The 64,081-nt window shown below is 47.3% G+C and overlaps 1 pseudogene; it reads left to right on the top strand.

Moving 5' to 3' along the window:
• Positions 1-19,502: 19,502 nt before the first annotated feature.
• LOC115323195 lies at positions 19,503-25,681 on the top strand (annotated as a pseudogene).
• Positions 25,682-64,081: the final 38,400 nt, after the last annotated feature.

The following is a 64,081-nucleotide window of genomic DNA, read 5'->3' as shown; positions in this document are numbered from 1 at the left end:
GTCATTTTGGGAAAAAGCCCTTAATGCAACGCGCGGTTACGCCGACGCCGCTCAACCCAGAAACGGGTGCCTAGGAGCTGTGCTCTAAAACAACGTTACATTAATGAACGATTTTTACGCAAATCGGATGATTCTGAGCGATCATCGCAAGCCAAGATAAACAACGAAGCAAATCGAACTCTGGCGTTCCGCTTCGTTCCACGGAAATCTACGAGGAGGCCCTGACAATGCCTAATCACATCATTATTATCGTGTTGTCTCGAATAGTTACATGCTGAAACAAAAGTAGGCTCTATGATTCGCTGCTAACCAAGATAGCCATGAATGACTGACTTTGTCGTCGTCTTTTATCAATTCACCGCTGCGCTAATCTTGATTCAGATCAGCCTAAACTCCAAGTTCACCCTACTATTTCTTTTTTTTTGCAATGACACTCTTCTACGTGTCGTCGCTTTCACGAATTTCTTTTTCTTCATAAAATAAAACTTACGCCACCCTTTTGGTGTCTGTGTTGTTATGTGTTACTGTTGAAACACTCCTATTGATGCCACGCACTCAATCGAGCGAAGTGAGTTTGTCAAACTCACTCCAAGCGAAGTGTGTTCTGTAGTGTGCCGTGTGGCACACTACAGAAATGACACTAAGGGCGAAGTGCACTCGCTTGTAGTGACACTAAACTAGCCCGTCTGGCAGGGGTATAAGACTTTCCGCCGCACCTGAGCTTTGCGGTTTTTCTCCTGTTGGTGGAGTCCCCTGCAAGGTATTACCATGCTTGCCGTGAGGCCGACGATTCCGACTAGCGTTGCTTCGGTGTGACCTTGCCGTGTCGCCCTTAGAAGCCCGTTTAGAACGGAGTTCCGAAATAGCGCTTTGGAGGCAGGCATGCATGTCTGCATCGAGTGTTTGGTCAAGGTAGCGGCCTACCCCAGTCTTCCACGAGTGCAACATACCCTGTGGAGGGCCAAAAGCTGGCCGGCTTGGAGCTGTTGGTGTGTCAGTGAACGTACCAAAGGATGGGTCCAGCTGGATCCATGGTGGAGTGATAGTGGCAGGCGTTGCGGAACCTGGTTCAGCCGAAGGTTGGGACCAGGTTTTGCGTAGAGAAAACGTGGCTGCAGCGTTATCTACCATATCCAATTTCGATTTTCGGAGCGAGCAGAAAACGACGTCCGTTCAAAACGGCGTCGTCTTCCTTCATCCTCAACTGACGTCGAGAAAAGAGCAGCAAAGCAAGATGCTGGAGGTCTATATGGACGACAGTACTTACAAGAAAGGCGACCAAGAAAGCTCGCCTGAGCGTGCATCCAGTCCCAAACACCGGACAGAACTCGCCAGCCCCTAAAGCTCGTGCGCGCTACGTCGTCACTCTGCGTCCGCGCAGCAAAATCGACGTTACAGCTCTTCCCAACGGAGGATTAATGGAGGCCATTATGTGCCCTCTCGGTCTCAAGCCAGAGATGGTCTCCATCAAGATCAGCAAGGAAAGCAACACCTTCACAGTCCTGACGGAGTCCGAAGCCACAAACGGGCACTACTGGGCATCAAGGAAATCCAAATCACCGATCAACAACCCCTAGCCGTCCAGGCGTACGAAGCCATGGGGGATTGTCAGATCCGCGGGGTCATCCACATGATAGATAAAGGAGAAGACAACGCTTCTCTCTTAGCCGGACTGCAATCCAATGGGCCAGCGGTACTGGCAGCTCGACCAATGAGCAGCGGAAGCAGAACCGGCCTTATAACCTTCCAGGGACCTCATCTCCCTCGAACCGTTTGGTAAAGACGAAACGTCCTGGGAGTATATATCCATACAGGACCACGAGCTGTGACAGGCAGCAACTGTCTCAAGATCGCTCACAAGCAGGACATCTGTCCCGAGCCTCAGGTTTGCTCCACATGCGGCAAGCCCCACGAAGAGACCATGGACGACCAGGGCCAAGTGACCTGCCATTCCCCCATTCCATTCTGCCAGATGTGCGAAAGAATGGGCACCTGGCCACGGACAAGTACTGCCCAAAGAGAATCGACATTGTTCGCAGGATCCGGGAACCGGCGCGAAACCGCGCCGTTCCCCCAAAGAATCCGGGCAGCTCGAAACCCTCTAAACAGGCCTTTCAGGGGAAACGAAATAGCGGTCGCCGATCCGCTCCACCCAACCCTCCTGCACCAACAGCCACCCCTCCCGCATCAACGGCGACGGTCGATCGACGGAGCGGGCATGGGTGCACGGCTGCGATGCGGATCGTAAACCTTTTTGTTCTTCTTGTGCAGCTCGCGGGAGGACCGGTGCTCGATAACTGTCGTCAGCATCAGGCTTTTGCCGTCCTCACATTGCCAACTCAGCCAGCCAATGCTATCATCATCCTCGAGCGGCTATTCGTTGAAACGGCAACATTGTCAACGTCATCGACATCGGGACCATCGCCTGGATTCACTACAAAGCCTGGAGCATCATCGCTGTCCGCCAGTGGGCATGGCTGCACGGCTACGATGCGGATCGTAAACCTTTTCGTTCTTCTTGTGCAGCTCGCGGGAGGGCCGGTGCTCGATAACTGCCGTCAGCATCAGGTTTTTGCCGTCCCCACATTGCCAACTCAGCCAGCCAATGCTATCATCATCCTCGAGCGGCTATCCGTTGAAACGGCAACATCATCAACGTCGTCGACATCGGCACCATCGCCTGGATTCACTACAAAGCCTGGAGCATCACCGCTGTCCGCCAGTGGGCATGGGTGCACGGCTACGATGCGGATCGCAAACCTTTTCGTTCTTCTTGTGCAGGTTAGTAAGCGTGACACTGACCCTTGTTTTAGATCGAACTGTATTTGCATAGTCGTGCTTCCATGCCCAGACGCCTGTCTTGAGTCATTTCGAGTGTTGCTTTAAATGCTGTGTGGAGATGTTGAGGTAAACCCGGGTCCCATGAACGAACAACAGGTCAAACAATTTAATGAAATGTTTCAGTTATTACAAGGCCTTAACGCTCGTTCGCTGAAGTTCGAGGAAGGACAAGCCACTGTGATTGCCTCTATCAATAAACTTAAAGCAAATCAGAAATAAATTCAGAATTCTGTCACTAATCTTGCTCAAAGAGTGACGACAGTCAAAGCCAAAACCGCAGCTTTCCATGACATACAACGCAAGCTAGTCGCAGCTCATCATACCATCCAGCGTATGGAAAGAGATAACCGGAACTTAAATTACACACTGTCTGATATGCAAGATAGGTCACGAAGGGATAATCTGATTTTTCATGGTATTGATGACAGCGTTAATGAAACGTTGTCACAATCTAAAGATAAGGTGTCTTTTTTATCGAACGTTTTGAACATAACCGTCTCCCACGAACAGATAGCGCGTGCCCACAGCCCGGGGGCCTTTGTAAGTGGGAAATATCACCCCGTAATTGTGAAGTTTGAATCCTTCAAAACTAAGGATCATATACTATCATGCCGTGCCAGACTAAAAAATAACCCTGCTTCAGTAGCCGAAGATTTTTCCCCTGAGACACGGCTTGCAAGGAAATGGTTGCTTGCGTACGGAAAAAGCCAGGGGACAGTTTTTAAGCTTCGTTGTAACAAGCTATCTATAAACGGCAAATGTTTTGCGTAGAATGCGGCTGACGATAGAATCTATGAGCTGCTTCCTTCTGCTGCTGTTCAACAAGCGTATAATGGGGCTCAGCCAGCAACTGAAGCTGTGTCTGGTTCAGCTACCACTTCTTAACAGTCGGAGAGGGGTGGTGAACGTCCCGATTCCAGCTCGAACATTTCTATTATTTTTACTAATATTAGAAGTTTGTTTCCCAAGCATGATGACTTGTGCTCAGTTGTCGACTCCTGTGATGCGGATTTAATAGTTTTGACGGAAACTTGGTTCTCGGCAAAAATTTATAATAATGAGCTCTTCCATTGTCACAAACGTTACAATATTTACAGAAATGATAGGATTGACAGATCGGGTGGTGGTGTTTTGTTGGCGGTGGCCAATACAGTTGTTTCTCATCATGTACCGAGTGTTTTTGCTCTTGAGATAACTTAAGTGTGTGCTTGTTTAAATTACAAAAAATGGTTATTTGGTGTTTGTTACCGCCCTCCTACGAATAACTCCATGTTTTCAAGTATGTTGCACGATTCTACCAACCAACTTATTGTTCGGTTTCCCGACTCGCCTATCGTTCTGATGGGGGACTTTAATTTCCCAAGTATTAAATGGACTGATAACTATCCTTCTTGTATTCCCTTTTCAACTGAAGCTAGCGAGTTTATTACGTTATGTTCAGACTTTAATTTAGATCAAATAGTCACATCTCCGACAAGAGTAACATCGTCGTCATCGTCCTTGTTAGACCTAGTGCTTACCACTCACACGCACACTTTTTCATCAATATCATATTTGCCTGGCCTCAGTGACCATTCTGTTCTACATTTCATCTAAGGGCTCAACGTTATCGACAGTAAAAACTATTCGAGACTAGAGCAAGGCTGATTTTACTTCGACCAACAGAGATTTGTGTCTATTTCTTGAAGGCTACCTAGAAGGTTTCCTTAATCGTTCAATTGAAAGAAATTGGAGTAAGTTTAAAAATATTGTTACTTTTTTAACGAATAAGTACATACCGTCTAATGTAGTTCGCAATCATGCAAATGCGCCATGGTACAGTACAACATTAAGGAGGCTATCCAACAAAAAGAAAAGATTATTCCGTGTAGCAAAACTTAATACCACAGATGTTCGCTGGGCAGCATATCATTCAGCCGCTTCGGAATATGACAAAGCAGTTAAAGATGCGAAACATGTTTTTTTTTAATACCACTCTTGCTTCTATGCTCTTGAATAACCCTAAGCAGTTTTGGAATACTGTAAACAGTAGTGATAACGGTGATATATCTCTAATCTTCCCTGATGGGCAAAAAATTGAAGCCCACGAGTGGTCTCTGTGCAGAATGATGTTTTTGTAAAGTAATTTTCTGTTCAGAGTAATGGATGTGTGCCTTCATTACCAGTGCATGATTTCTTGCCCATGAATTCTGTCGTTTTTGATGTGGTTGGCGTTTCAAATGTAATAGATGGCCTTAAGATGTCATCATCTACGGGTGTTCATGATATTAATTCAAAATTTCAAAAAAACACCAAAATGTTTTTGTCAATATTACTTCATCAGCTATTTTCCCAATCACTCGAATTTGGTATTGTGCCTAATTACTGGAAGATCGGGAAGGTGGTTCCGTTGCATAAGTCAGGTGTCAACATGAACCATGTAATTATCATCCTATCTCACTAACGAGTGTTCCGTGCAAAATATTAGAACATATCCTCACCTCTCATTTGGCTACCTTTTTAGAATCTAACAACTTCTTTACATCGGCTCAGCACGGATTCAGAAAATCATTTTCTTGTGAAACTTTACTCGTCTCTTTTACCCATGACGTTCATCGCTTTCTTGACTCTGGCTCTTATACTGACTGTGTTTTTGGATTTCTCGAAGGCATTCGATAAAGTTTCTCATTTTCTACTGCTTCAGGAACTCCGCGTCTTAAATATTGACCCTCACATACTCGATTGGATAAATGCCTTTTTAACTAATCGTCTACAGTTTGTACGTGTTAACAACAACAATTCTGCTTTAGCGTCTGTTCATTCAGGGGCGCCTCAAGGTTCCGTCATTGGTCCTTTATTGTTTCATATTTATATTAATGATTTAGTATCTAACATTTCTTCAGCAGTCTGCTTGTTCGCTGATGACTGCGTTCTCTATCGCAAGATCACTGACCAACCTGACATTGTTCATCTTCAAACAGATCTTAACTACATTGCTCGCTGGTGCGATGCTTGGCTAATGGAATTAAATACGAATAAATGCAAGTCCATGAGAGTATCGCGCTCTAACACTACATGTCCTACATACTACATTAACAATGCACCCCTATCACCTGTTTCCAGTTACAAGTACCTCGGCGTCTATATCACCTCTAATCTTTTATGGAATACCCATATTGAGCATGTTGTTGGTAATGCCAACCGTATGTTGGGTTACTTAAAACACAATTTTTTTCAAGCGCCTTCATCGCTAAAATTTATAATGTACAAGTGTCTAGTCCGCTCTAAATTGGAGTACGCTTCATCTGTGTGGGATCCCGGCCAACATTGTCTTGTCACTGCATTAGAAAGCATTCAGAATCGAGCAGCTCGACCTATCTTATCTAACTATCATCGTACTTCCAGTGTAACATCTATGAAAATAACTCTGTCATTACCTGACTTATCTTCCCGCCGTAAATGTGCTCGTCTCTCTTTATTTCATAAAATCTACCATCACAACTCACTTTTACGTCAGTGCCTCATGCTCGAAACATCTTATCACTCAGCTCGCCTTGATCATGCTCATAAGGTTGGCATACCAAGTTACAACACTAACGCATTCAGTATGTCATTCATACCTCGTACGTCAACAGATTGGAACCGCCTTCCCGCTTCAATTGCCTCCATCACTGACGTTTTTCTTTTTAAACAAGCAATTGGTAACAGCACCCTTAGTTGACTGATTTAATTGCCATCATTCTTTTGTGTTCGCTCCCCTCCGAAATGTACTATGTACCTTGAGGGTAAATAAATAAATAAATAAATAAAAAATAAATAAATAATAAGTACTCCCCACCATGCAGGGCTATTCCAGGTTTTTATGGCCATTGCTGCCCAAATGGGCAATGCGATGCAGCGGAATCGTAACCCCCAAGCATGGCAGTAACCATTATTCAATGGAACTGCCGGGGCATGCGGCTTCGTGCTGCAGAACTTTACGTCAAACACAGCAATAGACCACAGGAACGCCTAGATGCTTACCTCCTGCAAGAGGTCAACTGCACCACTATAAAGCTGAATGGTTTCAAGTCCTACGCAGACCCCTCAATACCTTCCGTACGGGCGGACCAAGTAGGACAAGCCACGATATACCTACACAGAGACTGGCCGCAACACCAGGTCAACCTCCAACAGTTGTGCAAAAAACACCAGGAAGTGGTGCCGGTCCGAACAGCCCCACAAAACACTCCAGTCGTCCTGGTGTCTATACACTAGCGGCCTGGGGCTTTCCTCAAGGAACGCAGGGACCATGGTTGGATTACACATCTCGACGTTCTTTACCCGGGAGAGCAGATCGTCGGAGGCAACTTCAACCTTCAACAAACAGCGTGGGGCTACGCCCGGGACACCTCTGCTGGTCAAGATCTGATGGATGAAATGGTCTATCACCGATACACCCTCATGAATACCCCAGGCGAGAAGACACGCCTAAGCTGGAGCGTTAGGCAGAATCATTACAACCCCTGACCTCACCTGGACTAACAACCCGCACACGACGAGCTAAACCTGGAAGCCGGCGGCAGACACTCGTGGGAACGATCAGGATAGGGCTGGATAGGATAGGGCCGGTGAGTGCCAGGCCCATCAGGATAGGCCTGGCACTCGCCGGTCCGGCGGCTTTGGAACCTGGGAAGCGACTCGTAAGAGTGGTAAACTGAGACATCTACCGAAACCGACTCGAAAACAGCAAGGCACCCACGCTCTGCGACGCCATCAAGGAAGCCATCGCGGCTGCGGCCACCAAAAAACAAAGCTCCATGACCCCACCCCGGATATTCATCTGTTGAACCTTTGGGCCCGACGGCTGAGAGCGCTACAACGCTACGGGAGATGCCCGAAAAATGTGAGAGCACCGAGGGAGGTCACCTGAGCCACTATAGCAGCTCGCAAGTATGCGGAGCAGCTTAACCGGCAAAGGTGGCTGGACGTTAATGCCTCGCTCTCGGAAAATACATCAATTCGCAAGCTATGGGCCGTCAGTAGAGCTCTGCTGGGCCGGAAGAAAGATTGCGCGGCGACACTCACGCTCGCACCCACAACGAACAAGGCTGTGGAAGCATTGGCCCAAGAGGCTGCAGACACGCTCTTCCCACAATTAACAGCGACCAACTCCCTACCGACGGCAGAAGACCCAGAAGACACAACGAAACAGATCCCATGAATCTACCTTTCACCATGGGGGAAATGGAGAAAGCGCTGCATCGCGGGAAACCTAACAGCGCTCCAGGACCAGACGGAATCACCACCACCATGCTCCAAAACCTTCCCGAAGCCGCAAAAACCACGCTCCTCGAAAACATCAAGGTGAGGCACTCCGGCAACATTCCAGATCAATGGAAACTTTCCACGGTTATCCAAATTCCCAAGCCCGGCAAAGAACAGAACTGAGCTAATTTCCGTCCTACCTCTCTCAGCTAGGAGAAAGAATGCTACTTGGCTGCCGTTCCTGGCATTTGGAATAGACAGGAGCCTTTCATCCGGCTCAGAGAGGTTTTCGGACCGGCATGGGGACGCAGGAAAGTCTCCTTCTACACTCCCGAGATCTCTATCCCGAAGCCCATTCCACAAAAATTTAACATCAAAACAGTCGTCGCGATCGACGTGAAGGAAGCCTTCGACAGCGTCCCAGATTGGGCAGTCATCCAAGAAGCGCAAGCACTCGGCGTAGGAGGCCACGCCCTTAACTTCATCAAGTCTTTTCTTCAGGGCCGCACCTTTGCGGTCCTGATCGGCACACACCTTGGAGCGCCCAAGCCAAACGAAGTGGGAGTCCCACAGAGCTCTGTTCCGTCCCCACTCCTCTTTAATTTGGCAATGGCGCGCCTCCCTAATCGACCTCAACAGGTTCCCAATCTCCCATTCACTACATACGCAGACAACATCTCACTCTGGACAGTACGGGGTGACGTTCAACAACAACAACGAACCCTTCAGCGTGGTCTCGACGTCGGGGAAAGTCACCTTTAAAGAGTAGGTTTAACCGCCTCTCCGGAGAGGCGTAGCCCCCAAAAAAGAAAGAGATGCAGACGTCAGCTCCTGTCTTCACTTGACCCTCGACGGCCGCCCGATCAAATCGGAAAATTTGGTACGAATTCTAGGTCTTTATTCCCACGAAGACGGCACCGCCAAGACCTGGCTGACAACGGTTACCCAGCAGTGCCAGGCGGCCCTCAACGTCATAAGAAGGCTTTGTGGCACCAGAGGTGGTCTTGAGGAAGAGGTGGCTCGCCGAATGGTGAAAGCCCTCATCGTATCCACGATCTGCTATGGTGCCCTCCACTACAGAATCACCAAGACACAGTGAAAGATACTGGAAGTCCTCAACAACAACGCAGCGCGCGTTATAACCGGCCTTCCCCGTTACACCCCGCTGAGCATACTCAAGGCACACTCAACCCAGGCGAAAATTTGTAACAGTTGGCACCACAACTGGTTTCAACTGGGACTAACTGGTACCAACTGGGTATCAACTGGGACCAATGAGAGTCCAACTGGGACCAGCTGAGCGGTCAACTGGTTTGAACCATTCCCAGTTGGGAGTAAACTGGCTTGACTCCCAGTTGGGAATGGAGTGAATTGGGACCAGTCAGGGAAGTAACTGGATGGAGCGATTCCCAGTCGAACTTAAATGCCTTTCCCGTTCCCAGTTCACACAAGGCAACAATTTTGACAAGTTGGGGTGTATTGACCTTAGCTAATGAAGAAAACTAAAAATACTTACGTTTCTAGATTTATACAAATAGGGAAATTTTTAATTACTGGGTACATTTATATATTTATAAAACTAATAATAAAACATTATATTTAACTCAATACTTACTTTTAATTGGAAAATATAATTAGTGACAAAATGTGTTTACCTAAATGAACATTTAGTGCATTATTGAAATATATTAAAACATTTACTTAAATACCTACAGTATTTTATTTTTTTAATAAATAAAATTATCTTTCGGCCAATCAGAGCTAGCCGGCCGCCGTGGCACACGGGTGCGGATTAGCGGTACGCGCTGTCGACAGATGGCGCTGCCTATGCGACGCCAGAGTCGGACGGACGCGGTAGAAGACGTGACGCGGTAGAGAAGGGACACCATCGCCAAAGTTGGCGTCGTTATGAAAATCTCAAAGCTACAGCTGCGCTTCTTTGGACCCAACTGTACACACACCATGGTGGCGGTGGTGAACTTCGAGGATAAAAAGATGCAGTTCAGTGATCGAAAGCACCCAGGAAAGACCGGACGGAAGAGAAAAACGCCGTGGAGAACACAATGGCGAAAATGCGGGAGGTCTACCTCCAAAATGTTCGACTGTTGTCACAGAGGCAATTGGAAATATTGGATTGCAAGATGGGAGCGCAACCGCATCTTATCAGGACTTCACCTGCGCAACGCGGGAACGCGGGTGAGCTCCTTTCTTCACGGGATGGGGAGAGAAGCTGAGGATGTGTTCACTAACAGACGCCAGCGGCCGATCTTCCTTCATCTCACGAATACTACCTCTGAAAAGGCAATTCAATCGTCGCAAGCAAGTGGCTAAACCCGGAGCGTGTACGTCACCGAACCTATTATTTAGTTTTATTCTCCAAGTTTTTGACAATGAAGACTTGTCAACCTTCCATTTTTTGCCGCGTTTCATTGTTGCCGGAGTTGGCACCACGGTAACTGGGACCAACTCCAACTGGGAACAGACCAATTGTAACTGGGACCGATTCCAACTGGGACCGCGTCCAACTGGGACCAATTGCAACTGGGAATTGCTCCATAAACCAGTTGCAACTGGGACCAGTTGGTCCCAGTTGAAAATTTTCGCCTGGGAAGGCTGAAGACGGTTCAGGAATCCGTAAAAGAGCGCGCCCGTGCTCACCTAAAGCGACTTCAGCATTCAGCCCCCGGACGTCTGATCCTAGAAATGATAAGCTCCGACAATCGAGCCCTTCCCTCACTCCCGGAGATCGATCCCACCCGGGAGTGACGATGCTTGCATCGTGGACGACCGACCGGTACCCAGGGGAGCGGGACCTAGCCGTCCTGACAGGCAAGCATGCCAAGTGCGTCAACATTGCAAACTCGTCCAAGAATGGACGGACACCAGTGAAAGACTTGCAGTGTATACTGACGCTTCCTTCGTCTCCTCTTCCACGCCGGCTTGCTCCGTCGCGGTCGTAATTCCCCACCTAGAACTTTCTATGGCGGAGACATTGCTCAAAATTTTCTTCAGCGTGGCAGAAGACTCCCCCTCTTTTCTTTTTTTCCTCCTCCCCTTTCCTACTCCATTTTCCTCCTCGCTTTTTTCGGCCTTCTCGCACAAGTGCTAATGGGCTTACCGGCCCCCCGACAAAACCTCTGTAGCCCTTCAAGGTTCTCTGCTTCAATCCCAAACATCAGGGATTAGTTAGGCAGGCTGGATATGAGCTCGGAAGAGTTCGGGCTGGCTCGCTTTTCTTCTTTTCTTTTTTTACTCTTTTTCTGCAGCTCTAAAACACACGCAGATAGTCAGAACCAACAAGCCCAATAGCAAGTCCTTTTACATTCAGATACTTCCGCATGCGTCCACATACGCTACAGCACCGCATATCTCTCTCGAGTGAACGGAACTTGAACATCACTGCAGAAGGAAAAAAGATGGGTATTTTTATCTGAACTTTGAGCTCTACCCAGAGAATTGAAAATTAGTCGTTCTAACAACGGCACACTGAAGAGTGATTGTATCACTATTGTGTTTTTGTTTTTTGTACAAAGTAATAATGAGTAATTACAAGTCAAAGATATTGCAGTCAGAGGGACACAGTCTGACCATTTCGCGGGCATAATATATAGGTTCGTACTACACGTGCTTTCTAGAGTGACTGCCGCCTCGTTGAAGCTACTAAGACGAGTAAAAACAAACTTCCATAAAAAGTGAAACGGTTTATGGTATATTTCATCTATCTTCAGCCTTTGAAGAAAAAAAAATATCTTCGTGGCCAAACGTGCGCATTTATTTTCTGTCAACAAATGTAACTGAAAACTCGGCAGCCGACAAATAACTTGCGTATCAGCAAAGAGAACGGGAAACACGGAGATTGAACCGCAAATTCACAATTTTCTTCGCGTAAAATAGTGCAACTAGCAAGTAGCCATATTATGCCATTTATTAAAAAACAGCAGGTATTACGAAGTTTTCATTCTCTTCTGTTCCCATTTGTTCGCTGATTAAGAAATGGAATGCCCAGATAGCCTCTGAAGCCCTTGCATCATAATTGCTCGGGGTTCTGTCAAAGTGGGCGAAGGCCAGCGACCATCTCCAAAAAAAAAACAAAAAAAAAACAGGAGTTCGGAAGGTGTATTACCGCGAATTTTGGGGCTGCTTGGCTAGTTTAGGCGTCTTGCGGTCCCCGCCTTCTTAGAAAAGAAGCGGAACAGCGGCAAGCTCAACGTCGTCACCAAGCGGGAAATCATGCCGAAACGTGTCCTTGCACACGTGCGAGATCTTTACCCGCACCCAACCGGGATTCGACAGAATTCCTAATTAATCTATGAAAAAACTATTAAAAGGGGTAGGCTTAAACAATTTGTCAATTTTTGAATCTGTCATGCGGACTAACTGTCCACAAGTACAGAAAGAAATGCAGTAGAAATGCAGAGCTCTATTGTGTTCTTTATGTTCATACTTGTCTTTCGCGCTGTACGCCAATTAAAATGAGATCTGCGATATCTGTAGATTATGCGTGGTTCTGTTGTCTCTAAAAGAAATGTAATCAAGCAAGTTCGGCATCGTGCCACAATTTCTGCAAATACAATTTTATGTGGAATTCAACGTCAAAACGGTACTTCCGCTGCTTGACACATAAGGTCGTGAATGCTTTTCCCGAATCTTTAAAGACCAAGCATAAAAATTAAAGACAATTACAAATCTCCGTAACGCGAAATTAGAGCGCAGCCACTTTACGCCCATGAAACCAACTTTATGTTTTGGGCAGACGTCTCGCGAGAGTTGCAGTATTATTAATTATGCCTAATAAATTAATAATGTTTAGGACTAATTACTAAACCTTTTTAGATGTATTAAAAACCGAAATGTCAATTGGAAAGTTCTAAAGCTCCTTGAGAAACACCCTAATTAGCTGTTTGCAACGTTATACGGCCCGCGTGCTTCCTTCTGAATAGTAATAAAGCTTATGAAACATGATAAAATACCCCGTGATAAAGCGGCCGCCCCATCATAAACTCAATTTCGAATGTCCCGGGATTTGTTTTTATAAAGCGAAAAAAAAAAAGATGCATGCAAGACGCGTGCACCACACTTTATTTATATATAAAAAAAAACTGCCCTCTGTGTTATATACACTTTTTTTTTAATTTACTAGATATTAGAAAAAACGTGCAAATTAACGTTTTGTGGATGTGAGCTATACGACCAGGCGAAGATTGGGTTTAAGAAAGAACGCGACAAAAACCGACTGATTACCTAACATTTGTTAATGAACTTCTTTTATTATAAAAGAAAACGGGATAGTATATTTATAAAGTTGTTGGGCATAATCGAAAGCCACCAAACTATCCAGTGAAAATTAGCGCCATTGCGATTTGTGTAGGTGAGCTATACGGCCAGGCGAGGATTAGGTTCAAGAAAAAACGCAACTAAAACCGACCGATTGCCTAAAATTCGCTAATTAACATTTTAATTAGAAAACAAAACGGCATAGCGTATTTAGAAAGTTGTTGGCCATAATCGCATGCCATTAAACCGTCCATTCTTAAAAAGGTGTAACGCGCGTACACTATTGTACGGCGTCCTGATACGGCGTCCTCCTAATTTGGGCGCGAAAATATAGTTCTGATTTTATGTGGGCTCCATCTCCGCATGAAGCCAAAGCGACAAATCATGCGCATCGCTGTGACAACGCCACTGTAGAAGGGGCGAGGAGTGGGGCGGCCGAAAAGATTGCGGTAACACGATTCGCGTCCAAATTAGGCTTTTTAGGACTCCTGAACCACTTCACGTGCACTACAACTCCTTAAAATGAATGATTTGGTGTTTTTGATGACTACAGATAAGGCACAAACCGCAATTGCGTAAATCTGACGTCTTTTTTAGAAAAATGTCGTCGTTAAAAAGATCGCCCTGTATAAGTACGATTGAAAGGCAGCTCTTTATGCCCGGCGACATCATTACGGCATGGAAGGAGACGTTGACCACAGATCATACGCTGCGTATAATCTGTAATCACCCTTGTTTTTTTTGTTTTTTTTTTCGTACGAGAATGAGCAAACATTTGATACCAAATAAAATAGATTTAGCATTCACCGAATTCGGCTGGTTTACTTGATTCAAATCGGTATTTGATTTGATTACACTTATTTTGTACCCGCACACGCCTACTTTATTCCCTAATGAGTGACAAGTGATAATTACATTGTTTTTTTTTGTTTTTTTTGTCGTGCAACGTCATCACAATTTATTATTAACAATCGGAGCTATGCGATTACGGGGAGGAGGCGCATTTGAAGTTATTCAAAATTGTTCTGAATACACAAACAACTTCAAACGTCTTGCTGTTTGGGTCCTTTCCTACACGCAGGATCAATAATAAAGCCAAAACCTTATAGAGGAGACTATCTCTATCAACTCAACGCGCCAACACGATGTGAAGCGTGTCTGCGTACGTTGGAAAAGAGATACCGGCGAGCAAAGCATAGCATCGAATGTCCATGCATCAAAATGTCCGAGCACCAAAATATCCGCACACCGAAAAGTCCCCCACCAAAAAGTCTTTGCAGCAAAAAGTCCGTACACTGAAATGTCTGTGCACCAAAAAGTCCGCACCGAAATGCCCTACAGCCTGAGCAAAACGCTGTACACCGAAAAGTGCTAGACCCACTACGAATGGGATCCTCCGTCACCTCTGCCGGTTTACGAACCATAATAATTCAGAACCACTGGTCTATGGAGCGTCATCCCTGATATACAGAAAACGCCGCTCGTACTTCCCGTTGTCACCATGAATCCGCCCAAACAACGAAAGATGCCAATTCAGATATTTATATTAAAATTGATACTTCAATGACTACTTTGAGCACAACAAGGTATTTGTGCTCTCACAACCAGCAAGAATCGTTATCCAAACCAATGCTGAAAAAGAACCAATGCAACTCGTTGGGGAGAGCAAGTGCTAAGCTCGCTCAAAAGCTACTCGGTTGGTTCAGCTAGGTGTCTTCATGTGCGCTTCGCACACATGAAGGATCCCTAGGTTCAGCTCCTTGTCGCAGGTGTGCCGGCTGGCTTCTGGATAATCTTTTCAAATCCTTGAAGCTTTCATTTACTCCACCCCAAACTTTTCAAGAAAAAAAAACAAAAAAAAAAAACAGGCAGCCGGCAAAAAAAAAACAAAAAAAAAATCGGAAAATGGTGAAGAGGAAACAAAAGGCGATTTCCTCCTTTCCCAGTGGCGAGAAGGAAAGTGAGGGTCGGGTTTTTTCTGTCTGCTTGCGGGCCGGCCTTTAAAGGGCAACTCCGCTCAATCCCGAAGATTTCGGGATAATAATTGATTTCGAATAAAAAAGCCCTAGTAAAACAGACTACGTCGTTCGCTTCGCGAAAAATGGGATATATATTTTTAAATCTGATTTTAAACACGAGCGGAAATCGAAACCGAAATTTCGGCTCCGCCGGGCAACATCGGCCTCGGGTCGCCAAGTACGTGGCCATCACGTGGTACGAGATGTCACGTGATCCTCGGCCCAACGACGGGCGGAATGGGGGCGGGCGTGTGGCAGGCACGAGTGTCGTCTGCACCGCACTTTTCGCCACGTTTTGGTGTCTACGGCATTCGACGACGTCTGCACAACTGCGGCTTAAGTGTGCGCGCACGTGGTGTCCGTAGTGTGGACGAAACTCCGAGAGACAATAGAGAGTTTTAGTATATCGTTTTGGCTTTCCCGCTACGGTATCCGCAGTCCGCTAGGACCCCCGCAATATGTACCGTAGCGAACCCACGCTTTCATGTTTTAGTGGCGCGTTCGCAACCTTCGCAATTCGCTACCGGATTATAGCGTTGCGAGAGCAAACGCAACGCCACAAGCGACTCTTTCAGACGCTAAAGTTTACGTAAAATAATTTATTTTAGTGTAATTTTTAGTAATCGCTTACTAGCCTCACTATTTATATTTTATATTTCTTTTTAAGTTGATTAAAGTGCTCATATCTGCATATTTTATAAATGAGCACAACTGATAGTCACGCTGGCCAATGCGATCCAACCTATGTCAAGCCAGTCAAGCGTAAGGAAGCCATTCCAGCCATCCGGCCATCCCTCGGACGCTGCCGCCTTGTCGTGACTCGTGATCGTGCCATCGTGCCTCTTGCTATGAATCGCCGCGGCATCTTCTCCGACCCGCTAGTTCTCTCCGCTCTTAGCTGGCGCGAGATTGAAGACGCCCATTTATTACTAGAAGTACCTCCGAACCGCCGTTTCAAGTCCGAGCGCGGTTTGTTGAACGTAGACCGTCTAGACGATGAAATGTTTAGAAGTATGTTCAGGTTCAGGAAGGAGCACATCGGAGAGCTTCAGCGTGCTCTTTTGATGCCGGAGACGATCACGTCGGCGCAAGGTGTCCAAATGGACAGAGAGGAAGCCTTCTACGTGACACTACGCCGTTTGGCTTAACCAAACCGGTGGGTCGACCTTGAAGGGGTCTTCGGCCGTCATTCGAGCGTGCTCTCAAGCCTCGCCTCGAAGGTCATGCTTCACATCAACAACACCTTCGGGCACCTGCTGGACGATCTAAACATCCACAGCTGGCTCGACGTGGCAAAGTTGGAGCAGAGGTCTCGGGTAAGGATCTCCGCACCTGGCAAAAGAGTACTCGTACAGTGGCGTAGCCAAGGGAAGTGTTCAAGGGTCAAAACACCCCCCGAAATTTCAACGTTCCTCTTTACCCCTTTCCCTTTTCCCCCTCTCAATTTGTGTGTGTGTGTGTGTTTGTCCGCTGTCAGTTTGTGTAGGTAACGTTTACAAACATTACCCGCACACAGTTTGTGTGGGTAATGTTTACTAATGTTCAGCACGCAAGTCGTAAAAGTAATGAGTTCAATTGCCAAGCCGTCACTTGACGCTTTGTCAAGAATGATTATTGACCTACAACTTCAAGCGTGTCCTCAGGGTCTCCAACATAGTCGGCAGATTTACGTCTGGCGGCATCGTCCTCCCTAAGTGAGGACGATGTTGTGGCCAACGTTAAATAAACTGTCTGGGGAAGTTCTGGTTTGGACAACAGACGTTGAAGGACCGCACCACTCAGCACGTCTCAGCGGTACAGGCAACTTGCTTTCGCCCGGAGGCCTTGTATCCTAATGTAAACCGCCTGCTGCGAATCCTAGGCACCGCGCCTGTTAGCACTGCTGAAACGGAACGTTCCTTCTCGAGACTTCAAAGACTCGATTCATAGTTAAGAGCTTCATTGTCCCAATAGCGCTTGCTAGGGGTTACGCTTCTGAACATGCACCGGAACATCTAAGTCAGCCCCGAAAGTGTCCTCCCGCCAAGTCTATCGACCGATGGCGGCTCCCACTAAATCTTTAGACCCCACAAAATGATTGGAACTGGCACTTTTTTCTGCTCCTTTCTCGTAAAATGGCATCAAAGAATGTAAAGAACCCAAAGCATGACCATAGCACGACCATTTCTGAAAAATGTGATCTACGCATGCAGGCACGTAAGCAGGATTTTGTTTCGTGGGGGGGGGGGGGGGGGGGGGCGCCCATGACAAAATGCTGCTTGAGCGGGAGAGGAAGACCCAGGTAAATGGAAGAGTTCGTGGGGAGGGGGGGAGGGGGGGGGGGAGGGGGGGGGGAGGGGGGGGGGGCGCATGGGTCCCCTCTGGCTACGTGCCTGCAGAGCCGTATATGTAGAGAGTTTGGTCAATGGGCGGTGCGGGCAGAGCCAGGGCGTGCAGCAGACTCCGAAAGAGGGCTTGGCATGCTCTCTTGACCAACCAGAAGCCGAAAAGAATCCCCTAGCGGTGGTAGCGAGAAACAGTTCTGATCAAAGGTATGTGTTCGTAAAAGGTTTTAATAAGCGCGTAAGAGTGAAGTGTAGTAACTCCTCGTGGTTGAAAATGGGGTTCACGTGTTGTTTTGATCATAGTCATGCAGAGAGGTGTAAGAAACGAATGCGCCGCGCAACTCTGTTTTGCGCGGACAGAGTGTGACCGCTCGGACGGCAGATTCCCGGCCCTCGGCGCTTGGCGTACGGATTATGTAGATCGTTAGGCTAGTCGCACTCTTCCACCATCATTTTGGATGAACGTGATTGAAACATCACGTGTACCACATTTTCAGCCACCGAGAGTTACTCCAATGCAGTTATCAGGTTTGTTTCTCGCGACCACCGCCAGGGTATTATTTCCGGCTTCTGGTTGGTCATATTAAAATTTCTCAAGACGCCCTGGAACACTCCCAGCCCGCTTTCGGCCGATGGCGCCTCCTCATTTGTCTCACTTCCCAACGAATGGCCAAACTTTCTACATATACGGCTCTGCGTGCCTGCACACAGGAACAATGAGCATGATGTTTCACCTGCTCATTGCCCCAATGCACATTGCAGTTTTTATGTTTAATCATATTTTAAACTTCACTATTCTCTGGCACGCTTTTGTAATTTTTAGTCATTGGATACCTGAGTGTTCCGCAGAGAAGTGTATGCAGACACAAAGGCAAACAGCGCACAGTAAACGAGGACTAAAGAAAAGGGAAGTGCAAACAGGACAAGCGCTGATCAGTATCAACTAACTAACCCACATCGCCATCCCTATTAAGTGTATGCACCGGAATATTTTCTGGGCCTGTCTGGACTTTTTTTGTTCACAGCCCATTATTATATTTTATGATTGTGTGTCTTCGTTGTTCACCATTAAAGTTTCCCTCTTTAAAGATTCAACGAATGAGATGTGGCAAAAAAGGTTGAATTTCTGTGTTCTAAGAAACTGAAAAATAGTAACTAAGATTGTGTTTGTGCAATTTATTTTCCTCTCTTGTTTTCTTTTTTTTCATTTTGATCAGTTTGAGCAAAGAAAAACGCCCACTGAAAAAATTTTCTGGGTATGCCCCGGCTCGTCTGAAACTTCATTCTGCTTTCTACCAGGCGGTCCATGCAAAAGGAACGCCCCTGATGAACTGTTGGTGATTCATTGATGGCACGGCACGCGCCATCTGGCGCCCCTCAGAGTCCCAGGAGGAGTATTTCTCCGGGCACAAGCGCCACCATGTGGTAAAATACCAATCAGTTATGTGTGCAAACGGAATCATTTGCGAGCTTGACGGACCATACAAGGGACGTCGACATGACTCTGGTAAGTGTTGTTGCCTGAGACCAGCGATAAAAAGAGGGTACAGAGCATATCGGTGTCTCGGATGGGAAATTTGGGTCAGAAATAATTTCTTGAAGGGATTGTGAAACATATGTAGAAAATTCTGAGCTGTATGCTTATTTGTAATCCTGATTGTCGTTTCGGTGCCACTATCGTATGGTGGCGCCACTAGCACTTTGCATGGCTATAAAAGAGAAGAGATAATAAAGATAAGGGTTCCTCATTGGCACTGAAGGAGCAGTGTCACTTTGGCTGCCTCTGCTGTGGCAACAGTGGCGACAAGAAGGCTATATCATGAGCCTCATGGTGTTTCCCTCATTTCTGCCTGCTCCCGGAAAACCTGCTATTCTGTGGAAACAGTGGCAACGTGTGTTTAACAACTACTTGCTTGCTATGGCAGGCGACGCCCACGAACATGCTCGGCAGAAGGCCCTACTGCTGCACTGCCTCTGGGTTAAGGGCCAACGGATCTTCTTCACTCTTTCGGAGACGCGCCCTCCGATACTGGGACTGCGTGAACCACCTGGGCCTCTTTGCTCGAAGCGCTAACCGCGGCTAAAGTCGGCCGCAGTACCTAGGAGAGGGACGTTGCTATGCCGACAATTATCGCGTTCATTTAGGCTTAGGAATGGCCAGAATCGAGAGACTATCTAAAAAATGCGGCCAGGTCATTGTTCATGCTTTGAGATTTAAGTAAGTAACGCAAAGTGAAAGCCTCCTTCGCCATTCGTTGCTGACTTACGCGCCCGATATTGCAGCTACAACGACATATTAGTTGCAAAGCGAGGGGCGCTCACTCACCAGGGCATCGCCATGATTCCCCGCATCCCTTCCGAGCCAGTGACGTGATTTTAAAAGCCCTCTCCTAGGTACTGCGGCTAACTTTAACCGCGGTTAGCGCTTCGAGCAAACGGGCCCTGAAGTCCAAAAGACGCCCACTGCACTGGACAAGTACGATATCGCTCTGGCAGCCCTGGGGAGCTACTTTGCGGCTACTTGAAACGTGTCCGACGCACGACATTGCTTCGGGCAGCGAGTGCAGCTACCTGGGGAATCCATTGACACATTTTTTGCTGAACTACGAGACCTGTCGTGGACTGCGAGTTTGTAGCCATGGTGGACGACCTCATCCAAGACCAGCTAGTTGCAAAGACGTCGATCCACCAGCTACGAGAGCGGCCGCTCCTGGAGGGTACTTGTCTCACCCCGGACCTTGCATTGGTCATCGGTTGTTTGGTCGAAGAAACAATACGCTACTCCAAGGAACTTGTATAAGCTTCAGCAATGCAGAAGGTAGACGCTAAGCCTATGCGGAGCGCCGATCAACCATGGGAAGGTGAGCCTCCGCCCCCCCTGGAAAGAAGTTCTACCGTTCTGGGCAGGGATGCGCAGTATTTCAAATACTTTGCGTGTTTTGCTTTTGTATTTAATTACAAATTGGGTAGCGTATTTGACGTGTGTATTTAATACTAAAACGTGGGTATTTCAAATACAATTGTAATTAAATACAATTTTGTGGGCGAAAATACATTCTCAAATTTACTGTCACTGTCCAGAGCAGGAAGAAAACTACGTTCTGCACCAAATGCAGTGTCTCTCAATCAAGCACAATCAATTAGTGACTTTGTGATTACGGTGCTAGTTCAGGGCAAGCATAGTGACGAAATCGACGTTCACAGGCAGACTGGCTAAATAAGCGCCTTTGGCAACTTGTGATGCTTTCCAGCCTGATTTTCATCCATATTTTTGCCTGGAACATTCTAAGTGCGCGGGTCGTCCAGATTGTCGTAACTGGTGCGAGTTGCAACAATAACAAATTCTCTAGCTAGAGCTGCGCGTCTTGGTCGTCTCGGTTCTTTGTTGGTCTATACAAAAATGTAATCGACAAAAAAAGCTGCTTGAAGCTTTGTACTTTTTTCGCCCATTACATCCGAGCTGATTACATGTTTTTGTGATAATATTTTTATTACGTTACTAGAGCCTCACACACTAACTCCTGAGTGTGCGATGCAAAAGTAAAATGCGATATCCGGAAACCCGTTGCAGGTGCCCTGAAGTCGCTGACGCAAATTTAGAGGAATGTATTTGAAAAATTATTTGGAGGAGACCAAATACATTTGGTTGTATTTGTATCTTGTATTTAAATGCTTTTTTGGAAATGTAATTAGATTTGTAATTAAATACTTTTTTGACGAAGTATTTTGTATTTGTATTTCGATACATAATTGCATATATTTTGCCCATCCCTGGTTCTGGGTTGTCGGGACATCTTGCGAATTTCGGTACATGCAAGACAAGAAGGAAAACGTGCACTGCATTTGGAAAATTCTGGCATTTTCATGCTGTCTGCATGAGTACCGCCGTCCACATTAATGAAGTCCGCGCCATGAGAGAAGTTGGCTGCTTGGATAGCTGCGAGGATGCCGTCCTCAGTATTCCACAGGTACACGAAAAGCAGTATCTCCATTTCTCTTCATGTCGAGGAAACGGTGTTATATATCTTGGTTTACACCGGGTCAGTAGTTTCGATAATCTCTGAAGATACATATCAGAAGAATTCTGATTCTTCGCTTCGGCTACAGGAATTGGCTGTTAATTTGTTTGATTTTACGCAGCGAAATATTGCAGTGACAGGTTGTTTTGTTGCCGTGGTTGGTTACAAGGAGTGAAACGCTGACGTGCATTCCTACGTCCTATCAAAAGGCACAAACATACTTGGAATCGAGGCCATCGCTTGTTCGCCCCTCAAAATCAATGGTCAGGCATTGAAGTGTTTCAACACTACGTGTGTGCTGCTGCTCCATGGGAGAAACTTGGAATCAAGATTGTGGGACCTTTGTCGTGTGCGCCAATTGATCATCGGTGTGCCATTATGTTAATTGACGAATTCAGCAAGTGTCCGGAGGTGTGCCTGATGAAGAGTGATGTAGAGAAGTATTGTTTCTTTTTTATGGCCGGTGTTTATTCATGAGGGCTACCCAACCGAACAATTGTCAGCGATCACAATCGTCAGTTCATGTCTGCCGAGTTTGAAGTATTCTTTAAAGATCGGGGAGTGAAAAATACCTTTGCCTCTGTGTTATTCTCAAAGCAACGGCCAAATCGACCATTTTAAACGTGTATTCAAGGACTTTGTAGAACTCAGTGCCCAGGAGCAACGGCCCCTGAAGGAAGCTGTGGTAGAGTACCTGGGTGTCTATCGATGCACTCCTCACACAGCCAATGGTGAGAAGCCAGCTTTCCTGCTGCACGGACGCCGCCCCAAGACGAAACTGGCCATTGTCGGGGGACCATCCAGAGACTTCTTGAGGAACCCGGCAAGACGTCTTGCAAGCCTACGAGAGCATATGGCCCAGTACCAATGGAAGTCAAAAGCATACACGGACCCGCCCGGGAGCCAAGGTCAGCCAGTTCAAGCCAGGAGAGAAAGTTTGCATCAAGCTCCCAGTGCACATTCCAAAAGGCCGCGCCAGCTACTGGGCTTTCCAAGAAGGGGCAGAAAGTGTCAATATGCAGCGGCAAAGATCCGCCGATGCAAGTGTATATTTTTAGGTGGACGATTCTAATGCAACACAAGCTTAATTCTGCGGTTCAAAAATTCACTAAAACTCCACATTTCTTTTACGTTTAGGGCGCCACAATAGAAAGTTCGCCCAAGCGGTGAGGTTGTTGTCATCAACACCATAACCACATTGTAAATTCCGATTTTGCGAAGTGTTTAAAAACAACACAAGGCTCATTGTGTAGTGTTCACTGGTGGTTGCAGCGTTTTTTATTTACAGCAGAAACAAAAGGCAAAGGGCATCGACATCACGAGCGAGTAAAACCATTGCAAAAGCATGCAGAACCATAAACGCGTTATGAAAGTGGAGTTACCTGGCAGTTACGAGATGTGTCCTGCAAAATCGACATTCCGGGGCTGTATCTTGGGTGTTCGCTTTGTTGAGGTTTCACTAACGCTCCTGCTTTCTATTCCTTCAGCTCCCGGTTATGGGGCACACCAATGAAACAATCGCCAGGAATTGCTAGAAACCGCCTGAAAAGTGGTTGCAGAAATAAAGAAGGGCTGAGAGACAATTCCTGTGAATCAATGAGGCGGCGTCAGCCATGATCCTACGGCTTGCAGGGCGTATTACATGAGAATGGGCATTACAATAGCATGATATCAACAAATTGAAATAAGCTGCTCATTTCACAAAAACAAATACAATGGATATTTGAGAACTATAAGGGCAGGCCTCAAGACCTCTCAATAGACCCACCTTCCAGCAACATGGCCAACTAGAGGTTAGCCGAATTTATTGTTTTAGGTTATTGCAAATAATGCACAAAGTTTGCTAGATGACAGCATTTATAGACGCACATTCAAAAAACTTCCCAATTAGGCAGAAATTTTATAAAGTCAACAGAAGACTTCACAATAGCCAAAAATCCTTAGTAATATTGAAGGTCTGATGTGCTTCAATACCCCTTCAAATCAATAAAAGAAATTGAGGGTGCTTTTGATGGGCACTGACATATATGTATCTGTAGCTTTCTGATCATATTTTTCATGAGTTATGTTTATGCTTCATATTTATGTTTCTGTGTGGTAGACTTATTAATGGGCTTAGATGGACCAGTTGGTACATTGCAGAGGTGTGAATGATTGGGCCAGTGAACACGCTGCATCCACTAAGACGACACCGTCAGGGCATCTAGACGTTCATTGCAGCAGATGCTCTTGCACCCCGTCATTCAACAGCACAGAAATTTTGGCAAAATACAAGGTGTCATGCGAACTACATAAGGCTTTTGAGATTAGGACTAGGGGAAACAAGTGCGCCAGCGAAACGTCTTTGCCCTAGGTACGGATGAGTACGAGTATTTAAAACGTGAGCTGGGCAGGGGTTGATTGATGACTGTACGTCCCCGTTGGGAATAATAGTGCATACTTTTTCGGCACTTTATACCCTTTGCTAGACTTATGTTTTCAAATTCTTTTACTCTATCAGTACCTGTTCTACAGCTGTTTCTTTTGTTTTTGTTGTTGTTGTAGAACATGAGGTTTTCCTCGTGCAAGTTTTTGCCTTTTGCTACACACAACGTAAACTGCCTCTTGCTAGAACTGTAAAAGGCGGCAGAGTCCTCATTACGCACTATGGCTTAGTCTCTTAGCACCTCCTGGTGAATTGGGAAACAAATGAAAAAGGGAGGAAAAGAAAGACATGCAAATGTAGTAGCTTCCCTGCATTGCATGTGTGCACTTCTCTGCAGTGGGCAGCTGTAAAGAAGGAGACTCGAGGGGGCATACAACAACAGGATCTACAACACAAAGAAAATGCCGTTAACGTCTCCCAACTGCACTTTTGAAGAACTGGTGAAGTTCCAAAAAAAATAGTCCCTTCGTTAAATTACCCGAGCACCAAGGAGCATGCTGAGAGTTTAGTTACAAGTGCTACACATGATGTCTGCAGCAGTAACTTTTAAAGCGGAGAATATAGACCGACACGCTGTTTCCAAACAAGCCCGCCTTTGCCCACACCAGGTGTGGGCACTGCGCGTGCGCAGAAACCGAATTTGGGAGGAGTGAAGCGTCCGCGCATGGCGCTGTGCCGCCGACAGCGCCACCGCAGCTGCATGACGTCAGGGCCGCGTCTATAAAACAAATGGTACTTTGCATGTCTGTTTGTCAATGCTTCATTTTGGGTATTTAGTTAAACTTTCTTAGATTGCTAAGGTGAGCGTATGCAGTTCATATACATCCCCAGAGTGCTCCTTGGTGCTTGGGTAATTTGGCAAAAGCAGTTGATTAGCGAGGGCATTATGACTTAATCAGCAGTGCCCATAATCCATATGTGGCTGGGTCATGATTGATGGCTTGGAGGAGGAGTTTTAAAACCTGTTTTTATCTGTGGAGCCCTCAGCATTATGAGCACAATTCGCTGTATGGCGATGGGATAGAATTTATTCAAAGTGATGTTGACTTACCTTACAGGAACCTCATGGTATGTCTATACTTTATTTTTTACTCCAGGTAACTTTGTTAATTATTTGTATTGCCTGCAGAAATGCTCCACTTATTTGTGCTAAAACTGAATGTAAATTAATTGCAGATGATTCACACTTAATCTCCTGCATCAATTCATTCCCCTGCAGGTATGCTGCGAGAGAGCCGGCTCAACGACAAATTGTTGCAGTTGGTGGATGGCCACTCATATGTGCTGTATGGTGACCCGGCCTATCCCTTGAGGCCACTTCTGCTCAAGCCTTATGGCTCAAAGGCGACCCCAACACAGGTGGAATTCAACAAAGCAATGAGTACCGTAAGGCAAGCCGTTGAATGGGGGTTCGGCAAGGTTGTAGCTGAATTTGCCTTTGTCGATTTCAAAAAGAATAAAAATATCCGCAAGGAAAAAGTGGCTCTCATGGCGAATACCGGCTGTCCTTCTGTCAAACTGCCACACCTGTATCTACGGAAGCCAAATCACTAGCTTTTTTGATCTGGAACCTCCGACACTGATGGAATATCTCCAGCCTATGTCTATACTTCGTTTCAGCTTCAGTCCGAGCGCGGCCGATGTTTGAGCCGAAGGGCCAATCAAACAGCGGAAGAGGCACGACGTCATGGCGTGCTCTCTGCAGTTGATAGGACCAGCCAGTATTCGCCGTTTCTCTGTGCGCGCTCCTCCGCCGGCTAGTCCTATCAACTGCAGAGAGCACGCCATGACGTCGTGCCCCTTCCGCTGTTTGATTGGCCCTTCGGCTCATAACATCGGCCGCGCTCGGACCGAAGCTGAAACGAAGTATAGGTAGTAGTTTTCTTTGTTTGATTTTATGTGGCATGAAAGGCTGGAAATTGCCGATACTTAAAAATGACAGAGTGCCTCTTAAAAAAGCCTCACATCTCTTACAAGTGCAGAACCCAGGGATCCTGGGATCAATCCCCGCCCCTGCTCGTTTCGATCTGGATGAGCATCGTACGGGCGTGCGGTCGCGTATCACTACTGCGTGGTGCACGTCAAAGACCCCACGTTAGCGGTTGTACCGCACTGGCTAAATTGCTCATCTACAGCTGAGACACTAGACGACCACTGACGCAGACTAAATTCCGGCTGTATAAACATACACACAACAATTTGCTTTTTGCTTGCAAGTGCACTGCCGTGAATAGCCCATAAGTACTGTCAAATATGGTGAACCTTAATTGGATGCGGCGCGAATAAAGAAGCTACCCTGTTGCGCCATCCTTTTCAGTGAGAATGTAGTTATCTACCGTCAACCTACTTTTACCTGCATGCAAAGTTCTCCAAGTGATTCAGTGATTCGTTAGAATGCTATAAAAAAAAAGCTTCTAAAACATAGCAAACAGCTTCTGTATACCACGAAATACTCAGGTGTGATGTACCAGATTTGCAGGCTGAAAGCTCCTATGGCACTTTAAATCACCCGTCGAGATTCAGGAGCACTAGATTACTGTCCAAAATTTGTTGTCTGTTTTTAATGCGAAAGCACTAACTGTCCTATGGAGCAGAGCCTGCAGCGTCTGGTGGCGCCAGTAACTGCGAACAATGTAAGGAGCCGGCAGCAAGAAATTTATTGTATGTGCATCTTGTGGTAGTCTTATTAACTGTCAGTGAACAAGCATGTAGCCCTTTATAATTTTCGACACTTAACATAGTTTATTCCACTTCAATTTGGCTGGAAGTACCAATAGAATCTTGCTAGTCATTCAAGTTTACAATAGAATTTTTGGTTGCACTGCAGTAAATTGGCAAAATCTGAAGTGCATGATATGATGCTGTGTTGTGCTCCATTGTCATAACTATTGAGTAAATTACAAACTTTACAAACTTTTGTTTTAGTACTAGCAGTCACTTTAAATCGTGCATGTGACAACACCCAACTATACTTTGTTCACCCTTCAGCTCAAACTGCAGCCAAAGTGCAAGTGAGAGCTAGGCCGCGCTCCTAGCTTCGAGAGATGCATTTCTAGCATGAGTGCATTTTCTGCTTTAAGAACACTTCAAAGCAGCTACCCCGAGCTCTCGTGTTTGTGGCATTAGCTGCAGTCTCAGCTTAACGGTAAACAGAGTATGGATTAAGCACAAGGCAATTTCAATGAACTATGATGTAAGTGGGATAGTGCGTGCCATTTTTACAGTAGCAAAATAGATGACAGAAATAGGTGTCTCGTTGCCAAGCTTTCCAAGTAGCAGCTGGTTTTCTTTTAAATCTGCTTTCACCTCGTCAGACTGTGCCATCCAACATGTTTATATTGTACAGTGTGTCTACCTGCCCTCAAGCATTGTACATATTTATATTTTCAGCAAAATCAAAAACTTCCAGACTATATCAATCTACTTTTTTTCTTCTTCCGATGTGTTCATGGTTAAAACAAGATTTGCCACTGCAAATGGTGTCCTTTATTACTGGAATGTTTTGCAGATCATATTCAATAAAATGTGTAATCTCCATTTATTGGAAGTAGAGCCACAAATCTTCAACTCCTTTTGGCCTGAGCGAGCAGGAACTCGAACATGATCTGTCGCTGTTCGGAGAGCTCGCGCCTTTCCTCGGCTCTCGCCTGGGCTTCCTCGGCAAATCGCTCACGCTCGAACTCCAGCCGTTTTTCATCTAGAGCGAGTCTCCGCTCTTCTACATCGAGCTACCTCTCTCGAATGGCTCGCTCCTGATGACTGCGCTGCTGCAAGAAGGCGGCCACGTCCCCATCGCGAGTTTTCTTCTTTCCTGCAGAAAGTCATGTGTAAAAAGGAAAAATGACAGCAGAGTGAAAACAGTTCTGATATGGTTCACCCGTACAACGATAAGCAACTGGTTGTTTCTAATGTTCTGATATGCTCTCATTAGAATCAAACTTGAGGAAGAAAACAAGAAGGACGGACGACCACAAACTTCCAATGGAAGTTTGTGGTCGTCCGTCCTTCTTGTTTTCTTCAAGTTTAATTATCCTTACCAACCGGCTCGTTCTGTCCTTTCTGATACGAGGTGCAACCCCTGCTTTAAAAGTGCCTTCCAGACATTTGAGCCCACATTTGTAGCTCTTGTTGAACCACCATATTAAGATGAAACTGATTATTTGCAAACCAAGCACCTCAAAAAGAATTAACTCACTCGGGTGGGCATCGTCAACAGCTGCAGTGAACATATTTAACAAAATCACTGGCAGCTAATGGAGTCCCCAGGCAAAATCATATTTCATTCACTATGCTTTGAATGTAAATTAAAAGTAATTGCAGCCGTTGCACATGGCATACCTAATGCCGGACCGAAGAACCTAGGCTTCAGCACACATGTAGGTACAGTGCCAATCAAAATAGTGAAGCCTCACTAATGTGGTACTGCCTGCTGCTCAACCTGCCTTTTTTGTTAGTCCTGCCTCAACACTGCTGCCGCACTTTATCCAAAGCAACGTAAAGGGTTGTCAAAATAGGATTCATTTCCGGCCATTTGCGACATTTGCCGTGACGGAAGTGAAGGCTTTTTTACACTCTATATCCCCCTTCATAGTGTAAAATGCCGGACAAGCGCCCACTCAAAATTTAGAGATAATCACGAAAAAATGGGGGATTGGCACTTGTCCGGTCAATAATTTTACATAAAAATGTACTGTGCATATTTTTTCATATCTTAAAAATTTGGATATGGGTGCTTAATGTGGAATGGGCGGATGCGCGGTATTCTACGGTACATTCTTTTTGCTGCGGGGGAAGCAGGCTACCACAGGGAAGCTTTTCTCCTGACAAAAAGAATGTATAAGAGCAGATGGGAAGCGTAGGAAACCTCCACTGCTGGTACAGCAAATGCCACGAACGGCAGAAAACATGCCGTTTGGAGAGCTCTTATATGAAGTTTGGGCACTTTGTGTTGATGGCTCACACACTCAAAACAATCAGGTGCTCAACACAGGTGCTTAATTTAGCTTGTGGCATGTAGGTAGCTACATAAGCACCCACTCCTGAAGCTCTTTTCAGCCCTGTGCTACTTACTTCGAATTGTTCTTGAAAAAATTAAATTCCGACAAGCTGCACCCATGAAAATCGAACGATTTCCAGCAGAAAGAGCTTAGTTTAGACTACTTGCTGAACAACGCAATTAATGAAACATGCAATTTGAGGTTCTTCGTGCTTGGGAGGGCAAAAGTGTTTGACACCGCTCAATTCAGCATGCTTCCTTCCAATTGATTGGGAGTCTTGATATCTAGTACAAGACTTGCCTAGAGTAGAAATTACTCAAGTAAGATGCAAGTGGTCCTGGAAACACTCCACAAAAGATAATCATAAAATGCTTAGTGAATATTGATATTCATACCTCGCAGTGCCGCAGTTCTTGCCCTAGGTGGTGGTGGTGACCTCGTGCGATCGTACCCATTAGCCCCATCGGTGCACGTCGATTGCGAAGGACCTCCGGTGGCAGGCGTGGCAACTGTAGGCGTGCTTATGGCGCCATTCTCACTCATCTGCATGAGTAGAAGAGACGCTGGAGACTCCTCACCTGCACATAACGTGTGAAAGAAATTGAGTGAAATCACAGTTTTGGCAACGCTCAGCCTCAAGCACAGCGTTAACCTATTGTGAATCGTGCAAAGGCATTGTAACGAATGCTAGAAGCATATGTAAGTATGTGGCACACTACACAGGCTGAGGTTCTCTTCTACAGCATCTACAAACGAAGCAGAGAAGTGTAGGAGAGGCTGGAAGAGGGAGGGGGCGTGCAATTGAAAAGGTTGGCTCGGGGAGAGATAATGGTTTCAAAGAACGTAAGTTTCTGGGTGAATTTTCTTATCATTAAGGGTCCTTCCAGACTACAGGCAGCCTCGCGAGTTCTCTGTGGCTTGTGAAACTTCAAGCTTAACCATAAAGATACCTGAATCGCCTTATAAATGTATGAAACTAACACCATTCGTTTTTGTAACAAAGTATGTCATCACACATTCCAGTAGAATCAAATTGTCATCTATATCTGTGGACCAGTGTTTGCTCTGTTCGATGGGCACCGCAATGTTTGTATATGCTGATGCCACAACACTGTAGGGGGCTATGATTTTTGCAAGACTTCGTGTTTTTCGTTTTTTAGAAACCTTTGTGCATACCGTAGTTCAAGAATGTCGGAAATGCATAGTGATGAAGCTCCAAGAACGACACCGATGCCAAGAGTGCTGTGAAAAGCAAAAATCTTGTTTTATGCACAGCCCCTTTCTTCACTAAAGCCTGAAATTGAGATTAATATTCCCCATTTTTATCACTGGAGACTAGGAGTTCGGACGCTGGTCTATGAAGATTATACTTGCCCATAATGTTGTCCAAACCTTCGTCCACTACCTCCTCTGCGTTGGCTATGTTCTTCGCAGCAGCGGCTGCTGCATTGACTGCCGTCACAGCCGTCCCCCTGATGGCATCGGCGGCGTGCAGCTCTGCCCTGGCAGAAGCTTTGTTGGTCCTGGTGCCTGGCCCTATGGCGTTGCCCGGCGTCATGCCCACTTTCCTGGGCTGGACCCTGACTTGGTGGCCGAACTCCCTCGCCATGCCATTTATTTCCTGGAGCAGGTGCTCCTTTTCAGAGTATTGCTCCTCTGTGCCAGACCTAGTGTTCGAAGAATAAGATGGAAATTATTGCAGCAGGAGTATTTCAATTCAACACAAGGTGATTTAGTATCTTTAATTGTTAGATGTGAGTTGAGTTATTAAGATTTAGCATATCTGCATGCAACAACCCTGCATTTTATTTCGTCACACCTGCAGCAAGTAACTGCCTCATGAAAAGTCAAGCTGCATCAACATAGCCCTTGGCTCTTATCAAACAGGAATACAAAACTCTGCATCCGATCAATTTTCACATTTTGTCGCATGTGGTCAAGCCACATGGGTACTTGGAAGGTCATCCCCATGAGCAAGGGAAGAGGAAAATAACGAAAGTAATCCCTGGAGAAGGAGAACAAGAGGGACAAAGGACAAACATGAATCTCCAAACACAGCTAGGTGACTGGTGAGCGACCAAAAAAATCCGCCTGGTCCGGGTATCGAACCCGGGACCTCTCCATTACAAGTGGAGCGCTCTACCAACTGAGCTAACCAGGGGTTAGACGTCAGTAGAGCAAACGGGTTTTATCAGCTGCCACCAATCGAACAGCACCAAGGGTGAAGCTTGCAATTTAAGGTTATAATTATAATGCAATTAAATGCAAAGGTGCAAGCGAGCTGGACAAGAATGACGAAAGTAATCCCTGGAGAAGGGGAACAAGAGGGACAAAGGACAAACATAAATCTCCAAACACAGCTAGGTGACTGGTGAGCGACCGAAAAAATCCGCCTGGTCCGGGTATCGAACCCGGGACCTCTCCATTACAAGTGGAGCGCTCTACCAACTGAGCTAACCAGGGGTTAGACGTCAGTAGAGCAAACGGGTTTTATCAGCTGCCACCAGTCGAACACCAACAAGAGTGAAGCTTGCAATTTAAGGTTATAATTATAATGCAATTAAATGCAAAGGTGCAAGCGAGCTGGACAAGAATGACGAAAGTAATCCCTGGAGAAGGGGAACAAGAGGGACAAAGGACAAACATAAATCTCCACACAGCTAGGTGACTGGTGAGCGACCGAAAAAATCCGCCTGGTCTGGGTATCGAACCCGGGACCTCTCCATTACAAGTGGAGCGCTCTACCAACTGAGCTAACCAGGGGTTAAACGTCAGTAGAGCAAACGGGTTTTATCAGCTGCCACCAGTCGAACACCAACAAGGGTGAAGCTTGCAGTTTAAGGTTATAATTATAATGCAATTAAATGCAAAGGTGCAAGCGAGCTGGACAAGAATGACGAAAGTAATCCCTGGAGAAGGGGAACAAGAGGGACAAAGGACAAACATAAATCTCCAAACACAGCTAGGTGACTGGTGAGCGACCGAAAAAATCCGCCTGGTCCGGGTATCGAACCCGGGACCTCTCCATTACAAGTGGAGCGCTCTACCAACTGAGCTAACCAGGGGTTAGACGTCAGTAGAGCAAACGGGTTTTATCAGCTGCCACAAGTCGAACACCAACAAGGGTGAAGCTTGCAATTTAAGGTTATAATTATAATGCAATTAAATGCAAAGGTGCAAGCGAGCTGGACAAGAATGACGAAAGTAATCCCTGGAGAAGGGGAACAAGAGGGACAAAGGACAAACATAAATCTCCAAACACAGCTAGGTGACTGGTGAGCGACCGAAAAAATCCGCCTGGTCCGGGTATCGAACCCGGGACCTCTGCATTACAAGTGGAGCGCTCTACCAACTGAGCTAACCAGGGGTTAGACGTCAGTAGAGCAAACGGGTTTTATCAGCTGCCACAAGTCGAACACCAACAAGGGTTAAGCTTGCAATTTAAGGTTATAATTATAATGCAATTAAATGCAAAGGTGCAAGCGAGCTGGACAAGAATGACGAAAGTAATCCCTGGAGAAGGGGAACAAGAGGGACAAGAGGTCGCTCACCAGTCACCTAGCTGTGTTCGGAGATTTATGTTTGTCCTTTGTCTTTCTTGTTCCCCTTCTCCAGGGATTACTTTCGTCGTTCTTGTCCAGCTCGCTTACACCTTTGCATTGAATTGCATTATAATTATAACCTTAAATTGCAAGCTTCTTCCTTGTTGGTGTACGACTGGTGGCGGCTGATAAAACCCGTTTGCTCTACTGACATCTAACCCCTGGTTAGCTCAGTTGGTAGAGCGCTCCACTTGTAATGGAGAGGTCCCGGGTTCGATACCCGGACCAGGCGGATTTTTTCGGTCGCTCACCAGTCACCTAGCAGTGTTTGGAGATTTATGTTTGTCCTTTGTCCCTCTTGTTCCCCTTCTCCAGGGATTACTTTCGTCATTCTTGTCCAGCTCGCTTGCACCTTTTCATTTAATTGCATTATAATTAAAAAGGAAAATAAAATGTACAGTGGGAATCGATATGAGCTGGCTAAAAAACGCTGGCCGGGGCGGGAAAAATCACTGGAAAATCTTGGAAAGAGCAACGCAGACCATCTCTTTATTTATTTCGGAGAATTGGAAATAGAACGAAAATAAACTGCGTTAAACAACGATTTCCTTGCAAAATATATGCTCCGTAAAACAGTCTCCTGATTTCACAAGATATAAACTCCGAAAACACGACACCCCTACTATGAATATAAATCTGGCGTATCCGTGGCTGTGCCCTCATTGCATCACCGCTTGCCAGTCCTGCACAGGTCAGTTCAGGCAGTGGATCTCGGAACGAGCCGCAGACCGAATGTTTAGCCGATTTGCGCTTAAAATACGCTCAAGGAACAGAGGTTACTGTACTTACTTTCTTAAGTTTGCCCTGTCTTCTCGACGAAAGTGGCCGAGTAGCAGGTCGCAGCGTTCGCGTATGGCACGAGCTGTGAAGTTTTTTCCGGTTGTCTTGTTGACCATCTCTCTGATTTCTCGCCACCTGTCGTCGTCCTCGAATGGGTTTGTCGCTGCTATCTCTTGTAGCAGCAGAATGTCGTCTGCCACAATGAAGCGCGACCTCACAGCGGGCACATTCAACGCGGCGGACATCGCGGACATCTTGGAAGTGATCGAGAACGCTGGCTCTCCCCGGCCTTCCCTAATCTCGCAACGACTCGTTCTCTCGAGACCCGCGCTAGCACATCCCGCTACCTCCCCCGCTATTTTTGCAGAACAGCGCGCCTCCGCTAGCCTCCGCAGCTCCGCTGATTTTCCGCTAGCAGCGCGCATGCGCCGTAGCGTCGTCGCTCTAGCGTATAGCGTAGCGGGAGAGTCGAAACGATCTACTAAAACTCTCTAATAATCACAATCGGCGAGACGACGACGGCGGTTGTGACGCGGAAGACGGCGGTAACGGCGGGACCACGGCGGGCGCCCGGACGGCTCCCAAGAAACGCTCTGCGCAGGCGCGTTACGCCAATCACGTGGACACTGCTGAGCGCCGAGAGGCAACGTTGCTGGCGTCATGCGCTACGCTCGCCCGGAGAAGTGAAAACAAGCAAAAGGGGGCCATGTAGATGGCGTTTAGCTCAAAGTTGGCTCCGCCCATGCCGTAGCCTTGACTGCGCTGTTGGTTGCGCCTGAATTCGCCCGCTCGAGTCAGCCAATTTCGGCAACTTGGCGAGTTGCAAAGTTTGCCGGACCGTTTAGGAAATATTTAGACAGAACTGCGTCGTAAGATTTCACGTGTGTTCTTCCTAGGCGATACTGAAGAGGACTCCATTGTTTTTTCAAAACCAAAAATGAAGCGGAGTTGCCGTTTAAGGGCGGAGAACTTGGAGCCATCCAACCTGCGCTACGCGTCATCATAGAAGAGGGGGTCCGGCCCAAACACCTCCAGGTTTTTACTCTGCGACGGCCCGCACGGAATGCCGCAACAGTCAATCACCGAACAAGAAGGGTAAGGCGGTCCGGCGGATGGCCTTTCAGCTACTCGTTGACGGCACAACCATCAGTATCCTGGATACCCGCCCACGCGGACACAGAGGGCAATGAACAAGCTCACTCTCAGGCTCGCGCGCAGCTAGATATCTCCCGAAAGCTGAAGAGTGTGCAAAGTCACTTACAAGATCGCAGGTACTTGCTCGCGCCGGAGCTCAGTGAAGACGGCGATGAACTAGACTACGATCCCGAGGAGGCGAACCAACTAGCCAAGCAAACCTCGAGACAGACCCCGAGGGCGGCCTTGACTCCATGTGTACATCCGGTCGCGAGCGGGATGGGCAAGGGAAACACGGTGCTGCTCCGGATGATCGTAACAAACACAGCATGCACACGGCGAGCATGGCACGTTGGTCTACGCGACCCACAGCATCCCACTGCAATTTCTGTAATGACCCCGTCATTTCTGTCGACCAGTATCACCTCCTTTGGGCTTGCCCAAAGTTGGAAGAGATCAGACGGAAACACATACCACCAGACGTAACCAGCCTAAAGGAATGGACTCATGCTAAAGGTCCTCCCGACAAATGTCGAGCTGTCATGACCTCGCTTTTGAATTTTATCCACGAGGCGGGGCTGACATCCTATAAGTCCCCAAAACCCCCTTCCCCGGCCTTGACCCAAACTCGTAAGCTATCAATCCGATCCCCTCCCTTCCTTCCCTAAGGCCAATAAACACTTTCTGAGCCTGAGGGAACAGTTTGTACACAACCGATACGCTACAATGGGCCCTCCGGTACGAAACGTGCGTGCGCTAGCAGACTCGCATATGCGCAGTTCGTACCGTATAAGATGTACAAAAATGGTTCCCTGAAACTCCCTAATATCAAGTATCGTTACCGGCGTCCTCGGAACGACTTACCGACTCTTATTCACACCCAAGCGGTTTGTATTACCGCGATGTTTGTGGATTGCTATTCAACAATCGCATTGATGCATGCACCCTTTGTATCGTTTTTCGCGCTATTAATTCTACGTAGAGATGAAGAAAAAGGTTGTCTGCATGAAAGAAGCGCTCTTCTTTTGATCACCAGTGGTTGTTATCCAGTGATGGGCACATATCGCAAGAAAGCGCCGGTAAGCACGAGGGCCAAAGCAAACCAAAATGCCCTACAAAAGAAATAAACAAACAACCCCCCCCCCAAAAAAAAAAAATAATGGTTAGTTTCCCCAATATTTAGTGAGAGGGAGCTTTCATGGGAGCAAAAATTTGGGTAAATGAAAGACTTTCGCGTTATTAAAGCTATTTTGTCGAGAACAATTTAAATTGCTTCCATAAATAGTATAGCTTTGGTTGTTTTCACCAATATTATTGACACAAAGTCTAGATCACGTGTTCAGCTATTCCCTAATGCCATACGGTAATTTAACCATAGGTTTATTCTACAGTGGGTAATCCGTATATCATAACTGTGGTTAAGAAGCTTTTCGTCTAAACCAACAGAAGGAATCACGGTGTGTCAGTACCAAAGCATTCCATATCTTCACCTCGAGAACCGTAGTAAAAAAAGCTCGGCTCCTGGCACCGCCCAATTTCCTCTTTGTGGATAATTCAGATACAAGCCGGTGAATTTTAAATTAGACGTTGTCTTATTAAGACGTACACGTTCCAAACACCAAAAGCATCGCTTTTGCCTCCAACAACCAAATCTCCCAAGTACTATGCACAGCATAGTACTTACGAGATTCATAAAACTACTTGAAAAAAAAAAAAACTCGGAGGTTTGTGGCAGTAGTAGTTTTTCTCAAGGGCCCCGCCATCTTCAATTGTTGTCCCTTCCAGTATGGGCAAAAACATTCTTTTCCCATCACCACGCCAATAGAACACCTTTAGGATGTAACCGTTACCAATTTCCGTTTTCCCTCCCCTCGCAGGGGCAGTTTCGAGCAAAGCATGCTGCGTGCTTTACAGAATACACCCCATTCTGAAATCGAACAAAGTGTCTTAACCATTGAACATTATGTGTAGCCACTGGGTCATAATCATTGTTTTAAAGCTCGTTTCCAAAGTCTGGGAAGCAGACGGCAGGGAGGACGATCACGTTGCTCGAGTCTGCGACACTCGCGGAGTGACCGACACATCCAGACACCTCTGACCACACAACGCATAACTATAGCTTGCAAATGGATGTCTTTTTCGCCTAATACGTTCTACGGCCGGCAGAGAGAACACGAGACAAATAACGGGACAACACCACACTATATCTTCTCTGCACGCTGCAGCACGCCTCCTGCAGAAGTGGGGCTGGTTCCCAGTGTGGGCCTTCGATCAAACATGGCCGCCTCGAAGCATTATCGGAGCAGGTAGTTACTCTGGCTGCTCCGGCTCATGGGCGACACCTGCCGATATGTGCAAGCACCCGTCACGTGCACATACAAGGTGAATGAGGTGTAGGTCCTGGAGGCACTTGCTTTCCTGAGAGCCGAGCCCCCCCCCCCCCCCCCCCCCTCCCTAGTTGGTGCCTATTGTGGGGCCAATGCGGGATGCAACGATGGAGCCCCACCACAAACCATCCCCACCTTAAAATAACGAGTATTTTCTTCTTTTTTTTGGAAGCCCAAGGAGGCCAAGTTTTATCGGACTGCATTTTCATTTTTTTGTCAATATATTTACACAGCAAACTGTCTTCTCAAAGCAAGCGATGAACAGTGGTACATAAAAAAAAAGCAAGAGCGAATTTCGTCCACACAAGCTGCCAGCACCCGTTGAAAACATGGCACAAATTTGATTCGTGTAGAATACTGAGCGTTGCAAATGAAATAATAAATAATAAGAACAAATTCCATTGGTTCTGAATAAAGAATAGTGGGTAAGCCTCAAGGCAGCTTTCTTTTAGGTCTACTTACTATCCTTCAAACGGAGCCACTCAGATCTCGGCGTTCTGACGTCACCACAACCCCTGCAAAAAGAAGCTGACGAACTTGCGCTCCACATAGCTTTTAGGATAAAATCTTCGCATTTTTCTAGCTTCCTTTGAAAGTCTGAATTTCTGAGAATCATAACGGCCCCTGGGCCCTACACGTGCCTATACGGCGCGTGTAGGGCCTAGGGGAAATTGTTTCAGCCCTGTGTCACCGAATAATCACAGCATTTTTTAGCGAGGAAGCTCCTGCGATCTCAAACCTTTTTACTAATCGCCAATTTTACGAATTGGCAGTTCTGAACATTTTGATATACTTGCTTTCGTTGCAATAGCTTGCATTTCATCACAGTTTTTTTTATTTGTTTTCCAAGTGAAAAACCGGCGTTTGCTCAAATATGAAATGTCCTGCTACATAACAATGCATCAACCCATACTATTAAACTTAGATGGTCAGAAGTGTGTTCGTCTTTGTAATTAATAAGTTACAGACGTATTTATTTCTTACGAGTGTAATATTTATTTTCTGTAGCTGGGCCCGTTTTGTGCTCCTTAATGTCAGTGTGCTATGACGTTGTCATCATGTGTGTATGGTTCTAAATATCCTCCTTACAATGCCTAAAAAGGCCAAAATGACGTCAGCCGACCACAACTCACGCATTGGACACGAAAACTGCGTCGCTCGGATGTATGCGCTCGTCAGCAATCAATTCGGCCATGGATATTTGAATTCGCGTTCCTGGCCAATGAGCGCCCTGATGAAACTTGTCACCACTTGCGAATGCCAAGTTCTACGGTGTGCTTAAAAAGCACGGTGAAAACTTGGGGTCATCGCACCGGTGCCCTAAAAAAAAATTGGGGTTGTGGGGATATTTATACAGCCTCTAGTTGGTCAGCTAGCATGTCACGACTGCGTGATTTCACAGTTCACTTTTGAGTTGAGCATTACAGGTAAGGAAGAAGAAGTTTTAAAATAATTTCATGCTCCCTTTAATACGGATATGTGTGCTACAGCAGATAAAAATATTGACTTTTTGAAAGCCGGTAAACTTCCGAACGACCATTTGGCCTGTCGGCAAGAACACCTCATATCCGGCGTCCGTCACTTTTGATGGCGTTGACAATTCTCTAGAGACCACCATGCCGTCCTTCTTGGTTGAACCCCGTCGACGTCGCTCCTCACCAGTCGGTGAGAAAATCTCATCTTGCAGGGATGATCGGGTCTTGAAGAAGTATGATGCTGAGCATATACTCGCTCACTATGGGGCAGTCGAGCGGCAGTCATATCCCGAGCCAGTCGTCCTGTCGTGGCCGGCGTAATCGGATTTTGTTCTACCGGAGCGAAGTTCGAAAGTACTAGGACGTTACGTTCGCCCCACGAAGAGGCCGCCATCCCGGCGGCGCCGAAAACCACTCGCGTTATCCGTGTACAGTCAGAGGCAATTTGACCTGCGACAACGTGAACGCAGGCGGAGCAGTCAAAATGCCGTATGGGGCGCAGTGGTTGCCGCGGCGTTCTGGGAACGAGACTTGGCCGACTGGTCCATTCTGTAAAAGCGGGGGTGTGATTAAGACGGAAGGGAGACATGACGAAGGGCGCGGCATTTCGAAGCGGTTAGCAAAATACGCCGACTTAAATTTTTTTAAAGTATTCTTATTGTTCCCTTGGCAAGGCTGTCTCGGTTTGCTTCCGTTCTGGCGCTCATATCTTAGCATGAGTTTGTAAAGCCGTCGAGCATTACTTTCAGCTCTCTCGCACGTAATGATTCCAACATGATCTCAGTTCACGGTTCGCGGTTCAGTCTAAGAAATATATAACTAAAAGTAAACGTATACCTTTTCCTCACATATCTGTAAAAATGTTATGCCACATTTACAGCCCACGTCTTCATTGTCTTGTTTCAGAAATATATATAAAAAAAAATTGCAAACGCATGCAAAGTAAGCGTCAAATTTCTGTCAAGTGCTGGCTGATGGGTTTATCACAAGTTATCGCGAAGTCGCCAAGACTGCTTAAGTTTGTTAGTTTTTATTCGCGTGTTGGAAGCATGGGATATACTTTTATCTTTGTTTTAGCCCGGCTTATAAGATACGCTGACCTTCAGGCGACTCACAGACGTTGCCGCAATGTCACGGGTGCCACCTGAAGATAGAATTAGTATATCTGCCCTGTCTCGGGACAGAACAAAGTCAAAGAAGTATAGCTTCCAGATTTGGATATGCAGTGAACACTGTAAATCGCATCGTGCGAGCGTATAGGAATGAAGGGCGTATAGCTGATGCGGCGCACAGGCGAAGACCCCGTTCAACGACTCGTCAGGAGAACGAGCGGATCGCTAGTGCAGCTTTCGACCAGCCAAGTATAACAGCAGCAAAAATACGAGGGCAGTTGGGCTTTCAAGTTTCGCTCCGAATCATCAGGCGGCGGCTTCACGACGCAGGGCTTCGGAGTCGTATTGCATGTCAAAAACCGCTCCTGACTTCACGCCACAAGGAGCAAAGACGTGGATTCGCAGAGGCCCACCGGGACTGGGATGCCAGCGACTGGGCCTCAGTCATCTTCACAGACGTTCACGTTCACGTCTGAATGGGACCAGCAGAAACGTGTGTAGCGTCCTACTTGAAAACGGTGAGACCAAAAACCACGTACCAAACTTTTCTTGGCCTTCTCTCTTCTAGTTGAGTGAATAGGTGTTTTTTTTTTTTTAATTTTTATACAGGTATAACCCTCACTACGTGCAAGAAGTCGCAACGAGCGGTTGTTGTTCGGTCAGCGTATGGGGGGCCATAACTGCGCAAGGACTGGGTCCACTCATGCGAATCGACGGAAGGCTGACGTCGGAGAAATACTGTGACATACTCTGTTATACCTTGCTTCCTTTCGCCGTGGATGGTTAGTTCTCCGACGGCTGCTTTATCTTGCAACAAGATAACAGTCCAATTCACACGGCTGGCCGGGTGCAGAGCCTGCTCGACGGTTTAGGTGTAAGGCAATTGACATGGCCAGCAGGGTCGTCGGATCCAAATGTCATCGAGAACATATAGGGACTAATGAAACGGAATCTCTTGACGCGGGACCTTCATCAGGCTTCTTCAGAAGTCCTTTGGGAAGCAGTCCAACAAGAATGGACCAACCTCCAGTCCATCCTGAGCCTCACCAGGAACCTCTACGAGTCCATACCCAGGCGCCTTCGAGAGGTGATAAGCACTGGGGCAGCGGGAGTGCGCGGTTAGTAGTGTCGGATGCCCACGGTTTTTTGTGTGTTTTCTTTCTTTTAGCTTACTGGAAATAACTTCAGACTAGATGTGATTAGGAATCGCATTATTCTTTTAATAAATTCTAAGACGAATCAATTACTTTTCGTGGTATGAGGAAATAAAGACTACGCTGAAAACAATGCTTCTGTTATTGCAGCTGCAAAATTCCCGAGCACACGCACACAGAATTAGACACAGAAAAAACTATCCCTATCAGTCGTTTTTTTACCTTGGCCGTTCACGGAATTATTAGGAATCTTACATGCTACCACATATTGAGTGCACACCTATAAATGAACTATTAGTCATTCCTAACTTACTTTCCATGATCAAAATGAAACAGCGGAGCGTTTTGGCCCCTTGAGGAACTGCAGACAAAATTTACAAAGAGAGGGCGAAAAATAAAGCACAGGAAAAATATTGTTGAAAAAAGAGCTTATCTGATATGATAGGAGGCCATTCTAGCGCGAGGGGCATTTGTTTTGACTCGACCTCCCCCGGGAGCGAAATGTGGACTGCTCCCGTAGCCTCTTCCCCAGCGTGAAAAAGCGAACGCAGCGCTGCATACGGCAAGTGTTCCCCGTGGCCGCTCGCTCCGTTGTCGCAGGTCAAAGTGCCTCTGACTGTACGTACGATACCGTAACAGCTCTCGTCGCCCGACAGTCCCCGGGCTGCAAATCGTCTCTTTTCAGAAAAAACAGGCACCGTTCCTCCACAGCTTCTTGCCGTACCGCGATGCCAAGCGTCTTATACCACTTTTCAATGAACGAATGGAGATATCAACTAGACTAAAAAAGTTGCCGCCCGGCGTCGCTAGAAGCACGGTTATCATGGCAACCTCCAGGCCCAAAATGGAGATCACTATCAGCGCTTCTGACATCGTGCATCTAGATAATTTTGCGTCGTGTCACTACTCTGACAGCTACGCTGCCATATACAGTGGCTCTAACTACAAAGGGTGGCATCACCCCAAACAGAAGGACATTGAGGTACCCTAGTTCGACCAACCCGCCCGGCAAGGTATCCTGTTACAGTAAATAAGGAAACCGAAGAATAATGTTTGCGGGAAAGCTTTTATCTAAATCCACATAGGAAGGCTCGTCTAATTTAATTCACGATATAAATAATAATAAAAGTTGTTTGGTCGCCCTATATAATAGCCGCCCAATCGGACTGTAGTTCGCTCGCCTCCAAAGGAGCGACAAAACATAACGAGAAGACAGCGAATGTGTTTACCGTTCTCCCGGTCGCCCGTTCTCGAGAGCCTGCAGTCCGGGCCCGCCGACCCCGGTTCTCGCCCGTCATTAAGAGCTCGCAGTAGGAGTCCAGGCCTGCGGATCGTCCTCCTAACGCCGGCGCTGCGTAGGCTAGCTGTTCCGAGCTATCGTAGCCAGAGTTTCGTTGCGAAATCGTTCCGGCATCGTCATGGCTTAGAGTTAGGCCGGTACGGCAAGGGCTCGCCACTCCCGCAGGTTATGGTCCAAATTTCGCTGGCGGACCGCTCCGAAGATTGCCGCGGGCCAGACCGGCTCCATCGTTCTTGCCCGGGCTCCAGTTTCGCGGAGCACGCTCTGTCCGGCGCCAGCTCGTGCCTCCTCGGTCAACCGCATGTCACGTGCCCTCCGCCCCGTCGTCTCCCACCTCAGTCTCCCACACTTTCTCATCTCTCCATTTCTATACATCTCCCCCCACACACACACACTTTAATGCCACTAACTCGGGGTTTCATAGGCCTCAGAGAGGAGCTCTTATACGTCAGCCATGATGTCTTTGTCGATGGACTAGAAAGACATCGGTGAACGCTCTGGTTGGGGCCAGAGCGTTCACAACTCTGCTGTATACGGGAGCACTGCAGTCACTTGTGATAGGTCCCGTTTTTTTTTTTGTTCAGGATCGCTATGGCGCAGTCATGTATCCGTATCGGAAACAACGGTATCGGTGGCTATGAATATATAATATAGACGAATCTGTACTGTTTACTCCAATCTCACAATTAAATTCCGTTCACCAATTTTACGTTACTTAATCTTATGCAGACATTTTTCAAACAAAAATTGCGTAAGGCGAAAAACAAACGCTTCTATATATACAAGGTGTTTGCGGAAATGCGGGCAAAATCACTCCTGCGAAAACTACGCATCGCACAGAGAAAAGGTTGACGCCATAGTGGCCCGTGTCGAAGGGCCCATTAAGGAAAATTATGAGCGTTCAATACAATTGAGTATTGTTAATTTTGGGGTAATTTCATTGTTATGCATTGATTTTAAAGGGATGGTTTCAGTTAGAATGTTACTGGGCATCATCGAAAAACACTAAATTCATGGTGGTAAATACGCCTAAAAACACGGACGAAGAAAGAAGCACAGAGGAGGAGGCGCAAGTTGCAACTGTACATTACTGAAGGAAACAGGTGAAAAAAAGAAGAAAACCGCACCTGCGGAAGGATGATGGACTTTCATTAACCACCTGAAAAGCCTGCTGCTTATCAGCCGATAAAAGCCTGCTGCTTATCAAATAAGGCAACAGAAGGAGCACTGATAAACACTTTCGTGCCACGGGCACTTACAATGAATGACTCATGTATCCCGCGTTCTAATTTCGTTTGGAATTTCACCATAATCTTGGTACTGCTAAGCTCGGCCTGACACTCGCACCTATCACAATGTACAGCCAAGTGGCCAGACGGACATTGCCTGGTGGCGGCGGAGTGTTCTCTGATTCTATCATTAATGCACCTCCCCGTCTGGCCAGCAAAGCCTACCGCAAGAAAGGGAAACCTCGTAAGTGACCCCTAGGGCAGATTACCGAAACTTGGGGGCATGATGCTTACCGCACACCCCCCTCACGTCATCAGGCACATTTGCATTATTTATTATTCTTTGGCAAAGCTTAGAAAGCTTTTTTGGGGCAGAAAAAAGTACAGGAATGGGAAATGTATTCGGCCTTTTTTTTCAGGCTGTGAGAGACCTTTTGCACATAAGGCAGGACAACAGGACTAACTTCAGGCCTTGCCATCTCAGCCTCCTCTCCCTCAACAAGCCTCTTCAGCTTCTTTACCAACCCTTCAGCAACATCACATGAGAAGCGGGAAGTGAACCCCACATACTGCAATCTGTCTAGCAGGAACTGAAAACTAAAACTCATCTTGTGAAGGCAAGATTTGTTCAAGGAGGCAGCCAAACAACTAGAGGCAATTCCACTCTTTACTAGCTTCGAATGGGCTGAGTCATATGGAAGCAGCTTTTGCTTTGATTGGGGCTCCTACGCCCAACATACATGGTCGCTCTCAAAGAAAAGGCCGAAGTCCGAAAATGGCAGGCGCCCGACGCTCTCGGTTTCACGCGTAAAACTTAAAGGGGTCATGAAACGATTTTCCTTCTTCCTCCTCCTTAGCTCTAATCCTCAACTCAAATGCGAATTGTGAAATCACGTGGTCGTGAACTTCCTTCGGCACCGGTGCGATAACTCCTAGCTTCCACCGTGCCTTTTATGCACACTATAGAACTTGCCATTCCCCAGTGACAATAAGTTCCCTCAGGGCACTCATTGACTATGAACGCGAATCCAAATATTCGTCGACGGATTGATTGTTGACGAGCGCATACGTCCGAGTGACGCAGTTCTCGTGTCCAATGCGTGAGCTGGGCTCTGCTGACGTCAGTTTGGCGCCGGTGACGCGCTTTTGGAACCGCGGATGTATCATAGTGAAAAGGCGGAGGGCTTTCGAAGGCAAGAAGGTACAAAATAGTCCACTATATTTTCAAATTCTCGTAACGAAAAGCTGGCTTTTGACTTTCTAGTCTATTTCTTTTGGCCAACTAAACGATATGCGATTAGTAAAGTTCCAATTTAAAATCATTCATCCCAACCCAAAATTCGTTTCATGGCCCCTTTAAGCCTTCCGCACAACTCTTAAAAGCCTCAACCACTCTAGAGACCATATTATCTTCGTTAGTCCCTACAAGATCTCTGTTTAAAACAAAAAAAATCGTCAACGTACCTAAAAATATTGAGCCTGTAATTACTTGCCAACAACTTTTCTATTGCCCTATCACACGAAGCAAGAAAAATATTACACAGTGCAGACGCCACCCTCGATCCAATGCATACGCCCCTCTCTTTTCCACAAACAACTCCATTTCAAAAGAAACCAAGGTGTTCTGGAGGTAGTGAGTTATTAACTCTAAAAATCCTTCAACAGCTATTCGAGTGGAACTACGAAATGGCACCTCTCCATATCTTCGATGGAAGTTCTCACAGCCACCAGCAGTTGGTCATATGGCACAGTATAAAATAAATCCTCCACATCTATCTAAACTTCATTTGCCCCCCTCCCCCCCCCCCCCTCCTCAAGTCTTAGCTGCGTAGAAGCTCATTCATTTCTTCAGAGTTTCTTACTAGAAAATGATCCCGCATATTCACCTCCGAGAGATGAATGCAGAGGAAGCCTCCTTCCTCCCGTTTCCAAAAGTTTTTTTCAGTGATGATTGCCATGAACGGGCACCCAGTCTTGTAAGTTTTTGCCGTGAAAACACTGATAAATTAAGCTTCTTTGCAGCTTGTACTTCTTTTGCCAAGCTTGTCAACTCTAACCTTTGGCACAGGGACTTAGTCTGCGTCTTTTATCTTAGGCAGCGAAACTGGCTGGAAAGGCCTGAAATGCCTTTCAATGGCTTGACGGGACTTCTCCAAGTACAAGTCGTCTCTCACAACAACAAATCCACCCCCCTTATCTGCAGTTAGAAGCTTAAGGCTATTCTGTATAAAATGACAAAGAACGCCTTTCGAACTAACAAATCTCTGTTGCATAGCCTAATTGCGCACAAGAAAATCAGCACCTTCAGAAATACGTCTGTCCTTGCCCTGTGGATCAGCCTTTTCTGCGAAGGTTGTCACTAAGGCCAACCTTTCCACAGGTTTTTGTCGTGGCGCAAGGCTAAACTTGGGTGCCTTGCTTAGAGAATCCGTGACCTCGCAAAGTGTACATGCATCCTCCAGAAAGGTAACACCGTTGGACGCCACTTCCTTCCTTGCTTTTGTCGGCAGCGTGGCTCGAAGCTTATTCCACACAAACTCCGTCACCTATGACTCAAGTCTGGGAAGCTCTCCGTACCTTCTGCTTGCTTCACGTTGAGTGGCCGTAGAACTCGCACACAGCATCCCCCAAAAGTCCCGGTGCCTGCTCACTCGCTTCCATAACACTTTTTTCCTTCTCTTGCCTTATCCGATTAGGAGCAGGCTTTTATCGGTCACTCAACAGTGACAGCAGGCTTTCCAGGTGCTAAATTAAAGTCCATCATCTTTCCGCATGTGCGCTTTTATTCTTCTTTTTATGTGTTTCCTTGAGTAAAGTTCAGTTGCAAGCTACGTCTTGTCCCGTGTGCTTTCTTTTTTTGTCCGTGTTTTTAGACGTAGTTACCACCATACTACGTAAGTACGAACTAGCCCAACTCGCAGTTTTAACTAAATTGATCCACAATACAATGATATGAAGTACGCAGAGCATTTTACGGCCTTCCAGCAAATATGCACAATTTGGACACGTCTCTATGTTTCAGTTTCTTATTGGAGAGCATCTCTGCGCGGGCAGCACTGGCAAACCTGCCCCTTGTCTAACACGCGCAATACGTGCGCCGCCACGTATCACCCCAGGCAGCACACTTACTCGGACAAGCTGGGGCCAGGATTGGTCATTGGCCGTAGTTGACTGGACCGGGACCGCCCAGGGAATTCGGTGAACTGCCAGCCTGGCGTCTCACCGTATTTCCCAGGCACCGGTATGCCACGGAACTCCCAGGGAAGGGGTTTTCTTGGCGTTCCTTGTCTTTTCTTGGTCCGAGCAGACCAGTGTAGATAGGCGGCCGCCAACATTGGCGCTTCAGTGTGTTCCTGGGCCCCAGGATTCTACGGAACTGCCAGGGAAGTGATTTCCTTGGAGTTCTTTGTATTTTCTTGGCCCGAGCCGACCAGGGTAAACAGGCGGCCACCAACATTGAAGTCTTAGTGGCGCTTCAGCGTGTCATTGGCAACGGGACTCTATGTAACTGCCAGGGAAGTGATTTCCTTGGCGTTCCTTGTATTGTCCTGGTCCGAGCCGACCAGGGTAGACAGGCAGCTACCAACATTTATAAATTTTGTGGCGCTTCACTGTATTCACTAACTCCAGGATTCCACGGAACTGCCGGGGAGTGGTTTCGGGTGTCGTTTATTTTTGCAAGATTCAGCGCGTCAAGGAACGACGAGCAACTATCGTCATTCATTATTTTTTAGCAGCTTTCTATCGAACCCTGAAGTACTTGATGCGGCCACTTTTATTTACATCAACTTCAAATGTGTTCTTACGTTGCGCTTAAATTTGACTTTTAGGCTACGATACATAGCCCGTGACGTAGCTTCGTCCATGAGTTTCTGCGCTTAGATTTTTGGCCAAAACCCGTTTCCTCCTTTTCTTTTTAAGAATATTGCGCTTGTCGGTGTGACGCGGTCGTCGGGCTTTATTGACACGGGCCGTGCCGACAGTATATCGCAACCGCAAGCAGGGTCCGTAAAACAGCATCATGTCTGATTTCACAAAAACAGGAAACTGTTGCACTGCATGTGTAAATTAGAAAAGACAATAGAACACAGTTGACCTGATTCCAGAGGCCGCTGTTTATTCCAGAACAAATTAACTAATCGCAAATCAGATGGCGCTTCAAGAAAACAATTTGAAGAAAAAGAATAAAGAATGCTGCTCAACTAAATCTGCATACCTTGCAGCAGCGTTGAACACGCGTGTTCAATTTTCCGTTCGCTCAGACCCCGCGTTCTTTCGAGACTAAAAAGAATGACCGGGTGCTCGAGTCAAATCCATCGTCCCCACTTTAAATAAATAACAAAATTTAGTTTCACATCCTACGGAATTACAGCCTGGCGGTGCGCTTTATTCGCGAAAACGAACTTGACTCAGAAGCTTCAAGCAAAAAATGCTTTCTAAAATCGACATGTGCTAAGCCTTTAGTTTTTCAAATGAAACGCGACCCGCGAAACTTCGACACGAGAAAGGCTTAGATGTTGGCTGGTATTTAGGCAAGACTGCTTTAGCTGCATCTACGTCAAGACTTAGTATCGCAGTATGAGAAACTGATTTTTAGCATTTATTTAAAGTGGGAACGATCCATCAAACTCACCTCACACCGCCGCCACACGTGGAATGCAGTCCGCACGGACCACACCACAAAGTTACGAAAGCCTTGGCCACGCGTCGCGTAATACTAAAACGTATGTGCAGGTGGCGCTAGTGATGAGGTACACAAAAAAGCTTGTTCCACGGAACCTCGCATTCACTGATCAGTAATCGCATTAATGCCACTGATGCGCACAGCGTAGGAATCTAAACAAAATAAGGGACGGCACCCAAATCGTCATCAAGGGCCCGTTTGAGAACGACCCGCGCTTCACGAAGGCAGCCTACTGGTGCAGGAAGAACTATTATGCCCCGAATGCGATGATCGTGAGTACCGAGTTTCTCTACTGTGCGCGTGACCCGGCATCGAGAGGCGTAAGTGTCGAGTACAATTAACCCGTCTGGCTGTGTCGTCAGTTCCTGACAGAAGTAACTATCTTGTCCCTGTCGATCGCCCAAACGTATCTTTTTGGGGCAATGATATTCACAGTTATGAGCCTACTTTCTCAGGTTTGTGATGCTGACCTCAGGATCCTGAACGTGGATGCCACATTTCCCGGCTCGGTTCACGACTCCTTCGTGTGGAGGATGTCGTTCCTGAGGGAGGCCTTCCTGCAAGGCCACGTCCTACGAGAGGACGAGTGCCTGCTTGGTGAGGCTGTGTAAACAAGTGCTCAGTGCGTTTTGTGTACCCCAACTAACAAACACTGCCCAGCCAAAAAACATTAGTAAAACCTACCTACCGATTTCCGTGTACATCCACGTTTGGTACGCAAAGCAGTTGCAGAGGTCGGCTGTTGCGGATTCCCATATTCGACAGAATCCAATAAACTGTGTGCTCAGAAACACTTGTACTTTAAACTGCATTGTATCTAGCCGTCCGTTGAGCCACGGTTAGATAACTATTTTGCTTCACCAAGTAGAAAACCATCCAACATCCTCATTTTTTGATGAAGCCAGGACGTAACGATGGCAGCTTGTTAACACCCAGCGAGCTTTGAAGCTTGCGAGACACTTGTTCCGAGCCGTCAAGCCATTACAATCTGCCTTTCGTCAAAGTTGCTTAAATCACCAGCCATTTCCAATCCATGCACATGTAGTCGTTAAAATGCTCCTTTTGTATCCTTGGCAGCCGTTAACTACCATCTGCAGCAGCAGGTGGTAGATAGCATGAATGGCGAGTCAGCTAGCCGCACTCATTCCCAGAAGGTAGGTGTGGTCGTAATGCTTTCGCTAATCAGTGTGTGCTGTTAGTAACAATATTTCAATTGTAGTGCACTGTGCTGCACCCTTGAGTTAAGGCATCGCCAGAGAATATTAAATATCAAATGAAGGATCTTTACACAACAGCTGCATAATACAGATACGTCACAATGTCAGTGTCATGTGGCAAAGACCTAGAAATTTCCATGTTTGCTCTTGGTCGCTTTAAGTTGCCATGCCATGTTCGTTTCGCATGGACTTCTCGAAAGGGAGGAAAACTAGCTGTCTTAACTGAACAGGGCCATCTCCTTTGTCTTTTCAAAACTAAAATAATATTCCGGCTGCTGCCAAACTGTAGTCTGGCCGAATGTCGACCAGTAATGCGATTAACATAGAAGCCATTTGATGGCCAGTACCGCTCGACCCACATTACATCGATGTCATAACTTCTGTTAAAAAAATATTTTCCTCTGTTAACTTAAAAGACTAATCTCACAAAAGCGTTCCACGCACGCGTGACGCCTACATGACTGTAGTTTACAGGCGACAGGCACCATTGCACAAGATCGCTAGTGCAGTCTAGTGCTTGGCTTGCACAGAGCTCCAGAGGTGTTGTCGCGCATGCATAAAGACTGCAGTTCCCTTATTCATGCTGGCAGCGGTGGCCTAACGAAACTAATTAGTGAGATCAATCTATTGTGCAAGATATATACCAACACACTGTTTGCAAACGAGTTAATGTTTGCCCACGTCACCTGCGGGCGCTGCGCAAACACACACCAGCACCATATTTCGAGAAGTGAAGTGTCTATGCACGCGCCACCCTGACTGCAGCAGCACGATGTCAGAGCTGGCATTAGTGCATAACTGGAATCACCACGACAGTTACTCTTTTGTTTAGAATGGTGTTTGCTAGCAGGTGCTGAGAAGTATAGTATACTGGGTGCAGTGGTGTAGCCAGGGGCAGGGGCTTAAAGGGCTGAAGTGTCCCCCCTGACCCAGAAATGCAGCCGACCCTATAATGTGTGTATGCATGATGCATTTCCCATCACTCCACAACTCATAAAGTTTCCAATACAATACCCCCCCCCCTCCCTCCAAATAAGAACAGATTCTACACCACTGACACGGAGATGCATACACCTTCATTGCATGACAGATCGGTTCCCTTCTTTGCCCGACGTTCAGAATAGAGGATCAGTGTGTGGTGAACACATAAGACAGAACGAAGGTAGCAGCATATCAGCAACAAATTGGGGTGCACGGTCAGCAAGAAAGAAAGGCAGTTTTTGCAGTGTGGCACGGCGCCGTGAAAGGGACTAGGAGGGATATGTTTCGGCGGTGGTCTGTGGGTTGGACCAAAATTAATAATTAATAATTTAATGGAATTAATTCGTTTCAATTTTAATTTTATTTTATTTATTCAGTCTTTTGATTTAGTAGTGTACTGTAAGAATTTAGGGTCATTTACTGGCATTACTTTAAGCTTGAATCTGTGGGTCACAGTGATGAAGAAGAAATATAAAGTCTTAGTTGATAGTCAGCGGTGTGTATGTCTCTGTTTCTCTCTGTCTGTGTTTGCCCCTCTCGTTCTAGCTGACCATTTACCTAAAGAGGATCAATTGCTTGAGCTTGTTGAAGCGCTTGGTTCTGTCACTTGCTTTTATTGTCAGTTTTGGAATTATATGAAGCGAAGCAAACACATTGTTTTTCCTTTTACACTTTCTTTAATCGCTGCTTCCTTTGCTAAGGATAAAATCCACAATTCTGCATACTGCAGAAGAATGCGCTTGTAGTGCAGTGGTCTGCGCTTGGAGTGCAGTTGTCTGCGCCTCCATGGCCTGCAAAGAGATGTAAAATGCAAATAGGCAATTGAACTATGTAAAACAAATGTATTCTGCCTATTTGCCCTAGTCGTGCAAGATTTTGTAAGTTTATAGCTATATGTTTCTTATAAGATTTGCTGCATCCTTTCTACAAAGAGGCATTATTGTACAATCTGGATAGCAACTGAGGGGAGAAAACGAGTCAAAGTGGAAGGAGATACACCCCCTCGGACCAGGTACGATGCCAGGATTTTTTTTCTAATGGGACAGGGAGGGAGGGAGGGGGGGGGGGGGGGGGGCTTATGACAAAATACTGTATAAGGGGAAAAGGAAACCCCAGAAAAATGGAAGAGTTTCTTTTTTTTTTTTTTTGGAGGGGGGGGGTGGGGTTGTGTATTCTGACTACATGCCTGCCCTCGGACCAAAGTGCTAAGCCTGAATTTCACCCAGTACACCATCTGCTCCAGTTATTTTCGGAAGGGACACTTAAAATTAAACTTTAATGGAACATATTTGTTGTTAATTACTGCGCTCGGACATGTTCTCTTCCTTCCTGTTGTCGCACCACTAAATCTAGTAAAATACTCAGACGTGTATTTTACTGGGCAGATTGTGCTGCTCAAACACTTTATGTTTCCTCTTATTCCGTTTGCTTCACTAGATCATTACCACAGCAGGACGGGTAACTGCCACTTTAGATGTTACTGTGTACTTCTCTTCAGCATACGCCTTTGTGGAAGCTTGTCAACGCCCGCTTCAGTGGTTCGGCACCTCAGAAAGACAAAAGAAGGCCGACAATGGCGGCTCAATCTGGCGCGTGTTTAAAGTGTCTATAAGAGATGGGCAAAAAAAGTGGAAGCCGTTTACAAATTCCTGTAACGCCGAATTGGAGCGCAGCTCTTGAGGAGGAGGAGTGAAGGGTACTGAGGGGAGGGTAGACCCCTCCCCCTTCTCCTCCTCCTCCCCTGATTCTTTAATATGCTCCGGGGGGGGGGGTGTCACGTGACTTCGGGGAGGGGGTCACGTGACCTCGGGGAGGCGTGACCTGGGGGTGACCTCAAGGCCACGTGACCCCAAAGGTGACCCCCACGTGACCTTGGGGGTCACGTGACCTGGAGGGGTCACGTGACCTCGGGGGTCACGTGACCTCAGAGGGGTCACGTGACCTGGGGGTCACGTGGGGTCACGTGACCTTGAGATGACCTTGGAAGGGGTCACGTGACCTTGGGGGTCACGTGACCTCGGAGGTCACGTGACCTTGGGGAGGCGACCACGTGACCTCGGGGGTCACGTGACTTGGGGGTCACGTGACCTTCAAAGGGTCACGTGGGGTCATGGGGTCACGTGACCTTGAGATGACCTTGGAAGGGGTCACGTGACCTCGAGGGGTCACGTGACCTTCAGGGGGTCACGTGGGGTCACGTGACCTTGAGATGACCTTGGGAGGGGTCACGTGACCTTGGGGGGTCACGTGACCTTGGGATGACCTTGGTTACGCCGACGGCGACGGCGACGGCGACGCCGACGCCGACGGCGACGCCGACGCCGACGGCGACGCCGCTCAAGCCGGGAACGGGCCCCTAAGAGCTGCGCTCTAAAATAAAGAGGCCTCTAACGGGCACGGAAGGAAACAAATGCAACGCTGTGAAATTAAGCAGAAATTCGCCTACATTTCATACAACTGCCAAAGTGGGTATGAAACCAGTTGGTTCAGGTTATTGGGGGGGGGGGGGGGGGGGATTCTGAGTTCCAAGGGCAAAGTGATTGGCCTTATGCCTCGAGCAGCAAGTTAGCTAACTGGGACTCAGGCTCCAAGAAACGTAGGCGAATAGTGAATATATGTCAGTTATCGCTGCAGATGATGTCCTGCGCGTAAAAATTGCACTACTTTTCAGGTTTCTTTACTGTAACATTTGTGTAGGCGAATAGTGAATATATGTCAGCTATCGCTGCAGATTATGTTTTTTCGCGTAAAAATTGCACTACTTTTCAAGTTTCTTTACTGTAACATTAACTTCACACTCAAAACTGCTTTGCGGATCAGCTTCCAGTGTGAACGGGCCACAAGCAACGCACGATATCAATGTGGAACCAATGAGTCAACCCTGTATAAATTGGGCACAAACAAAACATTACCTACATGCACGTCACAAACCCCTTTAATGTGTGGCAGCATCACTTCTGTCAACTCGATTCAGCTGGCACATTCTTTTGCATTGCTGTTCATATATCTTGCATCTTTAGACAGAGCATTTGAATAATCGCCAAGCCCCAAACAAATCTAATAAAAAATTGCTCGACTTGCCGAGTTTTTTTTTTTTTTTTTTGTAAGAGATTATTTTATTTGAGAGCAGTACATCATGATCCCAGTGTGTCAAAGCTGTGATCGTGGACCACTAGTCATTACCTGCAACAATGGTTCTGTCACTTAAGTGACATGCGATTTCATTAGAGTGAGATGTAGTCTCCTGCAATATGAAAAACCCACGAGGAGTGCGTGGCCGAGACGGTGGTTGGCATCACTAAGCTAAAGCGCCATATGCATTCAGTTTCGGTTTCGCTGCAGAGAACAGTTTGTCAGCGTCATGCCAGGGCTATGTCCTACTAACGCGGCACGTGCTGTCTAACAGAGAGCAGCCTGCGATGGTTTGGACTCTGATAAAGCGCGATATTGATGCCAACCTTCTTACCAATGAATGCGCTCTTGAACATATTTTATCTTTTAAATACAGGACTCAGGTATAACTTCTATATTTGTTTATTTTTCATTGCCTATTCGAACATTTTACACAAGAAACAACTGATAAAAGCATTGATAACTCGTATGTTTCAAGCCTGCATGACCATATCTTTGGGCATGACGTCGATGAAGCGCGCGCTTCCGCTAAACCGAAAGCAAAAACTGTTAAGAGTGTCCATGCTCGGCTGAGCACCGAGTGTCTTCCTCTCGAAGCAGAATGGAATCGCCTGAAGCGTGCGCAGCGACCCTGCCAGCCACCGCCTCAACCATGCGCTCCTAGTGGGTCTTTCAAATTGCAGAAGACTGTACAAGCCATTGATAGCTTTTCTCAATGCATACAAGAATTGCCGAATGCATGTGTCCCCTGTCAACAGGGGAGTTAGTTCCTACTCACCACAGTCAGCAGCCGGCTGTCCACCTCCTGAAGGAGCTGGCTGGCTGGCCGGCTCCGGCGGCACCTCTGGAGGCGCCCCCAGGCTCTCCTCTTGGTAGAGAAGCTCTGCTGGCAGTGGAGGCTGCAAAGCAGATTCCCTGTAATCACTGCTATCCCTCTTCTGCATTGCAACAAAACGTGTAGTTCCTTTTCAACACAAAACAGCATTTGTTTTTTCTCTCTGGTCGGCCGAAATGTTTCAATATGCTCGCGCGTTTTCCCATAGGAATGCACAGGAGCACCGCAAAAGTAGACTGGTTGCTGTCTTCTTCAATTTGCCTCCCGGAAGTCGCAAAGACACTAGCGCCAGTTGAACCTCTAGCGTACATTATATTAACTCTATGGCTCCAACACGTGATACGCTGCTGCCTCACCAGTGTGCCTCACATCGGCCAAGTGGTCAGGTGCTCTGAAAATAATTAATGCAATAACCGTACAACACAAATAAATAAAAACAAAACTACAGAAATTTATAAATCTACTTACTTTTTGCTGATTTTTCAAGCTGAAATCTACAACTATTTTCTGTGGAGCTGTGGCAACACTGCTGTCACCGCGAAGCGGCGTGAACGCAGGCCAGGGAGCGGGTTAACGAGCTCTCCAGTGATACACGCGCTGTCGGACTTTCTTTCGGACGGCACTTGTAGGCGCGAGTGGAGTGCCGTCGGACGGCACTCTAGACACAGCCTTACATAAAACGTGGGTTTGTCACCGAGGCCTCGGACGACGACGGGAGGGACTGCCTGGTACGCAAGCCACCGCAGCCCCTCGATGAGTCCCTCCCGACGATGGCCAGGATCCGGGTCTCAACCTCGTTGAGGGGACCCACCGGGTTGGCCCCACCGCCCGTCCGCGCCGCCTCCACCGCCAGCAGGCCGTCGTGCTTCCGAGCGGCACACACTCGGGCATTCCACAAGCTTTTCCATTCAACCCTCTTCTTCCAGGCTGGACCTTCCGCGTTGAGGCGACCCGTAATAAAGTCCCAGAGGGCCGTCCCCTCCGCCGTGGTCAGAGCAAACTCGGTTGCTGCCCGGACCAACACTGCATTTGAAAACATGTAGTCAATGAGCATGTCGAGCCGTCGGTCCGAGCAGCAAGCCCCTTGCTTCTTCCTTTTCGCCGTGGGAGTCGAGGCGCAGCCGCTGTTGTCAGCCGCTGTCAGAGAAAAACAACGGAGCAGGAGCGGCGCGAACCTCGAATGCCGTTTTAGAGTTACATTTAAACGCGAACTATTTACAATAAAATAACGGATGTCATTTATGTATTTCGAATACGGATATCTCTGAATTTAATATGTATATTTGTTGAGCTTTTTTTCCGAAAAAATAGCACCGCAGTCGAGGAAGCGCGTGCTCCCCAGATTTCCCTCTCGGGACTTCCTCGCTCCTAAAAATCTGTGAAGTTTCAACTTAACAAGTGCCGCGAACCGTGACGTCGTTGTGAAGATGCCACTCGATGAAGTTGGGTGTTTGTGAAGTTATGGCTTCTCCCCCATGGCCACGTCACGATGAACTTAGTTTATAGGTTTCACCAGCATAGACGGACTGTTCTGTGTTGTCGAACGGTCGGATACGGATCTTAGAACAAACGCCATGCGTGTGTTCGGGAGGGCGACGCTCGTGAAGAATTGGGTGGTTTTTACTTTGGCGTGTCGTCTCGTCCTTTCTCACGCTAGCGACAGCATTGAATTGTGCCCAGTATTTTGAAACTCCAGGCCTGCGCGCACTGGGTTTTCGCGCCGCGTACAGCGGGATGGTGCGGCTCGAGTGGCGGTTTGGCGCTGGCGTTTGGCGGATTGATAGGACACGCTCCTAGCTGGGTGTCGTCGTCGTGCTCGTGTACGGCGTGTGCCTCGCGCTGGCCTGCGGTGCCTGGCGTTGGGTTTGAGGTGCGCGGGCCTGAGGGGCGGATCCAGAACTCCGTTGTTGTTGTTTTTTTCCTGTTTTTTTTTTTGGGGGGGGGGGGGGCGGGAAAGTTTTAAGGATACTATTCTACCCATTCTTTCTTGTGCAAGGGGGCGCACCCATGTCAAATTGCCCTCCGAGAGGGGGGGAGGGAGGGCGGTCAACTTTGTTTGGGGGGGGGGGGGGGCGGCCGCCCCCCCCCCCCCCTTCCCTTGGATCCGCCATTGGCGGGCCTCGAGTTTCTTAAAAGTGTTGACCGAAACCTGTTAATCTCATCGTTCTAGTTTTCTCCCTTGTTGCCTGTTTGTTATTTTAATAATCTTGCTCTGGTTGATTGACTAGCAGACGCTCGTGCGCACGTGCCCCTGCATATTTGTCTAGCCTTGCAAGCCACCCAGAATACTACTGTCGCTAATAAAGATTATTGAGGCTTGCCTTAGCGACGTTTTAATTTACCCCCGGCCACATTCGTGACTTGTAGAACTCGTGGGTGCACAAGTAGTTAACATGGCTGAGGAAAGGGGTTGAATGGTTTGATTAAAATACTCTGATAGCTTTGAATGTGATGGCTCCCTACTTACTACAGGTTTTAAGTACCTGAGGTTCTGCTAAAGCTAAAGGGAGTCTCTTAAAACATTTGTGGAAAGACCCAATGCTGGATACTATTTTAGTCTAGAAGGTGGTCCACACTGTTGCAACCAACTAGGACTGAGTCCGACAAAACCAGTCTTTAAGCCTCTTGTGACGGCTTATGACCACTCCGCACAGCGGTAATGGCAGTCGTAAGCGGCTTAAAACCCTGTTTTGTTCAAGTCGGTTGTAGTCATTTGCAACAGTGTGAACCATCTTTAACGCCTCTAAAGGCCCGTTCACACTCTTGCAAATTCAAATTCAAATTCAAATTCGTTTATTTTTGCCACAAACGGTACATTTGTGACAGGGGCGCTGGAAAAAAATCTGCAGGTCTGCAGCTTGACAAGTACCAGCACCCCAGAGCAAGGTAAGAGCGGCACCGGCACATACAGACAAAAAGAACGAATATGTGCACACATACATAGGCATACACATATACAGAGGATAAACACGAGAAAAACATAAAGAATTCAACTTCGCAATCAACAGTATACAAAAAAAGTGGTGGTTACTTATTATAAAGCTTCTTGAATGGAAGAATGACTAATGGAGTGCATTTCAATATCACGGGAAAACAGGGTGTTTAATAGAAGTGGTAACTGGTGGCGATATCTTTGTAGACCAAAATTTGTCCTTGAAAAGGGAATACGCCAGGGGGGCCTACGTCGCGATGGATATACAGACTCGTTTGTTTCTAGATTACCAAGATCTAAAGAAATTACATTATTTTCCTAGTAAGACCGAGAGAGACCAGACCGGTATTTAGGCCTCTTGTGATCTCTTGGAACCATCTCCGCTGTAGCGCATCCGGTCTTAAGACGTCGCAAGAGGCTTAAAAACCAATCTGGTCTCTCGGTCGTACTCGGTCGCATATATGTGAACGGCGCTTTAGGTGCGTGCACAAAGAGTAGCTTCAGGTTAAACATGTGCAATGCACTGACCCCAAAGGATTTCGATCACATCTCCGGTGTTGATATTTTATCTGTATCCCTGCACTGCAGGACACGTCAAAAGGCTTCTTGATTGATGTGCGTGTGCCTATAAAGCGAGTTGTGCTATTTCTAAGTGGTGTTTAATGTGTTTTTAGCTTCCCAGGATTTCTTAAGGTACCAGTCGGTATCTAAGCTCGACATGCACACTGTTCTTAATATAATTACGTCACCAAAAAGCTAATTTTCCATATTTGGTTGAGTTTAATGGTGCTATCATCATGGTCTTTGCACTGTCGACAACAAGAGAAGCATAATGTTGGCACTTGTTCTTTTGTTGATCTGTGAAGCAAGTTTTGGTTTCTTTTTAGAGCGCAGCTCTTAGCGGCCCGTTCCCGCTTGAGCGGCGTCGCCGTCGCCGTCAGCGTAACCAAGGTCATCCCAAGGTCACTCGACCCCCAAGGTCATCCCAAGGTCACGTGACCCCAAGGTCACCCCAAGGTCACGTGACCCCTCCCCAAGGGTCACGTGACCCCAAGGTCACGTGACACCCAGGTCCCGTGACCCCTCCCCAAAGGTCACGTGACCCAAGGTCACGTGACACCCAAAGTCACGTGACCCCCGGGGTCACGTGACCCCGATGACGTCATCAGTGACGTCACTGATGACGTCACCGGCATCCGTATCGTCATCGTCATCATCACTGATGACGTCACCGGCATCCGCATCGTCACCGTCATCATCACTGATGACCTCACCGGCATCCGGATCGTCATTGTCATCATCACTGATGACGTCACCGGCATCCGGATCGTCATCGTCATCATCACTGATGATGTCACCGGCATCCGCATCGTCATCGACATCATCGCTGATGACGTCCTCAGTGACGTCGCTGATGACGTCACCGGCATCCACATCGTCATCGTCATCATCACTGATGACGTCACCGGCATCCAAATCGTCATTGTCATCATCACTGATGACGTCATCAGTGACGTCTCTGATGACGTCATCGGCATCGTCATCGTCACGTGACCCCCCCAGGTCACGTGACCCCCCCCCAAAGTCACTTGACCCCCCCAGTACCATTCCCTCCTCCTCAGGAGCTGCGCTCTAATTCGGCGTTACAGGGAGCTGTAAACGGCTTTCACTTTTTAGAGCGCAGCTCTTAGGCGCCCGTTTCCGGCTTGAGCGGCGTCGCCGTCGGCGTAACCGCGCGGTGCATTATGGGCAAATTTCCCCGCTAAATCTAGCGGAAAATTTCCCGGCTAAATCCGGCGGAAAAATTTCCCCGCTAAATCTAGCGGAAAAAAATTTGCCCGCTAAATCTAGCGAAAAAATTTCTCCGCTAAATCTAGCGGAAAAAATTTCCCCGCTAAATCTAGCGGAAAAAATTTCCCCGCTAAATCTAGCGGAAATATTTCCCCGCTAAATCGAGCGGAAAATTTTCCCCGCTTTCTATCGGAAAACATTTCCCCGCTAAATTTAGCGGAAAAAATTTCCCCGTTAAATCTAGCGGAAAACTTTCCCCGCTAAATCTAGCGGAAAATTTTCCCGCTGTCTAGCGGAAAAATTTCCCCGCTAAATCTAGCGGAAAAAATTTCCCCGCTAAATCTAGCGGAAAACTTTCCCCGCTAAATCTAGCGGAAAAAATTTCCCCGCTAAATCTAGCGGAAAAAATTTCCTCGCTAAATCTAGCGCAAAACATTTCCCCGCTAAATCTAGCGGAAAAAATTTCCCCGCTAAATCTAGCGGAAAAAATTCCCGCTAAATCTAGCGGAAAAATCTCCCCAATCTAGCGGAAAAAATTTCCCCGCTAAATCTAGCGGAAAAAGTTTCCCCGCTAAATCTAGCGGAAAACTTTCCCCGCTAAATCTAGCGGAAAAAATTTCCCCGCTAAATCTAGCGGAAAAAATTTCCTCGCTAAATCTAGCGGAAAACATTTCCCCGCTAAATCTAGCGGAAAACATTTTCCCCGCTAAATCTAGCGGAAAAAATTTCCCCGCTAAATCTAGCGGAAAAACTTTCCCCGCTAAATCTAGCGGAAAAACTTTCCCCGCTAAATCTAGCGGAAAAAATTTCCCCGCTAAATCTAGTGGAAAAATTTCCCCATCAAAATCTAGCGGAAAAAATTTCCCCGCTAAATCTAGCGGAAAAAATTTCCCCGCTAAATCTAGCGGAAAACTTTCCCCGCTAAATCTAGCCAAAAAAATTTCCCCGCTAAATCTAGCAAAAAACTTTTGGTCACGTGACCCGGCGGGTCACGTGACCTGGGGAGTCACGTGACCTGGGGAGTCACGTGACACCCCGAGGTCACGTGACCCCTTCCCGAGGTCACGTGACCTCTAAGGGGGCACGTGTTTGCCCCCACGTGACCCCACCAAGGTCACGTGCCCTCGGGGGGGGTCACGTGACCCCCCCCCGAGAACACGTGGCCCTCAGTACCCTCCCCTCCTCCTCCTCAAGAGCTGCGCTCCAATTCGGCGTTACAGGGACTGGTAAACGACTTTCACTTTTTTAGAGCGCAGCTCTTAGGGGCCCGTTCCCGGCTTGAGTGGCGTCGGCGTCGCCGTCGGCGTCGCCGTTGGCGTCGCCGTCGCCGTTGGCGTCGCCGTCGGCGTCGGCGTAACCAAGGTCATCCCAAGGTCACGTGGCCCCCCCCAGGTCATCCCAAGGTCACGTGACCCCCAAGGTCACGTGACCCCCCTGAAGTTACGTGACCCCCCGAGGTCACGTGACCCCCCCGAAGTCACGTGACACCCCCAGGTCACGTGACCTCGCCGATGACGTCATCGTCACTGATGACGTCACCGGCATCCGCATCGTCATCGTCATCAATGATGATGATGATGACGATGCGGATGGCGGTGAGGACATCAGTGACGTCACTGATGACGTCATCAGTGATGATGACGATGACGATGCGGATGCCGGTGACGTCATCAGTGACGTCACTGGTGACGTCAGCAGTGATGATGACGATGACGATGCGGATGCCGGTGAGGTCATCAGTGACGTCACTGATGACGTCATCAGTGATGATAACGATGACGATTCAGATGCCGGTGACGTCATCAGTGACGTCACTGGTGACGTCAGCGGTGATGATGACGATGACGATGCGGATGCCGGTGAGGTCATCAGTGACGTTACTGATGACCTCATCAGTGATGATGACGATGACGATGCGGATGCCGGTGACGTCATCAGTGACGATGACGTCATCGGGGAAATCACGTGACCTCGGCGGGGGTCACGTGACCTGGGGGTGTCACGTGACTTCGAGGGGCATCCGCATCGTCATCGTCATCATCACAGATGACGTCATCAGTGACGTCACTGATGACGTCACCGATATCCGCATCGTCATCGTCATCATCGCTGATGACGTCATCGGAGTGCACATCGTCATCGTCACTGATGACGTCATCAGTGACGTCACTGATAACATCATCGGCATCGTCACGTGACCCCCCAAGGTCACGTAACCCCCCCCCCCCCCAGGTCACTTCACCCCCCCCCCCCCCCAGTACCCTTCCCTCCTGCTCCTCAAGAGCTGCGCTCTAATTCGGTGTTACAGGGAGTTGTAAACGGCTTTCACTTTTGTTCCAGAATGTCAGTCTGATTTTTATTCGTGGTGTTGCAGGAAGTCTGTATGATGAAGAAAAAAAGTGAAAGCCGCTTACACCTCCCTGTAACGCCGAATTAGAGCGCAGCTCTTGAGGAGGAGGAGGGAAGGGCACTGGGGGGGGGGGGTTAAACTAAACAGGGGGGGTCACGTGACCCCCAATGCCGATGATGTCATCACTGACATCACTGATGACGTCATCAGTGACGATGACGATGCGGGTACCGATGACGTCATTAGTGACGTCACTGATGACTTCACCAGTGATGATGACAATGACGATGTGAATGTCGGTGACATCATCAGTGATGTCGCTGATGACGTTATCAGTGATGATGACGATGACGATGCGGATGCCGGTGACGACATCAGTGACGTCACTGATGACGTCATCAGTGATGATGACGATGCGGATGTCGGTAACGTCATCAGTGATGATGACGATGACGATGCGGATGCCGGTGACGTCACCAGTGATGATGACGATGCCGATGTGGATGCCGGTGACGTTATCAGTGATGATGACGATGACGATGTGGATGCCGGTGACGTCATCAGTGATGATGACATCATCAGTGATGATGACGATGACGATGTGGATGCCGGTGACGACATCAGTGATGTCACTGATGACGTCATCTGTGATGATGTCATCAGTGATGATGACGATGACGATGTGGATGCCGGTGACGTCATCAGTGATGACGATGCGGATGCCGGTGACGACATCAGTGACGTCACTGATGACGTCATCACTGATGATGACGATGACGATGTGGATGTCGGTAACGTCATCAGTGATGATGACGATGACGATGCGGATGCCGGTGACGTCATCAGTGATGATGACGATGACGATGTGGATGCCGGTGACGTCATCAGTGATGATGACGATGACGATGTGGATGCCGGTGACGTCATCAGTGACGATGACGTCATCGGGGGGTCACGCGACATCGGCGGGGGTCACGTGACCTCGGGGGCTCACGTGACCTCGAGGGGTCACGTGACCTGATGGGAGTCACGTGACCTCGAGGGGGTCACGCGCCCCCCACAAGGTCACGTGACCCCGGTGGGGGGCTCGCGCGGTGCATTATGGGACATTTCCCATGATGCACCGCGCGGTTACGCCGACGGCGACGGTGACGGCGACGGCGACGCCGCTCAAGCCGGAAACGGGCCCCCAAGAGCTGCGCTCTAAAACTGCAGGTGGCTAGAAGCTGCCGAGGAGCTGCCAGTCTGGATAGCAGCCATCAACTCAGCAAAGGCCTGCAGGCGAATCAGCCCCACTCGTTTCTCTGCTGCCATTCGAGACAGGATGCTTTGTAAAAGGTAAAACAGGGCCCATGCACCGCTTCCCCAGGGTTCTGCTAGTATTTATCTGACATTTTGTTTTTCTAAACAAAAATTACCATTACAAACTAATATACCGAGCAAGCACCCACTCTAAATTGGGGATGGTCCTTGAGAGCTCGGGGATAGGGTAGGTAATAAAGCAAAGGTGCACATGGTCAGGTGGTTCCTTGGTCCGACCACGGAATTACGAATCACTGCCATTAGCAAAGCTAGTTGACTGCGCAAACACGTAGAAACAAAACGTCCGTTTGCTTTTTCTTTTATTTTATTACACAGAAGCATCTTAAAAAATGGTTGCTACGCATTTGCTTGTTTTTCTCACTAAAGCCTTAAATTTATTCTTTGAGTTAGAACAAAAAAGCAACCCATCTTTTCTTGGCCACAACTTGCTTTGGCAATGAAGAGAAAGCTAGGGAGGGGGGAGGCGGGCAGTGCTAATGGTTCTGTATTAGCGCACTAAATAGTTTCGTTTTTTTTTGGTATAGGTTTCAGTTTCGGTTTTGGCGTGTCAACCACGCAGTTGCTACACTGCATCTTTTTGTATGAGGATTGCGGTTGGGTGAGGTGAACCGCGATCGCCAAGCATGCAGGCATATTCAGATCTATTTCTGAAGGCTTCACCCGTTTTGCAACGTGAGCCAACAATTTGACTGAAGCACTCAGACAGACTTGCAAGGTAAATTTCACCGTGGTCAATCTCCTAGAATTTTATTTGTCCCCATCTAACAAAGATAGCCTCGATTGAGGAGAAGCTGTGAATTTCATGATCGTAGATAAGCACTGGAAAAACAGACAGAAACAAAAAGTTGGTGTGAACACTGGCCCACTCGCAACTAACATTTCATCAAAACAGTATTTCTTATATAGCCGTGAAAAACGTCAGTCATGACTACAACTGGTGTAACCCTCTATCAAGAAACTCATATTCTTTTGCCGATAAGGTTATGGATGTGTCACTTGTACGCCTCGAGCCTTTGGCTTTAATCTCAAACGCCTGGTGTCGTTCTCTAGATGCTTTATCTTGGTATCTGGAAAAAATTTGGTGTCATCGAATGACTGAGAGCAAAACCAGCGTCTGCATTGTGTGGCGAGATGTCCTGATGGAGGTTACTCGTGTTGCCACCTCATGTTCGCGGGCGCAATCATTAATACATTGGCCTTTTTGACCTGTGTAGACAGAACCACATGACATTGGAATTTCGTACACAACTCTGGTCGTGCATTCTGTGAATTTTTTGCAGTGTTTAGTTTTGCATTTGTCTTTTCCGAGGTCCGCGGCTGCAGCAACCACGCACATCAGCTGCTGCCCTTGTTTCCCGTCATTTGATGACACCGAATTTTTGGCCAGATACCCAGATAAAGTAACTAGAAAGCTACACGAGGCGTTTGAGATTATAGCCGAAGGCGCGAGTTGTGCAAGTGACAGATCTATAGCCTTATCAGCAAAAGAATATGATTTCCTTGATAACGTCAACCTTGGTTATAGCCATGACTGACATT

Source organism: Ixodes scapularis, unplaced genomic scaffold, assembly GCF_016920785.2.
Source record: "Ixodes scapularis isolate PalLabHiFi unplaced genomic scaffold, ASM1692078v2 PGA_scaffold2__306_contigs__length_199485367, whole genome shotgun sequence".
Lineage (NCBI taxonomy): Eukaryota > Metazoa > Arthropoda > Arachnida > Ixodida > Ixodidae > Ixodes > Ixodes scapularis.
This window is presented reverse-complemented; position numbering and strand designations above follow the sequence as displayed.